The following is a 70,496-nucleotide window of genomic DNA, read 5'->3' as shown; positions in this document are numbered from 1 at the left end:
TTTCTATGCTCATAGTCATAGGACATTTTTTGAGATTCAAAATCCCTTTCTTTAGTTGCCCAAATGGCATCATTCTCGTTTGTCTCCCTCACCGGTGCCACATGATCAATGGAACACGGTGAGGTGACTACCCAGTCCACCTTAGACAAGATGACAATCAGGTCAAAACTTTTCTTAGCATAAAAATAACACCATTTGCATGCTTTGATTCCAACATTGGTTAAAATCAAAATATACAACTATTCTTACACACTAATTCTACATCACCGTTGGACAGAAATAGAATTAATGCATAAATCATTAAAATTTACATATGTTCTTACACACTAATTCTACATCACCATTGGGCTAAAGTAAAATTAATGCATAAATCATTAAAATTATGATATTGTTATTAACAACGTTGGTAAAAAAATAACAACATCATAATCTATGTCAAAACTCTTTTTCTCCAATTAAATACCATATTGGTTCAAAATAACTGGAGAATCAACTATTTCTTTAGCAGCGGAAAAACTCTCTTTTCTCCAATTAAATATCACATTGATTCAAAATAACTAGAGAATAAACAACTTCTTTAGCAGCGGAAAAACTTTTACTCAATTTCTTGAATTTTACCCATAGGGAAAAATTACTTTTTCTATTTTTCTTTTGAGTCATTTATTCATTTTTCAGGAAATAAAAACTTTACTGGAAAATGAAAAAACAAAAAAAAACAGATTCAAAAATTCATTGTTCTTTGATCTTGGGCTAGAATTGGTACAGTGGCCCGACCCATCTCTCCGTGCGCGCACAGGCCGCACCCAGGTCGCAACCTGGGCCTGGGCCGGCAAAGTTGCGCTGCCACGCGCGCCCGCCTGGGCCAACCGATGGTCCAGTCATGCTCCACCGTCGGATCGAATCGGACGGCCGAGCGTTCGTTTTGGCCGGTCAAAACCATCGCCGCGACCGGTGCCCCGGAACCCTAGCTCATTTGCCCCCTACCCTTTCTCTCTCTTCGCTCTCTCTTCTCAGCCGCAGCGATGACAGCAACCACCGAGCATCCGCGAGCGAGGACGGCAGAGCGGGCAGCCATGGCGCCATCGCTGGCCCCCTCGCCGGTGCGCGTGCTCCCCAATGGGTGAGCACGCCGCCGTCGAGCGGTACTGGCCGCGGCGCCCCCTTGGCCGAGCCCGGTGAGCAGCTGCCCCCGGCTCGGCCCTTCTTCTCCCGCGCCAGCGAAGGGCCATTCCGACGCACGGCGAGGTAGGTTTCTTCTCCCTTCCCTTTCTCCTTCCCCTAGTTCTTTTTGATTTGGATTGATCTTCTCTTTTTCGAACCGAAGGTGGGGATTAGGGTTAGGGTTAGGGTTTCTTTGATTCCTTTTCTTTCTTTTGATTCGACCGATTTGGTTTTTCTCTTCTTTGATTTCTTTTCTTTTTGGAGTTCATCTGAATCAACATCTAGGGTTAGGGTTCGGGTTTTGACCCCTGTTCTTCTTCTTTCTTTAGTTTTCCTTTCTTTCTTCTCGGATTCAACTGATTAGGGATGGAGATTCGTTCTAAGGTTAGGGTTTTGCTTTTCAATTGATTTCTTTTCTTTTTGGATTTAGGGTTCGGCTCTGTTCATCTTAAGGCCGAAACCTTTTCTTTTCCTCCTTTCTTCAACCCTTCCTATTCTTTTTCCCTAAGTTGTTTACGTGGGTTAGGTTCTTGAGATCCTTTCCCCTTTCTTTTCTCTGATCCGAACACGGATGTTCTTCTCTTATTTTCTTGCCGCACGTCGGTGAGGACGGCGGTGTGGCACATTTCCCCCGCGTGGTGGCGGTGGTTACTGGTAGACAGTGACGTCCGCCATCCCGGTCTCTCTTTCTCTTTGCTTTTACCCGGTTAGGGTTAGGGTTACACAGTGGCAACCTGGCTCTGGTACCAATGTTAGGATCGTTGTGTGAGTACCTCTGTGTGTAACCGTAGATCCAGGTAGACCTCTCCTTTAGGGTTTCTCTACTCGCCCTTGGATAGTAGCATCGCAGCAGCGTAGGACGCCGGTACCACGGCGTTGTAGGCGTCATGGTGGCGATGCCGCGAAGTCCAGTGGCGACCGTGGTGACCCTGCAGAGGCGACGACGGTGGTAGGGCATCCCATTGCTAGTAGCACGCTTTAGATCGGTTTAGGTTTACTGTGGGTGGGATGGCGGCTGCTCCATTGGACATCGTAGTGCGAGCCATGATCTCCACCTTTTTTTTATATGTGCTGTGCGATAGGGGCCCACCAACCATATTAGGGTTGGGCTCCCCGATCAGGGAGCAAAGATAAGGGCCTAATAGGCCATTGGGCCTATTGGTGGAGATCAACTAACACCTCTTTGTGTCCCCAACCTTCTCCTAGTTAGCGAGCGCCTTCACCATCGATATGAAAACTAGAGCTCGCATCTCGCTATCCTTCTCCACCTGCTTAGCGACATTCTTCAACACATTGACAGCCTCATCAAACTTGCCCAATGCGATCTTGATGTTTGCCGCGCCAATCTTAGCGTGCAGGAGGTCAGGACCAGCCGCGCCCCAGCTCTTCATCACCTTCTATGAAATCTCATTCTACTCCAGCACCTGCTCATGCTGCTCTAGCCTAGTGTATATCACCCCAAGCAGGCGCTTGTCATGCGCAACCTCCACAGAGTTCTTGTCGAGCATCGACTCATGCAGCTCCAGCGCCTTCTGGTAGAACGGCAGCGCCTCCTTGAAGTCAAGCAGGGTGGCGTACGCCTCCGCGAGGTCCTGGTACGCGACTCCCAGCTCCCGGCTTCCCAGCGGCAGAATGGACTCCTTGAGGTCGAGGCAGGCATGCATGTCAATGAGCGCCTCCTCCCGCCTCCCCAGCGTTGTCTTCATGTTGGCCAGCTACAGTCGCACCACGTGCGCCACGGGCCTAACATCGAACCCTCCCGGTTCCTCTCTAGCCCCAAATGCGACGCCTCCATTGGGAAGGAGAGGAGCGAGGAGGCATAGCGCGCGGGAGAGGAAGGAGAGCGCATCATGGAAGCAGGAGAGGTCGAAGGAGGCGGAACCCACGAGGTGTAGTGCCATGGCGAGTGAGACGACGTCTGAGTTAGAGGCAGAGGCGGGGGTGGCGGTGTTAGGGTTGGCCTCGAGGATGCCCAGGCATTAGAGCGCGAGCCCGAGGACGTGGGACGCGTCGGTGGAGCCGGATGCCTCAAGGTGCTGACCGAGCTTGAGGCAGGCGAGGGCGAGGCACCTGTCGTTGTCGGGCACGGCTGCCTCGAGGCGGGAGAAGGCCACGAGCATGTCGTTCGTTGACCTCACCGCCACGAACGCCTCCTCCGCGGCCTCCGCGAGAGCAGCGGCGGCGGCCCCGGCGGTGGTGGGGATGGGAGGCGGCGGCCGCGGCGAGAAGTGTCGGCGCGGCGGCGCGAGGAGAGGGTTTATTAGGGCGGCGGCCGCGGCGAGAAGGGTCTTGAGGAGAACGGCGGCGGCGCGGCATAGCACCATGGTGGGCGATGGAGCGATTGCTAGCTCGCGGCGACAGCGGCCGACGGTGAGGGCGAAGAGGGAGGAATTTGCGCGATGGGCTGGGCTTTCTCCCCTAGCAGTAAGTAGATACTGTCTGGGCCGTACACTGGGCTGGGCTGACTGAGAAACAAGTGCCACCTACCGAGGGCATATGGACCACCGAAAACTGAAGAATTAGGCCTGTTTTTGTTTCGCCATCTCTTTTCGCGACCCATCGCGCTCGGAGCTGAGCACGCAACCACGCAGCCCAAAGCCCATTACCGGCGGTGATGGACAATTCAATCATCGGCGTTAGGGTTTGGGGGTTGGGGATCTGCACACGGCGGCCTTGGAAGCAGGTTTTAGGGGGCGGTGCTCGTGACATGGCGGTGGAGTGGGCGAGACAGGGGCAGGGCAGGTCTCCTTCCAGTTGGGCGGGGTTGGCGATGAGGGCATCGCGATGGAGCTTGTCGGCGAGCTACCCTGTGTTTAGGGGAGGGTGATGGCGAGAGGTGGGTGGCGCGGCGAGGCGGGGGGAGCTGTCGGGCGTCGATGATGGAAGCCGGTGGCGGGGGCGGGGACGAGGACGACACCGACGGAGCTCGGTTAGGGGAGCGCGGGTTCAAGGGACAGGAGCGGGAGGTGGATGGCATGGTGAGGCAGCAAGAGGTTGCCTGCCATGTGTACCCATTGACTTGGTTTTGTCTCCGGCTATAAAAAAAATATAACGATAATGATCTCGTCCCAAATCAAACATGGACATAGGACCATCCTATCCCAGAGAATTGAAATAATTCTCAAAAAAGAAATAGACTTGTCTCGTCACTCTTTGTCCTCGAACCAAAGACGCAATCTAGTAGGGAGCCCAAGTTTCCATCTCAAATAAAAAAGAAAACCCTATACTAGTTTTGTTGACTATTCAGTCAAATCTAAGTTGTGTTGAAACGCCCTGCCACACTCGACATCTCCATTGTACATACAGCCTACAGGATCAAATTATTTTTTAAGAAAAAAATCGCAGAAACATAAATGAAAATGTTCCCGTTCCAAAAAAGGGCCTAATCGTCTGAGGAAGGTCCGCAGCAAAAAAAAAAAAGGAAAAGGAAAAAAAAGAAAAGAAAGTCAACTCCACCAACAGCCGTAGAGGTCTCAGCCTGTTCGCTTGTTGGTTTCAGCCAGTCCAAACCAGCCAACCAACAGTGTTTTTCTTTCATAATAAATCAGCACCAGCCAGCCCAAACCAGCCCAGAAACCAACCAGCGAACAGACAAGAAGGATCGGAACAGCCCCATGGTCTAATGGATGTACGGCTGTGGCCACACCAGCAAAAGGCAACTATGCAAAGCTAAAAAACAGGCTTTTTACATAGGCATTAAAAAATTAAAACACACTGTAATGCTATGACATTTTTTTTTACCTCCCAAATCATTATGTCTACGGTCTGTTTGATTTTTATCGTTTGTCAGCACTGATACCTGCCCAATAAAAACGTCTAAAATGTCCTTCTCCCATTACCTTATCATCTGCCTTTTTCTCTCTCCACGCGGGTGGGGCCAAGCTGTCAGCAACTACAACACCTTCTCCTCAGCAAGAGCAGCGCGAGCTGAGGCAGGGCGCGCAAACGCCGCAGGCCGCCACCACCGGCTGCGACGCCGGGGCTGAGATCATCACCAAAACCGTCGCCTCTGAAGGAACATGGGACAACGATGGGGACAGAGATGGCGTCAAGGGTGGCCGGGGCAGAGCTCGCGCACGCCGGTCGCGGTGGCCGCGGCGGAGCTCGCCCGCGCGTCGCCCGCGGTGGCCAGGGCGGAGCTCGCCCGCGCGCCGCCCGCCGAGCCCGCTACTTCCTGTGCGGCCGTCCAAGCCCACCCCTGCCCTGCGGTCCCCGCACGGCCAAGCACCGCCGGTCGCCGGAGCCTTCTGTGCGCCATCGGTCCAGCGAGCCTTGGAGGTGGGCGAGATCTGGGGGCCGGCCCTTCCGTTGGTGGAGTCGCGGGGCCCTGCCGTCGATGGAGGCGTGCGGGTACGTGCCTGCCAGGATCTCCACGAGAAAAGCTGCGAAGGTCGAGCACCCTTCTCCGCCCCTGCACAGAAGTGGACGCGCTCCGTCCATCTCCATCTCTGCCTGTGACTCTGCTCTCTCTCCTCTCCCTGTTGCGCGACAGGTGGCGCCGTGGTCGTGGCGGCCTCGCTCGCTCGCTCGTCCGGGCTGGCGGGAGAATGTGGCTTGGAGGACGAGAGGAAGACGACCGGCGGAGGAAACGAAGAACTGCACGGTGAAGAAGCGAGACGACGTGTTTGGGACTGCGTATCTTGCGGCGGCGGCGAAAAGAATCCAATAATCACGCAAAACAGCCTGCGGTCACGATAATCGCAAAAATGAACTGCACCGCGAGTTTCTTGTACTGCGGCTCAACCCTACCCTCACGGTTCCTATACCGCACCGCGCGGTCCACGACCGCTGTCCCAAACATGCCCGAGGGCATCTGGGAAAACGCAGTCGTTTAGCAGGATCTGAATTAATCAAAAGGTCCAATTCCCCAAGAACACACGGCCACTATTCATATTCAGAGCAAAGATACAGATATTTGCAGACTCACACAGTCGTTTAAAAATATACCCTACGGATCTTGTCGCAAAAAAGAAGAAGCACTTGCACATTGGCATAGCAAAGGGATTCAGCTATTTTACTCATAATCAATCCAACAAATTCGCTTTCTTTTTATCACACTCTTAATACTCTCGCATATGAAATTTACTCCACAAAAATATGAAATATATGTATCCATCTCTCCCTCAAATATACACTTCGGATCATCTCTCTTTCTATGTATTTCCTTACTTACTACTCCTTTAACCACCAATTCATGTAATGTAGTTTCGAGCTGATAACCAGCCGTCGTCGTCCATGCTGCTCAGTTCAGTTCAGTCACAGAGCTCCTCCAATGCGTCGGCGAAGCAGGAGCTGAAGCGCGCCATCTCGGCCTCCGGCAGCACGACGCCGATCTCCACCCCGGCGGCGTGCGCGTCGGCGTCGCGGCCCTCGGCCAGGGAGACCGTGCCGGGCGTCTTGTCGATGGACACCAACTCCACCTTGGCCGGCCGGCCCAGCCCGAAGTCGGTCTCGTACACGCCGTACCGCGGGGACCCGCCCAACGACATCGGCCGCTCCGGGACCAGAGACAGGATCTTGTGGAACCACCCGCCGGCGCCGTCCAGCACGCCGCCGTCGAGCCCCGCGACGGCCGCGCCGATCGCCGCGGCCGCTGCTGCCACGCCGTCGCCGCCAAGCAGCTCGGCCGCGCACACCTCTACGAAGCACGGCCGGAGGCAGTTGCCCAGGTACTCCTGCGGGATTGGCGGCGCCAGGCGGCGACGGCACTCCACCGAGAACAGCAGGTGCGCGCGGGGCCGCTCCTCCCCGCCGCCGCCGCCGCCCGCGCGCGCCAGGCAGGCCCACGCCAGCGCGCACGCCACCGTGAACGCCGAGCAGTGGACGCGCCCCGTGCCGCCGTCCGCGCCCGCCGCGACCATCGCGGCCACGCACCGCTTCAGTCCGTCGATGCGGTCGCGGGTGAGCGCGAACGACGCGATGACCAGCTTCGGCGGCGGGCCTGTCGGCGCCGGCGGAGGCGGAGGTGGGCCGTTGGCCGGGAGCTGGCGCATTTCGTCGAGCGTCCTGGCGGCGAGGCCCTCGGGGTCGGCGACCACACCACGGTCCAAGAAAGGCGGCGGCGGCGGGACCGGCACCGCGTCCGTGCCGCTGATGGCCTCCCGGCACCGGGCGGCCCAGGTCTTGACGAAGTGCATGTAGCTGGAGTCGTCGCAGGCCACGTGGTGGATGGAGACGCCGACGGCGACCCCGCGGGCGGGGAACACAGTGACCTGCGCCGCCGCGAGGGCGAAGGACCCGTCGGCCTCCGGCCGTGGGAGCTGCGGCACCAGCGCGTACAGCCGGGCGACGTCCCTCGGGCCGCCGCCGGAGAGCTCGTCGAAGTTGTCGGAGCTCTCGGCGACGGTGAGCTCGACGGCCTCGCCGCCGTCCGCGGAGCAGAAGAACTCGTACCCGCCGTCGCCGCCGTCCGGGCACGGCCGGACGCGGCCGAGCAGCGGGTAGAACGCGTGCAGCGTGGCGGAAAGGGAGGAGACGAGGGACGGCAGGAGGTGGGCGGCGAAGTGCTCCGCCGTGTGCGCGTAGGGGTAGAAGAAGACCCGCTCCACGGGGCCCGTGAAGAGCCAGGGCACGTCGAAGAAGGTGAGCGGGAGCGCGCCGCCGGGCGCCGGAGGTGAAGCCCCCACCTTGAGCCTGTCAAGAACCTTGGTGGCGGCGGCCATGGGGAACTGGAGATGCGGCCCCCTCTCCCGTGCTTGGAGCTGGAGCCGCACCGCGGCAGGGAGAGAGGAGAGGGAGGAGGTGGTGAGCAGATCAGAATGGTGTCCGATTCAGATCCACCAAACACAAGCAAGCACTAGAAAGAAGACGACCTGCGCCTTGTTTAAAGTTTTTTCACTCTCTTTCTATCACATTAATTTTTAGCCGTTTGCATAGAGTATTAAATGTAGGTAAAAAAAATAACTAATTACACAGTTTAGTTGGAAATCACGAGATAAATCTTTTGAGCCTAGTTGGTCCACGATTGGACAATATTTATCAAATAAGACGAAAGTGGTACTATTTATCGGGTTGAAAATTTTTCAGCATCTAAACGAGGCCCTGCTGCTGTTGGTGGGATGGAAATGTCACCAAACAAAACGTGTCCCTCTCGTCTCGTCTACCACTGCTGTCTGCTGCTTCGCTTCTCTTGAGGAAGAAGGAAGGAATGATACAGGCAGAAAGACACTGTCAGTGGCAGACTGACAATTTCTGCTGCAGTAAACAGTAGCCAATCTCCTGCACAAGCACAGAGAATAAAACTGACAGGCACAGGCAAAAAGGTTCGGTGTCTGCTGAATTACAGCAGTGAAAAGCAGAGAGCAAGCTGATGACAGCAGGGAAACCTGTGTTCAGACTTCAGAGAATTAACCTGGTGACAGCCCAGTGAGGCAGCGAATGGAAGTGAAAAAAGGCAGTAACTTTGAAAAATCATAGTGCAGTCACACTACAATCAGACCAGACCTAAAGAGCCGGCCCTGCTCATTTGCTGAAATTTAGCTTATGCTGATATTTACGATAATTCATTTTGAGAGAAAAACACTGTTCGTTCGCTGAAAACTACGGTGAAAGTAGTACTGAACTGAAAACTACTGCTCAGTGCGGTAGTAACAAATAAATCCAGTATTTTGAGCACTAGGTAACGAGGCAGCTGCAGTGTTGATCTGAACAGATGGGGTGGGTGTCGCCGGTCGCCCTTGTGTCTCTGTCAAACAGCCAAACAGTCAAAATTTCTGTTAAGCGTCTCTGTTCTCTGGCTTATGATTTTGAAGCTGCATGTCCTTTCAGCCACCCACTTGGTTAACATTATGCTGCAGGTACTGTGCGCATCCGTGCTCCAATAAGGCCCGGAATCTACAAAACAGAAGAGCAGGGAAATTTTGGGAAGAGTCAGCTCTCTGATTGAAAAAAGGCTTTGTCTTTGTCAATATGTGTCGGCGCCATGTGCTTACCATCACACAAGATGTCTTTGGCTCTGGAGGTCCTCACTTTGATTCTCTCAAGTCTCACCTGGACCCTGTACATGATCCCAAATTTTTATATAAAAGACAGGGATGCAGAGCTTTATCATCCTATAATCACATAATTAACTGAAGGTTAGACCTTGGAAATATATCCTGGACCTGAATGCACGCAGAAATCGTGTAAGTAAAGACCGCTCCAACCTTAATATATCCAATAAGGACCAGCGTTGTGGTTGGAGCAATCCGAAAGGGGAAAACTTTGCTCCAAATGTAGTAGTAGCAGTTGTTGCTATGGCCTTCAGAAACGATGGACGCTTGACTGTACCAGAATGTGTTGGTAGACAGCATGGAAGGAAAGTTGCTGTGATGAGAAGGCATGAACAACCATACAGACGCGCACCAACCCAACTGAATGGAGCCTCTCTGGTATCAACTGAAAGGTCACAAAAGTATCTAAAGTCTGTCAGGAAATTATGAGCTTTCAGGTTCATAGAGCGCCAAGGACTGATCTTAAGCAAAGGCGTGCCGAGGTGATTGGGAAGAAACACTTGGAAGTGCTACTGAAATCAAAGGGTGTACCTCAAAAGGAAAATATGCAGGCAGTGATTGATCATGACCACTTAATGGAAAATTATTGAGACGTTCATATCCTTATAAAAAAAGTTAGTAGCATCAGAATGGCAAAAACAAATGGCAGTAGTTGACACAATAAGCATATAACATAAAAAAACTACAGTATTTTTTCATGAGCAATTTGCTGGACATACAAAAGGCAGAGCACATAAGCCACATTTGAGGCATAGAATCCGAATTACCAGGATGCAAATCAGTCAATCACAGTGGAGTATGACTGGCAATGACATTATCTCTTACATTGCCCAGGGACTAAATCACAGAACCCATGTGATCCAAGCTCACCGAAAATAGCTATATGAGCAGCACAGAAGCAGTTCGTTAACACCACAAAGCAGATTCGAATTCTTTTGGCATATTATCTCATTCTACTAACCAGCTTTTTAACCAAAAAATAGCAATAACAACAATTACCTATTATATATTAAAATCTTGATCCATGAAAGAAATGGACACCTTTGGATTGAAAACGAAAAGGTTCTGTTTTTAGTGTTTTTCCTTATGATATGACTGGAAGTGGACCACAACTAGAAGCACAAGAAGAATTGACAAGGTTAGCTCCTAGACTGAAACTAAGCTGGCACATGTCCAAATTTCTCCAATCACTATTAGATAAAAAGCAGTGGAGCCAAACAGCAAGCACAAAAATTATGAAAGGTTCGCTCCTAGAAAGACTGAAACTGACCTGACACAAGTTCATATCCCTCCCAGCACTACAAAATAAGAAACATTTATGCAGTGGCATCTAACTGAGATTCAAAACCTCGGGTACGTATATTTGCTCTTGTGACACTTAGTTTCCTGCACTGCAGTGACTAACTACTTTTCTTGGCAAATCGTTGGGCCTCAAACTGATCGAGAATTCCTTTTCCTGTGTCTACTACAGTAGTAATTTAGGCCCAGGCCCATGCTTTTCGGCCTACATATACAAACTACACAAGCCTTCGTCATCATCAATCAAGTACTAATAAGGAGCATCTCTTCCTCAAAGGAAACTACAATTCCACTAAAAAATAAATAAAGATACCATCAATAGAATTGCAAACAGTATAAAGTTATCAGCAGCTCTGACTTCCCTTTTTATTTTTTATTGAAAAAACACTAGAGAGGAACATTTGTGAACGCACATCCAACAAGAACTTCATTTCGAGAAAGAGACACAAATCAAAATTAAAAAGTTCTTCAACTGAAATGATGGGAGAGGCACCACAAGCACAATTCCCGAGGCACCTGCTCATCACCTGATAATACTACTGCTGTACCATAGTGCACTGCCACTGCATCCCCCCGGCCTATAAGCTTCTGCTCTCTTTGCTTTGTTCCAAGCTTTTCAAGCTTTATCCTGTTCGGAACAAGCGTTATTATGGTGATCGATCGCACTTGGTTTTGGTCTTTTTGGAGGGCCAAAGTTCGTGCATATTTTGACTCCTCCATTACGAGCTTTAGCTAATGCGCGCTAATGCATGCTGCAAAGAGCCAAAGACCTCGATCACCTTCAATTCTTCTCTTGCTCCTCCTCCACAAAGCAGCTGCATGCACAAAACAAAGACACAGCACCAGTCTTGCTTTCCATTACGTGCTTTTACGCCTTGGGATCGGTGCTAAATTAAGTCGGTTGATTAGTGGGGTCTAATCACTATCAAGTGCCATAATAAGTCCTTGCCTTTAATTTTTCCGTGCTTAGCTTTATTTGTTTGTTTGACTGATGACCAGCCAGCAGCCCTTTGACCAGGCCAGCTGATGAACGCCTGCCTGAAGAATCCAAATAAATACTCCTCTGCTACCCCATGCTAATACTAAAACTTGGTACAAGACACAAAGTGCCAAGGCAAACAAAACTAAATGAGCCTGCATCCGACTTTATGAGACAGCCATCTAAACTTCAGGGGCTGTTTCTCATGACATGCATTTTTTTAGCAGCAATAAACTGTAATCTTTCGAGGACATCAACAAATACAGTACGTGGAACACACAAATTTGATGGCTTGTCATCTTCCCTGTGGTCTGCATAATTGACCAAGCTTGTGATCTTGAGACAGTGATAAGAACAAGCTAAGCTTGACATGCTGTTACGGCCGGCCACCTAATGACGGGCTATTAGCATCCTAGCTAGGCTACCTAACCATGTGTGTAGATCTAGTTATTCTAAGCCACATTAATCACGCGTTAAATCTACGGCTTTGCATGGATCGATAAAGCAAGAGGGTACGGTGGATTGATCGCAAAAGTCACTGACCTATCCTTGTTGTTAAATCAGCTATAACATTCGTCGTCGTCTTCAAGCAGATTATTAGTACAGTACTCCATATTGATCAAGATTTGTTTGTTCAGGTTGATTCGTCTTGTTGTGTAGTATGTAGCTTGGTTGCTTCTCCTTGTACTCTTTGCCCTTGTTTAGTTGAGGGGAAAGTTGGAATTTGGCTACCGTAGCATTTTCGTTTTTATTTGACAATTAGTGTTCAATCATGGACTAATTAGGCTCAAAACGCTCGTCTCGCAATTTCCCACCAAACTGTGTAATTAGTTTTTTTCGTCAACATTTAATGCTCCATGCATGCATCGTAAGATTCGATGTGATGGGTACTGTAGCACTTTTTAGAACTTCTTTTGGAACTAAACACGGGCTTTGCCCTGCTTTGTATTTGTACTGTTCTTGTTCTTTATCAATAAATGCTGTAGGGGTGCAAACCCCTCCAGTTTCTTTCAAAAAAAAAAAAAAACTGGAGGCAGCAGCTAGCTTTACAACATCTGAACAGTTAGCTGTTCTTCGGCGTCGGTCATCAAGAGCCTTAGCTGCTAGTAGCTGTGTAGATATCAGTAGCACATTAGCCTTCCCTTTTGTAATGGATTCAGTAAGAACACGCATGTCTGAATGAAAATTTTAGAGTTCTAAGATACTAACCCTACAAATAAACCTACTGATTGTTGTCCTTATCTGATGTCTGAAATAAAGAAACACTGCATTATTTTGCATGTCTATCTCAATTACCACAATGTGGTTAACGTTGGATAGTCAAGCCCTCCCATCCCATGGCTACCATACCATGCTCATCAAGTTTTTGGAGTATGCCAGCAGAGTCATTTTCTTTCTCTGCTGCAATAATACAACGAGCTTGTACAACTAGTGGTAGGAATAATTTACTGCTGAACACACTACTACCACAGTAGGAGTAAGTTGGTCAATCCTCCAATCACAGTCAATTCTACCAAGAAATCAGTCATTGGGATCAGTAGCCTAGCTATATAGCCTCACCGTGTTTCTGTTTCTGTGCAATGTGCGTACGTGCTTAGGGCCTCGTTTAGATCGTGAAAAAAAGTGAACCCGATGAACAGTACCACTTTCGTCTTATTTGGTAAATATTGTCCAATCGTGGACCAACTAGGCTCAAAAGATTCATCTCGTGATTTCCAACTAAACTGTGTAATTAGTTATTTTTTTTACCTACATTTAATACTCCATGCAAGCGGCTAAAAATTGATGTGATGGAGAGAGAGTGAAAAAATTTGGAATTTGGAATGCATCTAAACGAGGCCTAGGTTTAAAAGGTCAACAACTATATATGTAGGAGTACTGTAAAACACACTCCTCTCTCCTGTTGTGGTTGCAGTTGTAGGACGCAAAAGTAAACGTTGCTGCGGCAGAGGAGTTCATACCCTGTTCTTTGTCAAGGGGACAGTCACTCTGCATGGCACGGAAAACTAGGATTAGCAGCAACAGCAGCCTACGAATGCATACAGGTCGTTTTAGGGTCTCTAGAGAGCAAGCGAATTTCAGAAAGTTAGAATTTAGGGCTACTGTATCACTTTCGTTTTTATTTATCAATTAATGTTAATCATGAACTAATTAGGCTCAAAACGTTCGTCTCGTAATTTTCCACCAAACTGCATAATTAGTTTTTTTTCGTCTACATTTAATGCTCTATGCACAGACCATAAATATTCGATGTGATAAATACTGTAGCACTTTTTAGGAATTTGAAGTGAAACTAAACAAGGCGCAAGATATTGGTGCCAAGTCAAAATCTTGCTTCAGCTTTTGGTACTGCTACTGAAGCTTCTAGTACTCTTCACTCTAAGCCCCAAAAAGTGTTACAGTACCTATCATATCGAATGTTTACGGTTCGTGCATGAAGCATTAAATGTAGACGAAAAAAACTAATTACACAGTTTGGTGGAAAATTGCGAGACGAACGTTTTGAGTCTAATTAGTCCATGTTTGAACACTAATTGCCAAATAAAAACGAAAGTGCTACAGTAGCCTCGAATTCCAACTTCCTGAAACTAAACGCGCGCTAAACCTGTGAGCTGTGAGCCTGTGACAGTGTTTGCTAGTATCTTAGCGCGTGTTCAGTTTCACCCCAAAATTCTAAAAAGTGCTACAGTACCTATCACATCGAATGTTTGTGGTCCGTGCATAGAGCATTAAATGTAGACGAAAAAAACTAATTGCATAGTTTGGTGGGAAATTGCGATACGAACGTTTTAAGCTTAATTAGTTCATGCTTGAACACTAATTACCAAATAAAAACGAAAGTGCTACAGTAGCCTAAAATTCTAACTTCCTGGAACTAAACACGCTCTTATTGTTGTCATCACATTTGTACATCAATCAGCTAGGGGGATTCTAGGGGTGGAAAATAGAATCCCATAGACTCTTGGTGACATGAATGAATGTTTTGCACAAAACTTGGAGCACAACACTACACCAGATGCAGTTTTTCAGGGCCAGACAAACATACGGGGGCACAGAAGTTCATAGTGCAGTTTGACTGCATCATCTGCTGACCAGTGTGATGGCATACTGTATATATTGAATGAACTTTCTTTCAAACAAGGCCTTGTTTAGATTGGGGTTAGAAATCAGTATGTGGCACTGTAGCATTTTCGTTTGTATTTGATAATTATTGTTTAATTATGGCCTAACTAGACATAAAAGATACGTCTCGTAATTTACAATCAAACTATATAATTAATTATTTTTTTATCTATATTTAATACTCCATACATGTGTCCAAAGATTTAATATGATGAAGAGAGAGTGAAAAAACTTACATTCTAAACAAGGCCCAAGTCTTGAGCCTGTTCGCTTGCTCATAAACGATCGTAAATTTCTAGTTGGGAACAGTGTTTTTCTCTCATACTAAACCAGCCAGCAGTAAATAATCCACGATACGATACGGCCTCAGCCTTGTACTGTATCAATCAATCATGTCCAGATAGCAAGACTAGACTTCCACATTGCCAGTCACAGTCAGTGCCAACTGCCAATGAGGCCCGGTTTAGACCACCCAAAAATCCAAAAATTTTTAAGATTTTCCATCACATCAAATCTTGCGGCATATACATGGAGCATTAAATATAGGTAAAAAGAATAACTAATTGCACAGTTTGCCCGTAATTGACGAGACGAATCTTTTAAGCCTAAATAGTCCATAATTAAACATTTTTTGCCAAATACAAACAAAAGTGCTATAGTAGCCAAAAGCCAAAATTTTTTGCATCTAAACGGGGCCTGAGATGTCATGCATGAGAAGATGAATTTATCTACTCATATCAAATAACAGTAAGTTCTTATTTAACCAGACATTTGCTAGAAGCAATTAACAAAAAAAAAAGAAAAAGGAAAAAAGATGCATGCTTGCCAACCACTATATATGATTTATACTAGTACTACTCATCACCATTATATAAGATCAGAACACTGATGATATATAGTAGTAACAAAAGAAAGGAAAAAGAGAGTACTTCATCACTAGTACAAGTTGTTAATTTCCTTTTGCAGGAATTTCTAGCTCATCTCGCACTTGCATTAGCGGAGTGGAGAGATGAGATGGCATGGCATGGCTCCAAAACGCATGGTGGTGTCTCATCATCCTAGGCAGCTACAGCTACAGGGAGTAGCTGGGGCTCCTCATCATGGCCTGGGCCAGGTACTGGAGCTCGCCGGCATCCACCTTGCCGGCGCAATGCTGCGCGGCCGCGGCGACGTCGTCCCTGAACCCGGCCATGAGCTCCGGCATGAAGCAGTCGTCGAGGGACCCGGGTCTCCTGGCGCTGCACGCCGTGTCCTGGCGGAGCAGGGCGCTGATGCTGGCGCTGTCCGGCCACTGGTGGTGGTGGCTTGCCGGCGAGTGTGCGGCTCCCTGGACGCCGCACGCGAGCTGCGCCTTGGCCTGCATCAGCTGCGCTTGCAGGATGGCGACCTGCAGCCATGAGCCATGGCGCATTATATTTTCGATCAGATTAATAATTAGTTAAAGACAAGGAAACCAGTTGATGATGATCTGATCTGGGTGCCTATAAAGAACGACGTCGATAGATGATCAATCGGTCACCTGCTGCTGGAGGGCGAAGATCTGGGCGACGCAGCCGTAGACGGGGTCGCGGAGCCTGGCCTGCGCCTCGTAGGTGATGGTGACGACGGCCTCGCAGCGGTCGGCGACGGGGAGGTGGGACAGCAGCTTGGAGGCATTGCTGGCGCCGAACACCTTGTGGATGGCGGCGAAGCGCGCGGCGCCCTGGTCGCTGCTGAAGTAGGGCGCGAACACGCACTCCGGCACGCACCGCCGGCGCAGGAACTTGCACGCGCCGCACGGAGACCCCGCGCCCGTCGCGGCAGCAGCAGCCGCGGCCCCTCCGTTGGCAGTAGCAGCAGCAGCTCCGGCCATGTCGATCGTCGTCGTCACTGGCGCAAATTAACAGCTAGCAAAAGAAGTGTTAACTAGCTAGCTAGTAGATCGCCGTCTCCGATTCGGCCGATCCTACTGGTTCTAGCTATGGTAGGACGCGCAAGCTGCACCCTGCTTGTGGACTACCGGTGCAACTCGAGGAGAGATGGATTTATAGGAGGAGAGGGAGGGAGGCAAGGCGAGGAGGGGGAGCGCCGGAGCCCGGAGGAGGGGTAGACAGGTAGGGCAGGGTGTCTGGTTTGAAGGGAGCAAACGTGTTAATGCTGTGTTGAAGAAAAGGAGCCCCGTTGCTTGGCTTAAGCTGCCACCACAGCCTACAGCTATATAGCTTAGCTTAAAATATCCTAGCTATAACACTCCCCACTCTGATGCGGCTACCGCTGTGGAATTGAAGTTTTAATGGTTAGAATCGTTCTGTAGCTCTGTGTAACCGTAGAAACCGGGTAGGTATTTCTTCACCATTCGGTCCACGGACGCCAATGTCACGGCGGTTTTGGCGTAGTGGTGGAGATGATGTCCAGTGGTTCGGTGGTGACCCTATAGAGGTGGCGGCGGTGTGGTGGAGTTTTTTTTGTCGCTGGCAGCACTGCTTTAGATCGGTTTAGGTTTACTCTCTCGGTGGGTACGGCGGCTCCGTTGAACCTCGTAGCGCGAGCCATGATCCCCACCTCTCTTTTATATGTGATGTGCGACATGGGCCCACCAACCATATTAGGGTTGGGCTCCCTCGATCAGGGAGCAGAGACAAGGGTCCAATAGACCGTTGGACCTATTGGTGGAGATCAACTAACATTCTCTCCCTTGATCTCACTACTATCTTTCAATTTCATTTACTTTTGTTCATTCTATTACATATTAGCACATAGAGCATGTCTCATCATCACGGTCCATTGCCGATAGACTTAACAGCTACGACACACTACTCTGTTTTGAAATAGATATTTATCTTTGGGCCTTCTTTTGTCCAGAAATTTTAGGCTTTCCCTTAAACCCATGCTAGCTACATGTTCTCTGAACACCATGTTCTCTGAACACGTTGGGTGGTAAGCCTTTTGTAAGCGGATCCACGAGCATCTTTTCTGTACTTATATGCTCAAGACTTATGACTTGATCCCGGACTTTATCTATCATAACATAATACTCTATGTCAATGTGTTTGGCAGCACCACCTGACTTATGTTGTGAGCATACTGTACTGCCAGATTATAATCGTAGTATAACTTAAGTGGTCTATAGATGTCGTCAACCACCTTCAAACCGGATATGAACTTCTTTAGTCAGTTCACCTGTCCCGTTGCCTCATATCATGCTACAATCTGTCATACATTATGGACGATGTAGTGACGGTTTGCATTTGAGCTTTTCCATAAAATAGCTCCCCTTTTTGAGAGTGAATACTATCCCGTCGTGGATTTTCTATCATCTCTCGCATAATTAGAATCTGAATTTTCCACTATGTAGAGTGAATCAGATCTTCTATACGTCATCATGAGGCCTTTCGTTCCTTGCAAATAATGCAAGACTTTCTTTACCAATTTCCAATGTTCTGTTCTAGGATTGCTCTAGAATCTACCAAGTAACCTGGTAACAAAGGCCAAGTCAGGGCGCGCACATACTTGAGCATATTGTAAGCTTCCGACAGCTAAAGCATATGGAACCACTTTCATTTGATTGAGCTCATATTGGTTCCTGAGGCATTAAAAATCTCCATATCTGTCGCCCTTAACTATAGGAGCAGGTGAGGGACTACATTTGTGTATATTAAATTTCTTTAAGATTCTTTCTATGTATGCCTTTTGTGACAGTCCTAATACCCCTTTTCTTATATCTCGGTGAATCTCGATCCCTAGAACGAACGAGACTTCACCAAGATCTTTTATATCAAGTTTTGAGGACAAAAACTTCTTTGTCTCCTGTAGTAGACTGACATCACTACTAGCAAGTAAGATATCATCCACATACAGGACAAGAAAGATAAACTTCCCATTCTTAAACTTTGCATAGACACAATTGTCCTATACATTCTCTTTAAAACCTAAAATTCTTTATTGTCTGATCAAACTTTAAGTACCACTGTCTTGAAGCTTGTTTTAATCCACAAATGGATTTCTTTAGGTGGCATCCCATTCGTTCTTTTCCTTTCATGACAAAACCTTTCGGTTGTGCCACATAAATATTTTCCTCTAAGTTTTCATTGAGAAATGACGTCTTTACATCCATCTGATGTAATTCTAAATCGTAACGTGCCATTAATGCCATTATGATTCTGAAGGAAATTTTACATGAGACTGGAGAAAAGGTCTCATTATAATCAATCCTTTCTCTTTGCATAAAGCCTTTTGTCACAAGTCGCACTTTATATCTCTCTATATTTCCTTAAGAGACAAGTTTTGTTTTGTAGACCCATTTATAGTCTACTATTTTGGCTCCTTTAGAAATTATATCCAAATCCCAAACTTTATTGATATTCATTGATTTCATTTCATCTTCCATGGCCTCAAGCCACTTTGATGAATGATCACTACTCATGGCTTCTTCAAACGAGGTGGGATCATCCTCCATTTAAAATTTCTTAGTGTTGTACACTTCATAATCAGCAGGAATAGCTGATTTTCTAACTCTTTGAGACCTTCTAGGGGCCTTCACATTTAGCACATCTTCTGTTTGAGGCTGTTGTTGCTCCCCCTCATGTGTGGCAATAGGTTCTATATAATCCTGTAGAACATGTTCCTCATCGTCATTCATTGTTGCCATAGGTGGGATAACAATAGGTGCTGGCACCACAGTATCTAGCACTATCGGTGCAGCGACAGCAGGTAGTGAGAAAAATGGCTCATGAATCATTGGAGTGGGCGCAACTACACCCGCTTCACTTCAAGGTCAATTTCTCAAGCTACCATGCTCCCCCTCATCAATTCATCCTCTAAGAAGACAGCGTGTCTCATTTTCACAAACTTTGTATGTCTCTCTAGACAGTAGAAAACAAAAAACTTTTGACTTTTTTGGGTAGCCAAACAAATGGCAACTTACTGTTTGGGATCTAACTTCCCAATGTTTGGGTTAAATACTTTAGCCTCAGCAGGACTCCCCCACACACTTAAGTGTTTAGTGAAGGTACTCTTCTTGTCCACAACTCATACGGTGTTTTGGGTACCGACTTACTTTGTACTCTATTAAGAATATGAATGTCGGTTTTTAACGCGTCCATTCACATGCTCAACTGTAAGGTGGAGTAACTTATCATACTGCCCACCATATCCATCAGGGTACGATTGATTCTTTTAGCTACTCTATTCTGCTGAGGTTCGCCCGATGTAGAATACTAGGCTACTATGCCATTCTTTTAGGGTATGCCGACCGTAGTACTCCCCCACGGTCAGACCTGACTATCTTAATCTTTAATATCTTAATTTATCCAATGCTTCTGTTCTTTCTTTGATTGGATAAATGTACCATAATGGGAGTAATCATTTGTGAATGTTATGAATGAATCATAACCATCCACACTCTTTACAGGAAAATAACCACAAATGTCTGTGTGAATAATCTATAAAATTCCTGCACTTCGTTTGTTATCTTTCTTTACATACTTTTCTTTTATGCATTCTGAGAGCTCTAATGGAGGAAGAATATTATTCTTAACTAGTCTTTCTTTTCTTCCCCTCGAAATATAGCCTAAACAACAGTGCTATAATTTCGACGACGCATCGTGAGCTCTCTTATGCCATCATTATCAGAGTAACACTTTATCACCAGCTGCTTTATCAGCTGGGTAGCATATGTCTTTGAAAAGTCAGTGAACTGACTCTTTATTCTATCGAGTACTCGATGACCATGTCACACTCTAGGATTGAGCCCACAATTGCAGGCTTAATCGTGTTCTTTATCACAACCAAATATTTTTATTGGCAGTGATGCACTTTCTGTGCTCAAGGGCATATAACATCTTTTGGGATTCAATATCTCTCTCTTTAGTTTCCCAAACGGCATCAGCCTCGTTTATCTCCCTCACCGGTGCCACAGACTCAGTAGAACACGGTGAGATGACTACCCAGTTCACCTTAGACAAGATGAAAACCAGGACAAACATTTTCTTAACATAAAAATAACACCATTTGCATGCCTTGATTCCAACGTTGGTCAAAATCAAAACATACAACTGTTCGTATACACTAATTCTACATCACCGCTGGGCAGAAATAGAATTAATGCATAAATCATTAACTTTTACAACTGTTCTCATACACTAATTCTACATCACCGTTGGGTAAAAATAGAATTAATGCATAAATCATTAAAATTCACAACTGTTCTTATACACTAATTCTATATCACCGTTGGGCAGAAATAGAATTAATGCATAAAATCTTTAAAATTATGATATTATTATTAACAACGTTGGTCAGAAAATAACAACATCATAATTAAGTCAAAATCTCTTTTTCTTCAATTAAATATCACATTGGTTCAAAATAATTGGAGAATAAACAATTTCTTTAGCAGCGGAAAAACTCTCTTTTTCTCCAATTAAATATCACATTGGTATAAATTAACTAGAGAATAAACTATTTCTTTAGCAGTGGAAAACGTATACTCAATTTCTTCAATTTTATCCATAGGGAAAAATTACTTTTTCTTTTTTTCTTTAAGCCATTAATCAATTTCTAGGAAATAAACATTTACTAGAAAAAGGAAAACAAAAAACTGAAACATTTCTTACTGTGCATTCAGCCCAGCCGGGAAAATGGCCCGGCCCATCTCCCTTGACGCGTGCGCTGGGGCTCCCAGGCCGCAACCTGGGCCTAGGCCGCCAAAGCTGTGCGGCCGCGCGTGCCCGCCTGGGCCGATCGCTGGCCCGCTTGATCTGAGCCGTCTGATGGAGATCGACGGCTACACGTCGATTTTGCGCGAACAAAAACGTGGTCGCGGCCTCTGACCCGAAAACCCTAGGTCATTTGCTCCTTTGCTCTCTCTCTCTTCACTCTCTCTGTTGCCGCTCTCCTCTTTCTTTCTCTCTCAGCCGCAGCGAGGTATCGAGCGACACAACGAGTGAGAGTGAGCAAAGGCGGTGGAGCAAGGCAGCCATGGCGCCGTCGCCGGCCCCCTCGCCAGCGCGCGTGCTCCCCAATGGGTGAGCACGCCGCCGTCGAGCGGCCTGGCTGCGGCGCCCCCTTGGCCGAGCCCAGCGAGCAACTGCCCCCTGGCTCGGCCCTTCTTCTCCCACGCTGGCGAAGGGTTTTCCCGATGCACGGCGAGGTTGGTTCGTTCCCCCTTCCCTTTCTCCTTTCCCATCCCCTTCTTCTTTTCGATTTGGATTGATCTTCTCTTTTCCGAACCGAAGGTGGGGATTAGGGTTAGGGTTAGGGTTTCTTTTCTAATTCGATTCGACCGATTCGGTTTTTTCTCTTCTTTTGATTTCTTTTCTTTTTGGAGTTCATCCGAATCAGGATCTAGGGTTAGGGTTCGAGTTCTGACCCCTGTTCTTCTTCTTTCTTTGGATTTCCTTTCTTTTCTTTGAATCTGCTTCTTTTGAATCAAAATCGAGATGGGGATTTGTTCTAGGGTTCTTGAGATCCTTTCCCCTTTCTCTTCTTTAGTTTAGGGTTCGGCTTTGATTCCTTCTTCCTTTGTTCTTTTCACGTTTTTTCCTTTGTTCTTTCTTTCACCTAGTTAGGGTTAGCGGTTCGGTTGAACCTTTTCTTTTACTCCTTTCCTCAGATCCGAACTGGATCTGTTCTGTTCTTGTCGTGCGCCGGTAAGAACAGCGGTGCGACATCTTTTCCCCGCACGGTGGCGGTGGTGACCGGGGTTCTAGTGACGTCCGCCACCCTCGGTCCCTTTTCTCTTTGCTTTTACCCGGTTAGGGTTAGGGTTATACACTGGCAACCTGGCTCTGGTACCATTGTTAGAATCGTTGTGTACCTCTGTGTAACCGTAGATCCAGGGTAGGTGTTTCTCCACCATTCGGTCCATGGACGCCGATGTCATGGCGGTTCCGGCGTAGTGGTGGAGACGATGTCTAGTGGCCCGGTGGTGACCCTACAGAGGCGGCGGCGGTGTGGTGGAGCTTTCCGTCACTGGCAGCACTGCTTTAGATCAGTTTAGGTTTACTCTCTTGGTGGGTACGGCGGCTCCATTGAACCTTGTAGCGCGAGCCATGATCCCCACCTCTCTTTTATATGTGCTGTGCGATAGGGGTCCACCAACCAATTAGGGTTGGGCGCCCCCGATCAGGGAGCAGAGACAAGGGCCCAATAGGCCGTTGGGCCTATTGGTGGAGATCAACTAACATTAATCACTGAGTAGTAAAAAAAAAGTAAGAGCATCTCCAAGAGTGCCCCCATATCCTTTCCTATCCATGTTTTTTGAGGAAAAAAAGAGAAAAACTCATCTCCAAGAGTTCCTCATATCCCTTCGTCCCTATCTTTCCGCACTCGGCAAACTGGTCTCCTCCGTGCATAAAAATACGCGGAGAGGAATAGCGCACATTGGCCCTTCCCCATCTTTCCTGGTCGCTGGGGTTTGTTGCTGTTTTGTTGCCGCGCGCCTGTAGGCCATGGCCATCTCTAGCCAACGGCAGCGGCAGCCATAGCCGGCTGCAGCCGCGTCCTGCACAGGAAGGCCCGGCCGCTGGCGCGTGTGGCCTAGAAGAGGGTGCCCCTACAGCCTGCCTCCGCGTGGAAAGCTATGGGCATAGGAGTGTAGATCTTAATTTTATTTTCGTTCCTTCGTCGCTTGCTAGATTGTATTGTATATGTTGCTTGCCTGTTGCCTGAATGTATATGTTGCTTACCGGCTGCTGCTGAACGCTACTTGGCCGACGTGCATGCTACTGTACCTGCTGATGGGAAAGAGAAGATTGCTGCTCTGGTGCTGGCCAGAAATTTGCTCTGCTGCTTATCTGCTAGCTGATGGTGGACGGCTGGGAGGTCCGGCGGCAAGGCTGGGAGGAACATCGGCCGGCGACCAGCAGGGTGCGGGCTTGGCCTGGCTGCCACCGGCTGCTGCTCGGAGAAGAGCGAAGGCGTGCGGCGACGATGTAGATGGGACGAGGGTCGGGACCTCGCACTATGGGAAACAGATCATTTGCCGAGTGCAACTCTCTTTGCCGAGGGCTAAACGTCGGGCACTCGGCAAAAAGCTATTTTGCCGAGCGCCGCGTGGAAAAAGGACCTATGCCGAGTGTCCTGACACTCGGCAAACCACTTCTTTCTCGAGTGCCAGACCCTGACACTCGGCAAAGAATAACGATAAACTATTTTTCCCACTTGAACTCTAAAATTTTTCTCGAGTCCTCCTACAGTACATGAGACTCCATGTTTAAATTTGATACATTTTTATGACTTTTTGCTATATTTAGTTAATTTATTTTATTTAATTGATTTTTTTTCAGAAAATGCAAATTTGAACTGCACGTGTATCGAATAATGGAATTTAATGATTCAAAAAATGATATCCATGGTATTGAGTGTAGTGTGAGGCCGTATTCAGGAACGGACCCAAAATTTCGAACATCTTGTTCACGAAACATGACCACGAACTTGCGGACAAATTGTTTTTAAATTCTATAAAATGCAAACGAAGTTCGAAAATCATGAAACTTGTCGAGATGTCATGATATCGTATGTGGAGGATATGAAAAAATTTGAGAAGGTTTGGTGCACGTTATCACGTACGATGCTTACAAACCAGGACATCTCCATGGGACACCCGACAACGAGCGTGCCAATTTTTTTTAAATGTTTGCCAAGTGCCTCTCCGCTCGACACTCGGCAAAGTGATATTTTTTTAAAAAAAATGATGCAGTGCGGTTTAGGGTTTAGATTTCAAAAAAAAGGAAAACAAGTTTGCCGAGTGCCCCGATCTGGCACTCGGCAAACCAGCCTCCTTTGCCGAGTGCCAGATCAGGGCACTCGGCAAACGGCCCATCCACTTAGACAAACCCGCCTCCCTCCCTCCCACACACGCACACACGCGCGCCGCCGTCCCACCCCGCGCCGCGCCGCGCTGCCCCACCCCGCTTGCGAACGGCGGCGCGCCCCCACCGGTGTGCCCCCACCGCCTTTGCCCGTCCTGCCCGCCGACGCGCCCCCGCCTGCCCCACCCCATCAACGCGCCCCCACCACTCCATCTCCCGTGCATGGCGGCGTGTCCCTACCGGCGTGCCCCCACCGCCTTCGCCCACCGGCCCGCCCATACCGGCGCGCCTCTACCGGCTGCCCCGGACACTGCGGCCCACCGACGCCCGCCGCTCCAACCCCGCGGCCCACGCCCCGGTGCACGGCAGCGCCGCCCCAGCCCTCTTGACGTGACCCTAGCCATCCTCGGCGCGCCCCCAACCGTCGCGGCCATCCTCTCCCCATCCCCGGTGCGCCTCAGCCGACCCCGACGCCCCGACACCCTCCCAGCCTCCGACGCCATAGGTGAGTAGTAGAGTAGCAGTGGTAGTATGTTTTAGTAGAAGTAGAGTTCGGTAGAGTAGTAGTAGTAGGTGGTTGTGGTGGTGATAGTAGTAGTACAGTAGGTGGTTGTGGTGGTAGTAGTAGTAATAGGTGGTGGTGGTGGTGGTTGTAGTAGTAGAAGAGTAGAGTGGCGGTGGTGGTGGTGGTTGTAGTAGTAGAAGAGTAGAGTGGTGGTGGCGACGGTGGTGGTGGTGGATGAATGTGACTTGACAATGATATGTTGAATTGAATGCATATGTATATGTGGTTGTCGGCCATCGTGCCATATGTTTTTTTGCAGGTTTTGGATACCTCACTGTGCAAGGTAGGTTCTACCAAAATTTTGAACTGAGATAGTATTTTGTTTTTGTTTTTTGCAGAGAAGAGCCGTCGTAAACGAGCCGGAGTATCTCGGCGACCCTGATCATCTTCCTCGCCACTGCGGGTCTGCCTGCACCGTGTCGCCTCGCCACTACACCGACCCACCATGGCCCCGCTAGCCTGACTCTACCGCCACCCTAGGTATGACCCCTCTTTCCGTATCATGGTCGTAGATCACGTAACCTAGTTAGGCGTCTCTCGTTTGAAAGAGATACGGTTGGAGGTATGCAGATCTTTGCATATCTACGACCGTATCTATTTTGGATTGTCCATGTTTTTTGGACAGCCCGCGGATGCGTAGATGGGTTAGTTTTCATGGTCTGTTCTGATCTGAGATAGAGTTTCGACATCACCTCCCTGTTGTTCTCCGGATACACACTCTTCTTTGGCAAGACGTGTATCTAGAGAATAGTGGGGAGGTGCTACCGAAATTCTATCTTGGGTAGGAGTAGAGCATGGAGACTAACCTCATCTACGCATCCGCGGGTGGGATTAGGACATATCCTCACCTATTAGACAGTAGGAACACCATGTAGATGCAATTGATGATTACTTTGCTTGGTGATACATATGTTAGAGGATGGATGATCGTTAGTGGATATACAAGGGTCGGAGAAGTGAGAGTGATTACACCAATGAATGGATGAACAAGACCAATGCTTTCTTGAACAATGCATTTGGCAAGGCTGCTAAAGGACATTGCCTAGTTTTGTGTCCCTGCAGCAAATGTGGAAACAGGAGAAGGGTAAACAAGGTGGAAATAGATAAACATCTTGTGAAGAATGGATTTATGTCGGACTACACCTGGTGGGTCCACCATGGTGAAGCCCATCGTATGAGAGAGGAGGTGGTGAGACCACGGGTGGAGGCTTTTGATGCTGATGTCGGGGTAGCAGACATGTTAGATGACTTTCACTAAGGACAGTTCGATGAGGGACGTGAGAAGGAGGAGATGAAGGCAGCCGCATAGGCATTCTACGACATGATGGACTCGGCACAAAAACCCCTTCACGATCGGTCAATGGTGTCTCAACTGGATGCCATTAGACACTTAATGGGGTTAAAGTCCGAGTTAAACTTGAGTTGAGAAGGCTTCGATAAGATGTTGACCGTGATTAGCACCCTGCTTCCGGAGGGCCACATTCTGCCAAAGGGCATGTACGAGTCACAGAAACTCCTTTGTGCACTTAAGATGCTGTATGAGCAGATACATGCTTGTCTGAAGGGGTGCGTCCTATTTAGGAAAGAACACGAGCATACAAAGTTCTATCCAAAGTGTAAATCCTCTAGGTACCTGGAGGTAGACTCTAATGATGGCCAGAAGAGGCAACTTACGATTCCCATGAAAATCCTATGGTACCTTTCGTTCCTACCGAGGATCCAACGGCTATACATGACCGAGGAATCCACAAAACAGATGACATGGCACAAAAATGGCAAACGGTACAATCCTGACAAGATGGAACATCCATTCAATGGTGAAGCTTGGATCCACTTTAATGACAAACATCATGACAAAGCAGATGAGGCTCATAATGTATGTGTTGCACTGGCAATAGATGGGTTTAATCCTTATGGAATGATGGCTGCCCCATACACATGTTGGCCCATCTTTGTTATCCCCCTTAATCTCCCCCCATGTCTCATTTTAATGACATAACGTATTCTTGTCGTTGATAATTCCTAGACACCCAGGGAGTAATATAGGTGTGTTCATGGAGCCCATGTTTGATGAATTGGTCCGTGTTTGGGACGAAGGGGTATGGACATACAATCGAGCTACAAAGACAACCTTCAAAATGCACGTTTGGTATCACTACTCCCTACACGACTTCCTAGCATATGGGATATTCTGCGCCTGATGTGTTCACGGGAAATTCCCATGCCCAATATGCAAGGAAGGTGTGAGGTTTATCTGGTTGCAGAAGGGTGGCAAGTATTCGTTGTTTGACAGACATCGTCAATTCCTACCTCTTGACCATCTATTCAGACAAGACATCAAGAACTTTATGAAAGGTGTTAAAATGACAAACCCTGCACCATGGATGATGACTGGTGTCGAGGTTCATGCTTAGATAGATGTTCTCGTGCCTAATGAAGAAGGTGGGTTTGTGGGATATGGTGAGCAACATATGTGGACTCATATCTCGGGCATGCGAGGCTCCTCTATTTTGATGACCTTCTTCTGCCACATAACATTGATGTAATGCACATTGAAAAGAATGTCATCGAGACACTTTGGGCAACACTCATGGACACAAAAAAGTCTAAGGACAACCCTAAGGCTAGAGTGGACCTGGCAACGTTATGCGATAGACCAAATCAAGAGATGCAGCCTCCTAATTGTGGCAAGACCTGGAGAAGGCCTAAGGTCGATTTCGTCTTGAAAAAAGACCAAAGGAGGGAAGTACTTGAATGGATCCAGATGCTAATGTTCCCTAATGGGTATGCAGCGAATCTAAAGAGGGGAGTGAACTTAGGCACTCTGCGAGTCAACGGGATGAAGAGTCATGACTACCATATATAGATTGAGCGGCTTCTTCCAGCGATGGTTTGAGGCTATGTCCCGGAGCATGTCTAGCAAGTGATGGCAGAGTTGAGCTACTTATTCCGCTAGCTTTGTGCCAAGGAGCTCTCTCGGACCGTCATTAATGACTTAGAAAAAGCGACACCCATGTTGCTCTGTAAGTTGGAGAAGATCTTTCCATCCGGCTTTTTTTTGCCGATGCAGCATTTGATTGTGCACCTCCCATATTAGGCACGGATGGGGGGGCCCGTGCAGGACCATTGGTGCTATCCAATCGAGAGATGTCTGAAGACTCTTCATAAAAAAATATAGAAATAAAGCCAAAATTGAGGCTTCCATTGCAGAGGCATACATTCTAGAGTAGGTGTTGAACTTCACAGAGAAATACTACACTGAGAACCTTCCTAGCGTTTATAATCCACCCCCTCGTTATAATGCTGGCGAAAATGAATCGAACCTCAGCCTTTTCCAAGGGCAACTCGGAAGCGCAAGTGCATCGACCACTAAGCAATTGAAAAATGAAGAGTGGCGCAGTATTATGCTATATGTGTTGACTAACCTTGTTGAGGTGCAGCCGTTCATTGGGTAAGTTCTGAACAAATTTGTTTTATTTCACCGTATGTCCTTGTTTCTTCGTCCAACCCCCTTATTTCTCGTTGGTACAGGGAATTTCTTCATCAATCCTAGCATAGATCAAGGCAATCTACCCTGCAAGAAAATGATACCCTTCTTTCACAGGGTGCGGGACCAGAGAGCCCTGATTTTATTTGTTGGTTCAAACAGAAAGCCCAAACTGATGCGCCTATAAGTGACGAGCTAAGATAGGTTGCAAACAGCTATGCCGTTAGGGTCAAGTCATTTACCGGTTATGATGTGAATGGATATCGTTTTCACATAGCAAGCTATGAGCAGAGTCAGCCCAATCAAAAAACCACAAACAGCGGAGTTGTTACGCCCGACACTGATGGACTCGACTATTATGGAAGAATTGAAGAAATCTATGAACTATCATTCTATGGTTCCAAACCTCGTACTCCTATCATATTCAAATGCCACTGGTTTCATCTTGGAGTACTGAGACAGACCCCTAAGCTTGGGCTAATCGAGATTCGATAGGATTCCGTCTATCCAGAAAAAGATGTCTACATTATGGCTCAACAGGCCGTCTAGGTTTATTATACGTCATACGCATGCAAAGACGCCGAGCATCTTAAGGGTTGGTCTATTGTGCACAAGGTATCACCACACGGTAAACTACATGTCCCAAATGATGAAGATTACAACTTCAACCCAAACACATATGATGGAGAGTTCTATCAAGAAGAGGGGCTACAAGGGAGGTTTGACATAGACTTAATCGAAGAGATAGGAATGGAAGTAGACAATGAAAGGGATGATGACGAGGACACTGGAGACGAGGTGTGAAATCTAAAGGACATACAAATGCTTGAGCGATTACATTTAGGCAATGACAATGAAGACAACATTCCTCCTTCAGATAGTGTTGATGAGTTGGACAATGTTGATAGTGATGATGAGACCTATGATCCAGCTAATCTCAATCATGAAGATTATTTCTAATACATGTAACACTATGTTTTTTGTAATTATGTTTTGTTCATTTTTGCATATATTTTTAATACATGTATTACTATGTTTTTGTAATTATGTTTTGTTCATTTTTGCACCTATTTCTAATTACGTCTTATTTTTCTTTTTTATTGTAGGTGATTGAACAAAGATGGCGGGCGACCATCATAGGTCTGTAAACTCGATTTACTAAAGACCACGCCGACTGCAGGAGGAGCCGAAGAGGGCGGTGGAGGGATCGAATAGGAGGAGGAGGAGGACTGCCAGTCGTGGGAAGGGGCCCCCTCCCACGCCGCGTGAGGAGGAGCTGGAGGAGGAGGTGGCGCCCATGGATGAGTCGGACGAGGAGCTGGTTCGATAGACGGACGAGGAGGAGGGGCCACACGAGGATGATTCTCCTCCCACGCCATGGGAGGTGGCAGGCACAGGTTCCGCTTCCTCTGACTCCTCTTCAAGTGTCTACTTGCGAGGTCCCGCGAGCCTCCCACAGGTTCTGTTTCCTCACCAACACCCAGTGATTCTCCCCAAAGGGCAAAAGTTAGTAACTTTATATGTTATCACCACTACTTCATATGATATGATGAAAAAAACTAATAATTTTTCTTAATCGCTTGTGCAGGAACTGGGTGGTTGTGTCGGGTGGTAGCGCACGACTAGTCAATGGCATCCTGGGTCTTCTGTGCAGGCAACACTTCCCCGGCATTGTCATGTACACATCGAAGACAGAGCTGGCCTACTCGTTTGACCACTACGCCATCGCCCCCGATGTGGAGTACCCCAACAAGGCGGCGCGGGTGAAGGTAGAGTTTTGGGTAAGTCTTCCTCACACAACATTGCTCAATACATTGCATTCATTAGACTTTTCTTGAAATAATGAATGGATACATCGCTTTTGTATGTAGACTTATTACAGATGTGAGGAGGGATTTTAGGCCAGGGCGGAGCAGGTGACTACCAAAGCCTATAAAAAAACTCATCACCGACATGCATCATGAGGTGCGCATCCAGACCATCGTAACCTACTATGGGTCGAAGCTTAGAGAGAGGAATACCAAGAAAGACGCAAGAGAGATGCAGCTGACCCGGGAGCAGTACTGATGTAGACTAGGCCCGATCTCGATTGGTGGAGACTCGATGTTCATGATCTAGGCTTTGAACCAAGGCTGATTTGGACCCCCGCAACTGTTACACCACTGCTCCGTTGGTTATCAACCACACGAACGCGATTGACCTCACCGAGAAGGCTTTCTTGCAAGCGAATCGAGAACACAAGCAAGAACGGGATGAACGTAATATAAAATTGCAAATAAATATGAGGCTTAAGATAATGAGAAGGAGTTCAAGTCTTTATTCAAAAGGACTATTCACCATAGGCGAACAAGATCAAGAACTAGGACCCTGGTTCACAGCAAGTGGCCTTGGCAGCGACAGTTGCAGCAAAACAACGTCTATTTCATGTGAAAATCAAGAACTAAACAAAACCTAAACCCTAAGGAGAGCGATGGCTGTAACACCCTCGATGTTACGCCTTAATCAAAATATTAAACCATGTCATGAGCATCATGTTTATGTATTATTGCATGTGGTAAATGAGAAATTAAATTTTATTGCACTAATTCTCAAATTGAGCTCTAATTTATTCCTTGTCCAAGTTGTCCTTCTAGCACGTCATCTCTCTCCACGTGAGAGCTCCTTAGCCACAAAGTCAAATGATAAATTATTGTCATTCACTAATTATTAGCATACCACTTGGCAAGATTTATATCTCCATCAATCTCGCGACGCGCTACTGTTATCTCTCGCTGTTCTAATTATCCCACCTTTACTTCGCTTGCTAATCACCTTGAAAAATTATCAGTGCACGACGCGCTGCCACTGCCATAGTGTGTCGCACACGCTACGCATTTATATCACTCACAAGCTCAGCCCTCTAAGCACTCCGCTCGCTCACTGCTCAGCCGTTTTGCAAATGAAGGACAGGCACTTTTTCCACACGTCAACACTGTAGCAGCAGGGGAGTTTCAATCAGAATGGTACCAGCGCAGATTTTCAACACGACAGAATGCAGTGTAGATTTTCCCAACTGCGGCACTGTAGCAGCGCAGAAATCAATGTTCACGCGTGGAAAACACTGTTCACGCGTGGAAAACACTGTAGCTCCGGAGAAGGCACTGTCCATCCGCAGCAACCTGTCGTTCTCATGCCGTTTTATTACTTTTAAGCAAGCTAGTTTAGCCACTAACCTTATAACGTGTCGCTATCGCGTCTTTGCTTCTCCATTCCTGCGTCTCCTGTCTTTAAAAGGATACGCCGAGCTATTTCGCTCCGCTGCTCACTTGTTTCTTCCTCTCAAATCAAGTTCTTCTGTTCTTGCCCAAGAGAGCTGCGTCTATCGATTTCTCCCCGAGCTATAATCAGCTGAGGTAGCTAGTTTACAATTGATCTTCTTATTCTCTAATGTGTCCTTGACCTGTGATCTCCTCCTCAGTTAATTCCTTGACCTACATAAATGAACCAGCACCCCACCGCCAAGTACGTTCAGCCCCAAAGCCCACTCCAGTCCTGACATGCTCGTAAGTCCAAGACCACTCAAAGTTCAATCCTTGAATTAATTCTCTCGTGATCAAGACCTCACCACCGCACACGGCACGGAGCCAGAGGACAACCCTGCCAACTCGTTTCATGCTTCCTTCCTGACTACTCATGACCACCCACGATCAGTGCTATATATGGCTCTGCTCCACTCCACGCAGGGCAGGCATTTGCTAAGCTCCCTGGTGTCTCTCCTCTTGCATTGCCTCCGCACATCGATCACCGTAGGTGGCACTTCATTCAATTCTGAGGTAGCTAGCCTATAAGAATTCCTTCATTCTTCTTCTTATTTTCTTGACTCGCGGTCTCATCTAGTAATTCTAGACCCACAGTCATGTGCAAGTCAACAAGTTCAATTGCGTGATTAGCCTCCTCCAATAATATCATTTTCTTCATCTCTAGAGCTCATTTGAATTTATTTATTGATTGTGAAATAAATTTTGTTAGATTCCTAAATTCATGATCTATCTGTTAGTGTAATTAGTTCGTATAGTTTAGTGATACCTTTAGTATTACTTTATTATTTTGAAATGCTCATTATGGTTATTTAGAGAATGAATTTTTGTGATGCATGGTAGCTAGTGCACCTTGTTTATTATATATATAGTAAATTGATATTAACAATAAAGATGCCTTTAGTGCTAAGATAATACATGAAATGTTTCATACTTGTTTAGTGGGAATAATAGGTAACTTTGCGTATTAGTCATTAGAGTTAGCTTAGTAGCTTGGTAGATGTATTCTTATTTTAAGAGTTGCGGTTGCCTATATATTAATTATTGCATCATCATCACTGCATGCATATAGAGGATGAGCCACTGGAGATCGTGACATTCGGCGAGTAGGAGTACGACGAAGTCATCGAAGAGTACGAGGAGATCTTCGTGTAGGAGGACATTCCGGAGCCACCCGTCACTGACTTTGCTGACACCGCGCCTGCCCAAGGCAAGCCCCGGTGCATAACCCCTATTTTTAAATGATCACTGAATATATTTATATGATATGCATTTACGTTATAGGCATTTTATGGAAGCTACATGCATAAATATATCCACCATGAGTCCTACTAGCACAGGTCGAGTAGCTGCTATGCTTAGGATGTCGGTAGCGTGAGTAACCTGTCGTTACTCGCAAATAGGTGTTTAAACTGTGATATCATGATGAAATAATGGAAAGGAAAATGGTGACCGGATAGGGATGTGGATTTGGTACTGGTGGGTGTAAGAGGTTGTGTCCTGCGGCCAACAGGGCATAGCCCGGTTACACTTTTTCCCTGTCTATGTCGATTAAGGACCGGTCGTTGCATATGACTCTAGGCAAGTCACAGATTATTGTCCCGAGCATACTTGGGTATGGGCGCAGGGAAGGCTTGCTGCTCTCTTGTCGCGGATCCGGCTCTTTCCGGACCGACTGATGGGAAGAGGAGGTGGTGGAGGTCCTTGCACCGCACTAAGTCCGGGACTCAGGATGTGGGGGCTTGGAGTCCAAGTTTGGACGGGGACCTGGACACCCGGGACAGGAGAGTGGTGGGTTAGTCCTGCTTGTGCCTAGGGTACAAGTGGGACGTGTGTCTTCGGGGCACCTAGCTGGGCACATTGATTCGCGAATCACCGAGTTATCCGGTACGGCTTGTCTGCGGTTTAGCACCGTAATAAGAACTGAAAGTTGAAAGGAGAAGAAATGGAACTGATTGCTCAACTCTTGCTTGAAAGTAGAACAGGCTTATATAGATTGACTAGATGAAAACTTAATACGGCTGATGATAATAATGTATCAATAAGGACTCACTATTAGTATTGCTTTTTGCTAAAAGAGAAGCAGCAAACCATAAAGCCTAGCATATTCCTTGGAGTCGGGAAAGTATTCCCACTATCGGATAAGTCTTGCGAGTACATTGTGTACTCAGGGTTTATTTACCCCTGTTGCAGGTGACGCTTGAGGAGTTCCTTGTGTGGAGGATCCATCTGGTGGGCTCAGACGGAATCCTCGTTATCTTATTGCTAGATGTTATCTTTTAATATTCCGCTGTTTATTATTTCGCACTCTGTATTTGGTATTGTAATAATGTACTTTTCAAGAAACTCTAATGTATGAGATAGACTTGTGTTGTAACTCATTTTCATTATTGGATCCTTGGGAAAAATGTGGATCTTTCGAGTTCTCCCTTAGGGTGTGCCCGACGGACACCGCTCGCTGTAGTTACTTTCGGGGTGCTTAGTGTCTGATGGAAGACAAGCGCCTTCGTAAGTACGCTATTTCGGGTGGTTCTACCACAATGGCTACTATTTATAGAGTCTTGGGCATCACCCCCTGGACGCGCCCCCTAATGGGCCCAAACACAATACACGGTCCAACAGACCAAAAGACGGTATCGCAGCACCCTGGTAGATTCTGGATGCTGACTTGTTTCAATGATTCTTGTTGATTCCAAAAGTCTTTTGATGTGAAACCACTTGAATTGGCTTCCTTATCAAATTAGCTTTCCAACCATATATGGATCATCGAAAACAAAGTCCAGATGCGTCCTGGGTGACCAGTTTAAGGCAGACTGGTCCTAGAGGCCAAGGCAGACTCAAACTTGAGTTGCTTTGGGCCTCCACCTTGGGGACTCGAACCGAATTAGCCTTGGACCTCCTTCTTGACTTAGACACCCTTGCTGGCCTCCTACCCCTCCATACCATGTGCCAAACATGGTCATATGCATGGGTGTCATGTCCTCATCATCCTCCCCTTCTTGACGAAAAGCCATCCTCGGCATCGATTGTGCTTGAAACTGATCCTGCACAATATAAAGGAGAATGGGGTTGCGAAAACAAAGGGAACTGAAATAATTGTGAGAAGGAACATGACCATGTTTCCAAGTTTGTAGCATGTCATCTCGCATAAAAATTTCAGCAAGCATGTAGACTCCATGATCCGAACGCATACGATGTATGTCAACACTATCCTGCAAAAGATTAGAACTAACCAAAGACAATGCAGGAATATATGATCTAGCAGACATAGGTAGCAATCAACAATGCTCCCCTTCTTGGAAATGAACTTATTTCTTTGAGGAACATGATAAAATGTTTATATTATTATGGCTGACCTCTAAACGATCATAATCTTGTACAACAAAAGAAGAATTCATATTACTGCGAATGTATACGCGATGTATCATATATTGTCCCTTGTTGTTATATTTGCCAATAACATGATATGTATGTTTAGAAAACCAAGGCAAATCAACATATTTAATTAGGCTCTCCTCCAAACAATCTAGGTTACACAAAATATCAAATTCAATATAACCCAAAGTATGTAAAGAAGATAACAGTTTGAACTCATCAGTTTTAGTAGCAATATAAATAACATGTTTATTTTCAGCGCAAGTGGTTGGTTCCAAAACATGTAAAACTAAAACATCTTCAACCAATTCATCTTTATCACAAGGAATATCAAGCAAAATTTCATGGGACAAAGATAAATCAAGAGAGGGTTCTATTTTTGCCCCTCTCTTTTTCTCTATTTTTGGGCTATCGTTGTTTTTTTGGGATTCTTTGACTTTTTATTTTTTGATATTTTTTCTTCACTTAGGAGCACAAAAGAAGTAACCACAGAAAATATGAGCTTAAACAAGTGAAAGACGTGGCCTGTGGAATTTCCAGATGACGTGCTCGAAATCGACAAAGACCTTGTGACCATGAAAAGAGAATCTCGTGACCACTTTTTGACCAAAATAAAAATCTCCGACCCTAAGAAAATGGAGGATGGATGGATCCGAATTTTTTTTCTCATCGATTTTGATATATGAAACGTCGAAATCTAAGTTCGTATGTGAAAACTACACCAGTTTTAAGAACGGACTCCGAATTAGAGGACAAAACGGGAATAATGTGCGTAAAATTAGTCATGACAGCAAGGATTTGATAAAAACAGTGAAGACAAGTGTAACAAATAACATGGCGTGGACTAGGGTTTGAAGAATACAAAGGAATCACAGCAAGACTTGAAAGTGTTCACGGATTATGATGAAAAACAAAGGGAAAACACAAACTGGACTAAAAAACAATATAAAACCAGCAACAAAAACTCGACCTAAGGCACAAACTCAACAACGCAAATCAGAGACAAACTTACACGGCACAATGAGGCTATAGAACATGGAATATGTGATGATGTATATTTTTTTGGCTTTTTGTGGACTGTAGGTAATGCAAAAATAGTAACAATCTAAAGGGAGAAACAGAGTTATACCTAACGGGCAACAAGGTCTCTGATACCACTTGATGTAGACTAGGCCTGATCTTCCGAAAGGTATGAAAGCGTCGATTGGTGGAGACTCAATGTTCATGATCCAGGCTTCAAACCAAGACTAATTCGGACCCCCGCAACCGTTACACCACTGCTCCATTGGTTATCAACCACGCGAACGTGATTGACCTCGCCGAGAAGGCTTTCCTGCAAGCGAATCGAGAACACAAGCAAGAATGGGATGAACGCAATATGAAATTGCAAATAAATATGAGGCTTAAGATAATGAGAAGGAGTTCAAGTCTTTATTCGAAAGGACTAATCGCCATAGGCGAACAAGATCAAGAACTAGGGCCCTGGTTCACAGCAAGCGGCCTTGGCGGTGACAGTTACAGCAAAACGACGTCTGTTTCATGAGGCAATCAAGAACTAAATAAAACCCAAACTCTAAGGAGAGTGATGGCTGCTATTTATAGAGTCTTGAACATCACCCCCCTAGACACGCACCCTAATGGGCCCAAACACGATACACGGTCCAACGGACCAAAAGACGGTGTCGCAGCACCCTGGTAGATTATGGATGCTGATTTGTTTTGACGATTTCCGTTGATTCCGAAGGTCTTTTGACGTGAAACCACTTGGATTGGATTCCTTATCAAATTATCTTTCCAACCATATATGGATCGTCGAAAACGGAGTCCGGATGTGTCCTGAGTGACCAGTTTAAGACAGGCTGATCCTAGAGGCCGAGGCAGACTCGAACTTGAGTTGCTTTGGGCCTCCACCTCGAGGACTCGAACCGAATTAGCCTCGGACCTCCTTCTTGACTTAGACACCCTTGCTGGCCTTCTATCCCTCCATATCATGTGCCAAACATGGTCATATGCATGGGTGTCATGTCCTCATCATCAAACTGGTCCTAGAGGCCGAGGCAGACTCGAACTTGAGTTGCTTTGGGCCTCCACCTCGGGGACTCGAACCGAATTAGCCTCGGACCTCCTTCTTGACTTGGATACCCTTGCTGGCTTCCTACCCCTCCATACCATGTGCCAAACATGGTCATATGCATGGGTGTCATGTCCCCATCAAGTACCTTGAGGTAAATAAAGAACATCAATATTGATTCGTTTTGAGATTAAGTTGGTTTAATTTGATCTTCTTATATGTCCAATACTTGATGACGTGTAGATGATTCCCTGGTGGTGCCAAGCGTATCCCGAGTGCTGGGCGATGATGGTGGGGAGATGGTTCACGGAGGAGTACCTCAAGATGCACAGGGATGCTCGAGACCGTCGTTTGCAGATGTAAGGTCCAGCACACCATCAAGGCAGCCACATCATTGCCAGATACAAACAAGCATGGGTACGTGAATTCATTTATCTATTGTGACGCTCAGTTCTGCCTGATTTCTAATTATCGTGCTGTCTTTCTCGCAGTCGGCGTCACATAGTGGCCAGGCTTGCTCGAACTTCCAGGCATGGTGTATGGCCCACAAGGGCAAGGTGACATCCGACATCTCCTTCAACCTAGAGGACCCACTCGAGGCATACACGAACCCGAGCATCCACTCCCGCATCAATGAGTACACTGAGGTGGCGAGGTCGCTCCATGGGCTAGACCATGATCCGAGCACCCAGGACTTCGATGGAGAGGCCGTCATGAGGGCGGGGCAAGGCAAGAAGCATGGGCGGTTCTGGCTTGGCGACGGCGTCATCAACACAGCCTCTACTCCCTCTCCTAGATCAGAGCATGGAGCATGAGCGAGAGCCCGACCATTCGCACACGGCCGACCGCTGCACTTCACCAGGTCGACACACTCGAGGTTATTCCTATTTTACTCGTCATACATTGATCTTTATACACCTTAATTAGCTTTGCATTACTGAAATATTAGAGTAAAATATTGTAGGCTCGGCTGGAACAAGAAATGAGGCAATGTCAGGAGCTGGAGGCCGGGCAACAGAGGATGGCGGCCCAGCTGGAGGCCGAGCGGGCCGAGCGGCAGGCTCAGGCGCAGAGGCTGACGGACATTACGAAGTTCCTACAAGGGCTTAGGCAACATGTGGGCTTCTCTCTGGCTGTTGGTTCCACCTCCGCCTCCACGTCCTGCAGCTGTAGCTACTCCTGTGAGTACAAAAGTTTTTTACTTTCGCTTGTGTTTTGCTTATATGGCCTCTACCTTCCTAGATTAGTTGTCCAAATAATATTGTCTCATATGCAATCTTTTCTTCTTTGTGCAGTCTTCTATGACACTCGGCAAAGAGGGCTTTGTCGATCAATTTTTTTTTTCTGTGTGTTCTTTGTCGAGTGCCGCACTCGGCAAAGACTTTGCCGAGTGCAATTTGGCCTTTACCGAGTGCCTCAGCCACGCGGCAAAGAACCTGAATCCAGTAGTGTCGCGACGCGGGAAAGAAAAACCACGAATGATTAGTGCGTGGGTCCACAAATCTGATATTTTAGATGTCAATTATGGGGTGCTATTGGAGATGGTCTTTTTTTCTCTCCCCATAATTATTTGGGAGTTGACAAACACCATGTTTTGGGAAATAAAATATGCCAAACTCTTGGAGGTGCTCTTAGTTTCTATCTTCTAACTAAACAAAATAATAATATGGCCTTGGAATAAAAAAATAGAGGAAGATGAAATAATTTTTTAATAAAAAACTATGTCTACGTAGGAACCAAGATATGGATAGATGCAGTAGGTAGATGACGAAGAGAGAAAATGTGTGATCTGACCGAATTTATTTTGATCCATTGCAAATGTGGTTTGTATGTGTTGTGTCTAATGATTTGGCAAATATAGAGTGCCGCATATGAAGGCACACTCAGAGCACGAGTCCTTAGCTCGTGTGCTGGTGGCACGGTGCGCGATATGTGCACATAGCAAACCTAAACTTTGTTCAAGATTTGGCAAGCATAGAATCTATCTCATAGTTTTTGAGTTGAAACTGTCGTAATATCTGTTGTTTCAGCTCTCTGGCCATAGTGATAAAGAGAAGTGAAAAAGATGTTGTGCACATGTAAAGAAAAGGAAAAAGACATAGACATGTATCGATAAAAGAGAAATGTGTATTTAGATGGGCTAGAAATAAACCTGAGTCCTACTTAGCTGCTAGTATCAGAAGAGACCCTTGTTGGAGCATATCGTTGCAGAGGCAAGAAAGGAGGCTAGCTAGTAGCACGGCAGGCTTGCAGGAGATGGGCGATGAGAAGTGTACTGGTGTCAAATAATCGAAGCAAGTCAAATCAATGGATCGACGGGTTGAATCGAAGGATTAGAGCTGATATACTGCTAGTACAGTAGCACCAGTATATATATAAAATAAAGGGGCGTATCGTCCGATGGAGAGAGCTGCTGCTCCGGATAAAAAAAAAAAGTGTCAGTGACGAGTCTTATCTTCGGTGTAATACAAGCCGTTTGCACCGGACCCGTCTTCTAACACCAGTGTTTATATATATATATATATATATATATATATATATATATATATATATATATATAGGGAGAGGCTATTCAATAGCCGGCTATAAAATAAGTTATTCTGTAGCCACCTCCATTTACTATAATTTTATATACTAATTTACCATAATGTCAATACATATTTACGATAGTTGGGTTACTATAACACATGGAGATATTTACCATAACATTATATTAAACAACTTAGTAAGGAGTTACTATAATCTCATAAATTAACATAGTAATTATCATAACTCAAAGTGGCTACAGAATAAGTTATTCTGTAGCCAGCTACAGGATAGTAGTTCTATATAACTGCTATTCTATAGCTGGCTGCAGAATAATTTATTCTGTAGCCACTTTGAGTTACAATAATTACTATGTTAATTTACGAAATTATAGTAACTTCTTACTAAGTGGTTTAATATAACATTATGGTAAATATCCATATGTGTTATAGTAACCTAACTATCGTAAATATGTATTGACATTATCGTAAATTAGTATATAAAATTATAGTAAATAAAGATGGCTACAAAATAACTTATTTTGTAGCCGGCTGCTGAATAGCCTCTCCCTATATAGCTGGAGGTGATTGTGCACGTAGGAGTAGTACGTGCTGCCGGCATAAACAAAGCATTTCGCGCCGAACGGCCGTGCACGCAGCACGCTCCACTCCACTCGCCAGTTCACTCGTCGTCGTCGTCCTCTCTCCCAACCTGCCCGCCGTTGCCGCTGGATCTATCTGCTCCTCTCCTGTCCTCTCCTGCTCACATTAATTAATTAATCTATCCAAACGTATGACGACGCCCATGACTGCTCTTGCATCCTTTTCACAAAAACATTTGGCCTCTAGCTTCCTCCTCGGCTCCTCCTCATCAAAAGAGAAGAAGAAAATACAAAACAAAAACATTTGGCCTCTTTCTCTACTACTACCACACTTTCATCAGTTACTACCAGGAGTACCTGTGTTCCAGTTCAGTCTGCTTGCAATGCAAAACAAAAACATTTGGCCTCGTCTCGTTGTCTGGACGCTTGCTTGGCATTGCTTTCTCTGGTTTTCTGCCAAGGCAGGCGCAGTTTCCGGGGCTTAGTGCTGACCAAGACAGACACTGAGGCTGGAAAGCTGCAGGTGGCCATGGCAAACAAACGAGGGCTTTGTGTTCGGCTGATCTGGTCAGCCAGCTTATTCGCAAGTATAATATTTTTCTCTCTTAAAAAATTAGCAAACAAATCAGCATCTGCGGCTACAGCCATCCGAACACTCCCGCTAGTCGCTGCTGCTCACCAAGGGAACCACACAGGGGAAGTAGCCTACCATGACCTTCAGAAAAACAACCACAAGCAGCAGCCGGGCAGGCAGGCAGTCAGTTAGTCAGTCAGAAGCCGCCATTGCCATAGGGTCCTCCTGGGGAACAAGCACACGCTATGCTACCAAACTCAAACCATACCCATACCTATGCTACCAAACTCAAACCATACCCATACCGTGCTTAGGGCGTGATTGGTTTACACCTTTTAAAATTTAGTCACCTAAATCAGCTCCTAAAGTTTAGTCACTCCCTGTCACTGTTCGCCTAAACGGCTGTTTAGCCCGTTTAAACACCGTGTAAACGCTACACGGTGGTGCGCCGTTTCCGTTTAATCACCCGTTTATCCCGTTTAATTGGCCGTTTAGCCCGTTTAATGGGACGTTTTGCCCGAATAATAGCTAAACGGTAGGTGACCGACTGTTTACCGTTTAGCGTTTAGAAAAACACTGCTCCCTGTTCGGTTTGGTGGACTAAAAAAGGCATTTTAGTTTCTTTTAGTTAGGGTGTTTGATCCAAAGTGACTAAAAGGTGAGACGACCTAGCTAAAAGATAGGCTTTAGTCCTATTTAACAACACTTGGGTGACTAGTTGACTAATACATTTTTTAGTTCCATTTAATCATAGTGTTTGAGTAAAAGTGACTAAATGAGACTAGATTTAGGAGGGAAGTGAACCAGCCCCTTATTCTAACACCTCGCTAACATGAGATCACACGTTTATAATACAGGTGAGGTGAACACATGCTGCCTGTCAACAACAATCAAACCTGCGCACGCTGTCAACAATCAAACTTGCAGTTACAAGGAGACGACGCGGCGAACCAAACTCAATATAATCCTGCACGCACGAGGCAGATGCCCACACGTGCACACGGTTGTTGGCCCGACTCCTGGGTGTGCAGTGCAGCTACGCACCAAGAGCCTTCACATTCAGTCAGTCGGTCAGTCACAAGGTTACATTACACCATGCTACGGAGCTGATGGATGAGATCATGGGGATGGACATGTCAACTCTCCTCTACGAAAAACCAAGCACAAACAACTCCCACGCCGTGTCGCTGAAGCAAAGGAGAAACCCTTGCATCATCCGCATTGATCACACACTCTGCAGTCTGCACCGAAATCCAAGGGGGGCATAGGCAATGGATCACGCGAACGCCGTCCTTGTTGAACTGAACCAGAGATCATCATGTTACGCCAGGGAGCTGCGGGATCAGACAGCAACAGCGGCTCTGCCGACCAGCCTAGCCGAGCCACGCAGTGGAGCGGCGTTCGCCGCCGACGCTGTGCCGGATGCTGATCTTCGCGTGGGAGTACTTCTCCTGGAGGTACTCGAAGGCGTTCACGTCCAGCTTCCCGCTCACCGACTTGCCCTGCTTCCGCCGGATCTGCTGCTCCTTGATCGAGTTCCACAGCTTCACGATCGCGTCCCGCTGCCGCCGTGTGAACCAGGTCACGTTGTCGTACGCGTGCTTCGCAAAGATGTAAATGGCGGTTTGCGTCCTGACAAGCAAGATATCATTTAATACAAAATACAAAATAGAATACTGAGCATATGGATGGATGATGCTCTATCAGACAAGAGAACTCACCATGGAATTCTGTAGCGCCGAGCAGCTATTTCCAGGCATTTCAGAAGGGCCTCCCGCTGCGACTTCAGGAATCTCTTTGCTTCCTCCTCGTCTGCTTTTCTGTTCAGAGCCGCGACTGCCTTTTCTCGAGCTCTCTCAGACTTCTTCGGCTTGTGCTCAAGAAGACCATCTAAACCAAAAGGATCAGAGGATTCTTCTCCTGGCTCCGAGGCTGCGGCACGTGTGCTATCATCTGCCATGGAGTTAGAAGCTGCAGCTGGAATGCCATGATCTGTTTTGTTGTCCGTCACTGTGTCAGTTTTGCTCGCAGCAGCAAGAGCTGCAGCTTCATCGTTGTCATCATCCACTGTTGCCACTGGCAGGGCTGAGATGGCATCTTTGATCTTTCCTACAGCCTTTGAGAACTACAAAAATGAAAGGCAAGAACATGGTTCAAGCATCAGTATTCCCAGGGTGATATGTATTGGGTTATGGCAGCTTGTCTGATGATTGCATACCTATGGCAGCTGCGAAATACATCTAGTCTAGTAAACTATTTCATACTTAGGTTATGAAGGTAAGCAACATGTCGCGTTCAGAGAAATACACTCACCACAAAACTGTCATCAGTGAAAAGATCATTAGCCACCACAGCATGCAGCACCCATATGTCGAATTGATTTTTCTGCTGTTGGTTGAATAACTGCACATTAATGGCAATTTGTTAGTGAAAGTAGTGAAAAGCATAGTGACCTGACACAACTGAGCAACTATTTGTTTCAGGTGCATCAGAAACTTCACCTCTGTTACACCCTGAGCAGCATCAAACAATTTGTGGTACTCTGCTCGTACAGAAGGCTCATTGCATGCTCCAGGTGAAGACATCGCAGCCTCTAGTATAGCAAAGAAATGACCGATTGTTCCAGGCTTGACGCTTCCAGCCTCAATAAGTTGCAAAGCTAGTTTTGATGCCTTGCTGAATTTAGAAGTATTCCCTATGTGTGAAGCTATCTTCTGCATAGCCTCAATCACTTGTGTTTCTGACGCATCAACGGTTGTTCTGAACCGAAGACGTTTCTCGGGAACTGCAAAGAGAATATGAAATTTGGGGCATAATAACTATCTGCCAAGTAAAGGAGTTTGCTTGTTTGTTCTTATGACAAAAGGCCACTGCATATACCAAAGATGGAAAATAAGTAAATAACAAGTAATAATTTGAGCAGGCCAGATTGTCACTATGTTTTTTTTTTCCTTAAACATAATGCTGCCACAGTGCAATGCACTAGGTGCTAGCCCAGTTAATGTAACAGTAATGAAAACAGAATGCAGAGACACTTACAGTTACCCATGAGAGAGTTAAAGGAAACCAATGGCAAACATCACCTAATGGTGTAATCAGGCAAATATGTCCAGCATCACTCATAGGTGTGCCTTCTTGCAAGTAACACTACAAAAACTCAGTGAGCAGAGGTTGGTATTGGTAGCGACAAAATCCACACAGAGACCTCTTCATAACTTAAAAACCAGGTGCGAATTCCTACCATTGCCCTGAACATTGTGGACAGGTTGAGTGCATCGGTAACTCTAGCATACACCTACGCTGTTTTTATTCTAAAGAATGAGAGGAAGATATTATCGTCCTGGTGCAAAAGCAAAACTAATAGGAGGTTATCACTACTCGGGTCTTACATAGGCCCTAGGGTAGTAGCAGTACGACTAAGAGAATCGCATCGATCTTACTAGTGTGCCACATAATCCAGGTAATTTGCTCAGCAAAACCATTCTGGTTGCTGGTTGCTTCATCAGTAACAAATCTCAAGCCACCCATCCAATCCAAATCTCCATTCTCCTGAACTGAAACAACCTCTGTTTCCCCCCTTTGCCCTCGTTGAGCATGTCCTGCGATATGACCATACGGGAATGGGGTAGTCAAATCCCGACCTGAAATCCCCTCCCCTGTCAGCCTCGACCTGGGAAATCGTAACTCGTCCTCACTTCAGGCCCCTCACCACCCGGTTGCCGCTCAGTCTCCACTTGAAGTCAAGGGGGGCCAATTAAACGATTACGGGTTCCAATTCAAAGCTACGGGAGCAGGAGGAGGAGGAGCAGCAGCAGAAGCCACGTATCGTTCGGTTTGGAAAGTAAGGAGGATATGGAGCAGAGATCTCACCATGGGATTCGGGCGCGGCAGACAGATGGGGAAGAGGTAGTAGCGTCGGCGGAGGGGGAGGGCTTGCTCCGCTTGAGGGAGCTCTTAAGCGCGGGCTTCGGTGCAGGCGCTGGCGCCGTAGGAGGAGGAGGAGGAGGAGGAGGCGGAGAGAGGGAGGCCGCGCCAGCTCCGCTGCCGGCCGGGGCGGCGGCGGGCGGAGACAGGCCGTCGAAGAGGTCGTCGGAGGCCATGTACGTGTGGGTTTGTTTGGTTTGGCAAGGGGCAGAGAGACTAGAGAGAAGAGGAGAGCAAACTACGGGCCTTGGATTTGGATAGCAGCAGCAGGAATTGAACACGGCCCGGCCCGGTCCCGGCAGTGTATGGGCCTTCTACGGTCAAGAATTCCTCCATATGGTTGCTTAAAAAAGATTTTTTTTATGCCTCGCTACGGGCAGATTAAAAAAAAAGGCCAACCCTGCTCCTCCACCGTTGCTTCCCTACGCCCAACTTGAGCACATGGAAGGGGAAGGACCCAGACGGTCGTGCCAGACCTTGCTGGCGGCGCTGGAGGCAGAGGAGATACCAAAGCAGGGCAACGGAAGACGAGGAGAAAGATGCAACACTGAATCTACTTTTGAAACATCTAGATGCAACACTTGAAATATACGTTTGAAGGCAGATGAAACACTTAAAACATACATCTAAAACACTTGCAGAAACACCTGAAAACACTTGAAAACCGTGTTAAACATATACAATCCAGATAAAACATTTGCAACATATGTGTGAAACGTATGCAACATCCAAATAACACACACTTACAATATACATATGAAACAACAGTTGAAACATTGGGAACAAAAAGCTTGCAATATACGTGTACAACCATTGCAACATCCCGATCTACTTTTGTAACATCCATATGAAACAACTGAAACACTTGAAATATACTCTTGCAACATGCGTTTTCAGCGCGCAATGTCACCTTGCTGTTTGGATAAATCATGGAGCTCGACGCTGGTGTGGAGGTTGGCAATGGCACATGGAGCTTGCCGGTGCGCCCCTGGGCGAGGACCTGCTCGACGGCCTGAGTGAGCACCCGCGTGAGGCACGCGAGCACCCTAGGTGAGCATCTGTGTGAGCACCCCTGGACGAGCACTTGCTCAGCGCCTTGGGCTAGCGCACCCTTGGCATCTGCGAGAGCACCCCTGGACGAGCACTTGCTCGACGCCCTGGGCCATCGCACCCTTGGCGAGCACCTTTCAGCAGCCGAGCGGGCAGCGAGGCGACCGCAGCGAGCGAATGTCGTGGTGCAAGTGAGCGACGCGGTAGAGCATGGAGTGGGGAAGGCGAGCGGCGTGGTGGAGTCAGACACGCAGGTATGATGGAGCGATGGATAAGGCCGCGATGGTGGAGGCCAAGCGCACTAGAGAATTTTTTAAAGGGGTGCAGACAGGAACGAGTGGATAGATAAGATAGCGAGTGGAGAAGTCGCGTCCGTCCATTCCCAGATGCCATCACGGGCGAATTTCCAAAAAAAAAAAAAATCATGAGATCATACACGTTTTGAGGGGTCATGAGATCAACTTCACTTGGGAACTGGTGCTTCGAAGATGCTAAATGCAATGTGTTGCGATGTACTCTCTCCATTCTAAATTATAAATTGTTTTGGTCTTTATAATTACAATAGCTTTTACTATGCATCTAGATACTCGGCCTGTTCGTTTGGCTGGGCTTGTTCGTTGCTGGATCGTGAAGAAGTACTGCTGGCTGGTTTGGTGTAAGAGAAAAATACTGTTCCGGCTGAAAATTTACGATCGTTTACGAGGAAATAATCCAAGCAGAACAGGCTGACTATATCTAGATGTAGAGTAAAAGTTATGTATCTATGAAAGCTAAAACAACTTATAATTTGGATTACCATGGAGAGAGTATCCGACTTCCAATAATTCCAAGCTCAGATTGTACCGGGCAGAAGAGCTTCTGCTTCTCAAAGGACAATGCACTGCGGCTTGACTTCACTTTTGCCGGCCTGCCGCTTGGATCCAACATCACTGCTACACTCCTGTAATAGTGTACTCCTGTAATAGTGTTAACCCTGCTATCTTGTTAGTTGTTACCTTGCTATATTCTGAGAGCCACACCATCCGGCAAATATGCTTTTGCCGATCAATAAATCGGTGGTTCCCTTGATGCATAGATCTGGATTGGCGTTGGTTATAACCCTGATTTCGTTGTTGCGAATGTATAATTGGGAAACAATCCATTAACAGAAAATGCAAACTGCCGAACTTTATAAGTTTTCATTGTTTCTTTCCTTCTCTCTTCACGCTGCTACGTGTTTCAACCTCCATATCACGATTAGCAAAAAAAATAAGAACCTATCAGGATGAGAGTATCATCAAAGCCAGTGGATATGGCTGGTGCAGTCACATTAACCAAGAAGCTTTCAGTCATTTCACATTGAGAGATCATCGATGAAGTGGAACCTAGGACTGCACATGAGGAGTCTGAAGGAAGAGAAACTGCATGGAAAACAAACCCTGGTATAAATAAATTCACACGAAACAAGTTCTTCGTGGTGATATAGGCATGTACCTCAAAGGACTTCCCCGATCTCTCATACTCGAGCATACTGAGAGCTACTTCGCAACTCTGCGAGACTATGGGCTCAGGATCCTTTGCAAACTCCTCCAAAAGCGCAATGCTTTCTTGGTCTACAACACAGAACGACCACAATCTCAGGTAACTACAGAATGTCTATGCATGGACTGGAGTTGGTAAATGACATTCTGCCAAAGTTTGCAGTATTAGTTACCAGCGATTGAGCCAAGTGCTTCAGCAGCTTCATGCCTGACCATTGGATGCTCACAGACATCCTTCAGGACAGTAGAAAGCGCATCTGAAGCGGCTTTATTTTGCAGCTGACCTAACACATAAGCAACCTGCAGAATAATACCAAGAAAATGGTAATATAACCAAAGACATTGGAATGCAAAGATAAAAAAAGTACTTAATTTCTTGAGAGGAATATGATGTTATGACCTTAGGTGAATAAGGCAATGTGCACACTAGGTCTGAAGCAGTTTCACACCACCAATCCTATTATCCTACCCTGATTTGTTATTATGTTTCTTCTTTTCAAAAAGGGAAACACCAAACTTCCACTCCATCACTAAATAAATATAACAGACAAATTTCTTGAGGATCCTACTGACCATAAACTAAGAGGTTGTGACTGGATGTTGTCCAATCTAACATAACAAGGCTGACATGTGACATCACATATATTAAAAAAAAAACTGCAAGGCTGCTCAGGTATTCAGGTTTGTGCTCAACTGTCAACTCTATTTCAATTTATTATGCCAGTTCAAAAATTTCAAGTGTAAATGTTAAACAAAAATCTAGACTGTCAGAATCTAAAGAAATAAGTTATGAGGCAACCGAAAAAATCCAATAGAATTCAGAATAATTTTTGCCAAAAAAAAGAAAAATTCAAAGGATACATTGCTGGTTGCTTGATTTATGATTGTATACAAAAATATGACAACATGGATTAGCCAAATTTTGAGGAAACCTCGTGACGTAGAAGAGCACTTTTGACGCTCAGAGCTGCAACAATAGCAGAAACAGCAGCATCTCCACCATCATTCCTAAGTGCAAAAAGAGCTGCATACCGTTCGTACATGCTCTCTTGCTCATTGAGAAGAAGATCCCTGAAAAACATCCACCATGTTGACAACGGAAAGGCTGTAGGCATAGGATACAATCAACACATGTAAGAATCCTTTGAAAGTTGTAAATAATACCTTAATTGATCTACTGAAAGTCCATGCTTTGCAGGCAGCGCTGGATCAACTGAGAGGAAGGGTGAAGTGGTTGTACTCTCAGCCCCATTAACTTTCTTCTGCTCTTCTATTCGTCTTAGTGCCAGCTCACAAGTTTCTTGTACCTCCACAGCAGGATCAGTTGTTAAACTTTCCTCCAACAGGGGGATGCTCTTTTCCAGGCCAATGGCTCCAAGAGCTTCAGCTGCCTAACCAATACACATAAACAATTATTTAACATGGATATTCAAGTACTAGAAGCAGCATATAACATCGAATTCACTGAGTACCTCATGGCGGACAATTGGATGTAGATAAAGATCTTTGAGAACTGCCACCAGCGCAGGAATAGCCTCAGCATCCTGCATTTGTCCAAGTGCAAATGCAGCCTCATGGGCAAGCAAGTTAGAAGGATCCCTTGCAGCTGAACAATTTACAAACTATGTCAGGTTTTCTTAAGCACAATCCTTTGATCTCTCAAACACTAAGTTGCAGAAATCTGAAGATGCACAGCTAGCAGTGCAAAAGTGGGTGGTTGCAAATCAGGCCCTTGATGTGCTTTCCACTTCTTGCATAACTAGTCTAGTACAGTTTTGTTTTTCAGTGGGCGTACCCAGTGCAGAGAGCTCCCGCTCTGTGCGGAGTCTGGGGAAGGGTGTCAGTGGCGAGCCTTACCCTCGCCTATGCAATGCGAGGAGACCGCGACTCGAACCCGGGACCTTCCGGTCATAGGCGGTAAGACTCTACTGCTTGCACCAGGCCTGCCCTTCACAGTTTTGTTTTTCAGTAATGGACTAAAAAGACATTGATAGACATTCAGAGCTAGCAGCTTTGTCTGTAACGGCCACTGTTGACAGCAGAGTACAAACCAAAGTTAACATCATAATCTCACAATTATACATATCAGCAAAGGAACCAAAAAAGTGGCAGGCATCAGAAATTTCAGGAAATTAACATGTACTACATAGCAACAAATATTAAATAACCTAAACCAATGAAACAATACCAAAATTTAAGATAAACACTTAAGATAACAAATATATTGGCCATATGTTCAGCAAGTCCTACAGAGGGTTAGGTGGTCAGTGACTCGCTGCTAATTTCTTTCTTTGGTGCTGGCCAAAATGTAACTCACAGAAACTCTGAAAAGTCTATACGTAAAACTAGCGTTATGAAATATTTGCATTAGATAACTACTGCTAGCACTAACGCACAATCAGCTAGTGCAGCCTGTTGAGATCAATTTGATGAATAATGCAAAGAAGCTATCAAAGTTAAATCTTCTAGTATCATCAGTCCATCACCTCAGCACAAGTATGGACTGTAAGGCCACTAGAATTTGGAACAAAACACCGCGCGGCAAGCGTGGTTAGCCATCTACCTATACGGAATGTATTCAATTTGGAACAAAACCGACGAAGTGCTGCAATCAAGGCACCAAATTAGTGAACCACAGAACGGTATCCACTGCAACTACTCGATTAGTTCGGGAAAGCAACATGACCAGAAATCTGTTGCGTCGGTTGCTAAAACCAACCACAAGCTGCTAAAGCCTTCAACCAAGCTTGGAAGAGTAGCAAAGCCGAGACAGTGAAGCCAGGTGAGAGTGAGACCTTGGAGGAGGGCGCGGCGCGGCGCATCCCCGCGGAGGTTGCGGAGGGAGAAGAGCGCCCGGAAGCGCTCCGCGATGGGCTGCTCCGTGTCCAGCAGCCGCTCGCAGAGGAACCGCTCCATCTCCGGGGACGACTCGAACGCGGAGGTTGCCGCCATCTCACTCCGGCGATTCCGTACGGTTCACACGCTCCGGTCGGCAAGGTGGTCACTGGCGGTGGCGGCGGCGGTGAAGGAAATCCAGGCGTCGGAAAGAAAAGGAGAAGAAGAGGACGAGCTCGCGTCGAGTCGACGCCGACCGTCCGATCGGAACGCGCCACGTCACCTCTCCGAACGGACGGCCGACAGCGACCTGCCCTTACAGGCTCCTCTCGCTGCCGGTGGGTCCCAACGCCTTTGACCCAGAACCTGGCCCACGTGGCAGTTACACGCTCCTTGTAATCTCACATTCGGCGAAGCGCGTAGCATTCCTTGATTTCCTTCTCCCCTTTGCGGCTTCTCGCAGCGCTGCGAATCCCAAATCCGAGCCGATCCGACGCGAATCGATCGAGAGGTGAGCTCGCTGGATTCCCCCGCAGATCCCCGCACTCGCCCATCCGTCTCCGGAATTTTCCCTCTGCGTTTTCGTGCTCTTGGCGCCCTCTTCGGCGATTTGTTTGTCTCTGATAGGTTTGGGGTTTGGTTCCTGCAGGCAGGAGGCAGCACGATTCGGATTGAGACGAGCGCCATGAACCCGAGAGGGTAAGATTCTGCGCTTTTTGTTGCTTTCAGCTTCGAATTTCGTGACATGGTGTTCGGATTTATAGGGTTGATGAGCGCGTGCAATTTGTTAGTAGGGCCCAATGTGGCTGCCTCACTGGATGGATTACACTCGATTAGTGCGATCGGTACGCAGCGTCTGTTAGTTAGGGATAAAGATGAGTGATTAGTGCTGCTGTCTACTTACCTTGTATATAATTCAGCAGCAGCAGTTGTTGTTGTTGTCGTCCTGTAGTATGCCTAGGAATTCCCTCCAAAAGACAAATCGATTGGTGTATAGGACAGTTTCATTCCCCAGCTCTAAATTGGTTGAGTATCATGAATAGAGGTTTCTCAGACATGGAAGTTGGTTTCAAATGATTGTTGACTGGGCTTGTTTTGCTTATCTGTCCCAACAGACCAATGAATTCGTAACTTGGGACTCTAAGAGCTACCATTCTAAAGCTACTGATATCTTTGTTTATGTGTGCTGATATTTCTCTGCTTTAACAGATTCATACTTTGCTCACTATCACCGCCTCATGATCAAAATTCTTTGTGATAGGTCTTCTCTCTGTCCCTCTCTATCTCTGTCCCAAGCTCTGTAGCCTGTAGTTGTGCATAACACTGCATCTTTATAAATAATGGAAGGGGATGAAAAGGATCTGCTGGAGCAATATAGCTAAAATTAGAAAACTATAAGACACGGTGGTCCTTGTCTGGCATAATAGCAGTACATGAATTTCACCACTCTCTATGGCAACTATGGATCTTAATTATATTGCTAATTGGCACTAATGTGTACTACCTATGTCATTGCCTAGTTATTATCGCACTTCCTTTTTTTGTCACCTAGTTTTCTGTTGTACCAAAGCATTTGAGCAGACAATGTTTTGACTTATTTCGTGATATGGGTCCAGAGGACAATGTTTGTCAGTCCATCACAGAGTATGCAGGTTCCCCGTTTCCGATTCGTGGGCAATATATGTTTAATAACTATATTGTTATAACGAATATTGATTATTGTTGAGCTGAGTCAACCTTTGTTAACGTTACTGATAGAAAACAGAATTCAGAAGTATTCACACTTTATGGAAATAATATATGTTTTTCTCAGTTTAAATGCAATTTATAGTTTGGATTGTTTCAACATATTTGTTCAGCTACTTTATCAAATGAATAAGGCTGTTTGTTCTTATTCATCACTGTGATACACGTGCCTAGGTCACCATGTACTTATAATCTTTGAATTTGTGAACTTGGACACATAGAAATGTTAGTCCCTGGTTATATATTTGTGAATCCCTTCGTACTTATAATAATGTGGAATCCCATTTTTATCTGAACATCCTATGTTAACTGTTCCTTTGTGAAAATTTTATTTGAGTACTTAAGTTTAATTTGCATGTTCTGATGTGGATATTCTGAACCCCTTTCACTTTGCAATTATTTTGTATGCTCCCTTCGTCTATTGATTATATGCCCAACTCTTATATTGGCTATTTTATGCACTTTGTGCAGCTACCGTAGCAACAGAACTTCTCTCTTCGATGGCATTGAGGAGGGTGGAATCAGAGCAACATCCTATTCTTCCCATGAGATAGATGAACAAGAAAATGATCGAGCTATTGATGGACTGCAGGATCGTGTCAGCATTCTCAAGCGGGTATTGTGCCACTTAAACTTCTTAATGTTCTAATTCCATTGATTCTATTATGCAAATAATTGTAGATATTATTATTATTATCGTTAGTAGTATATTTACTAGCTCAAGCTGTGTTACATAGATAAGATAATAAAATAGTTTTATTAAAACAATAGTGTGTTCCTTTAAAAACAGTCCCTCTCTGCTGCATCTTTAGCGCATAGTAGTAGTAGTAGTGTAGATAGGGGATTCTTGTCAACCGTGTGCTTTCCTGGACCAGTTTGGTTTTAAATATTTGAAAGTAGCTCAGCACAGGTTAAAATTTTTACCAAAAAGGAATCTGATTATCTTATGGGCTTGCAATTACGAATTGGTGGCTGTATTAATGCTATCTGAATATTTCATTGGCCTAACTTTTTTTTTGAGTGTGGTATGCATTTGGTAGCTAACAACTAGAATGTCTACATTAATAAGGTATGGTTTTCTTTAAAAGCTAACAACTAGATGAGATATAGGAGGATTCTTATGTAATTTGGTACGCTTGAAAAACACTGGGAGTAACCAGCAAATGGGAAGTTCTGGAGAATATCTGGACATGGGTCTTGTCATGATTCTGGTGTAACTATGTCTCTTTGTCAATCTGATTCTTTCTGTCTGACGTCAGTGTAGACATTCTCCAAAGTCCAAAGTAATAAATATGACAAGCAGCAATCTCTATTATGGTTTAGGGTGCTTTGCTCATTTTATTAATGGTATGATAGAAAATAAACGAACATTCCAATAGCCCTTCCATGGCTAGTTTAAGTTTGTTGGAATTGTTCTAACTTTGATTCTTTCCCCATTTATCAATCTGGATAAGCTTCTTGGCAACTATATATTTGTTATTAGGTACTGAAAGCTCTTTTACTTTCCTATAGTTGTCAGGAGATATCCATGAAGAGGTGGAGACTCATAACAGAATGCTAGACCGAATGGTATTCGCAAATTATCCTGTTTTGGCCCCCCCTTTTTTTTTGATGTAATAAGATAGGATCTGAATCTACTATCCTACTCCCTTACCATCATGCCTGATTCAGGGGAATGATATGGATGCATCAAGGGGTTTTCTCTCTGGAACCGTGGACAAATTCAAGATGGTAAGCGACAAGAAACAATTACTAGCACGTAGTTCATCTGCCCCTTTTGCCCTTCCGAGATGATTCATGTGTGAATGAACATGATACAGGTGTTTGAGACCAAATCGAGTCGGAGGATGGGAACCCTCGTCGCATCATTCGTCGCCCTTTTTCTGCTGGTTTACTACTTGACCAGGTAGAAGCATCCGTTGTGAAAGCTCTGTGGGCTGGCGTGCTCAAGAACATGCTGGATATGGATGTGCTGATCTGCATACTGTGTCGTATATACCTTGTAAACTCACTCTTCTGAGTGCAAAGTATGTTGATGTGGGTTTCGTGAACTCTGCACTGTATAACACGACTACAGCGTGTTGGGTCGATCCTCTGTTCTGTTGCTGGAGCTACAGAAAATGGATTCAAGTTTGTTGTCCGTTCCTTTGGCATGTTATGTGTATGGACATATGGTATTAGTAATAGTAGTAGCATGTGGAATCTCTACCGTGATGTATCTATAGTTGGTTGCCTTGTGGCTGGACTTGTTTAATTGTAGAAGCTTTGTTTGAGCACTATGTGAGGTCGACACGTGTCGCGCGGCGTCAGGGCAAACAAATCCAGATGGAAGGAATGATAATGTGGTTGCACCAGAAACTTGTATAATAGCACTTGGTTACAAAACTTAAGGTCAGCGTGTGATTAACCGCAGGAATCACAACCAACGCAATGATCAAGGATGCAATTATTGAGGCAGCAAGATGCCTTCTATTCGTGCGGTCAAGGGAACAAGCACCAAACACCTGTAACTACCTTAGATAATTGCACTAGCCGGTGCTAATCACATGCATGTATGCCTATACGTACCTATGCCTCGTATTTCTGTACTAATCTCGTCAAATGCACTAGCTCTGACAGGTCAATTTTGGTTTCTAAACATTTGTCATTCTTGTCCTGACGGCCACCGTTATGTTTCCCTTGTTTTTCGCCAAACTCTCCTATGTATGTTTGATTATGGTTACTATATATAGAACAAATAAGGACCAAACATGTCGAAGATACTTTAGGTTATACATCTAGTTATGTCACTTAGAGCCTGATTGGTTGTTTGTCTTATTAGCAAGAGATGCTATTTGGTTGTGTAACACCTCTGGTGTTACAAGCTCGCTTAGCACCAATGTTAAAGCCTAAGAGAAATCAGTCAACTAAATTTTTGGGTTTTGAAAACCTAATATGCACATGAAGTAATAAGTGAATCCTACGTGACTCACTTTTGTGGACTCAAATAAACATCCAAGGTAACTCACTCAGTGCGTGAAGTATTTAAAAACGTCCTACAACGATTCTAGCAAATAAATAACGAATTACTTGTTCTATTAGATTAAGCATGAAAAACAATTTTTATAAAAAGTTTTAAAGTATAACTCGTATTTATTACTTGAATAAAAATTGGAGTGCAAGTTTAGTAGAGGAAAATGCAAATTTTGTTTTGGTGAGTAGAAATTGTTCAATAGTATATTTGATAGCTCAGAAATTGAATCCGAAATTAAACTAGAACTTTTCATGAATCGGCATGAAGTTGAAATTATTGTTAGAATACTATTTTGACGAATTCTACCGAGCAAAATAGTTAAAGTGTGCTTAAGTATTTCACTCCTATGGGTTAATATGCAGTATGGGCTATGTCATGATATGCTTGTTAGTTGAAATTGACAGGGTTTAGAACTTTTAAAAATTAAGGCAAATGCTAGTGGATGTTAGTTCAAAACTAAAATATATGATTTTCTAAGTATGGAAAGGTGGTAGACAATGCAATCTTGACATTTGATTTCTAACAGAAACATTTAGACACTAGCCACATGTTTTGGTATTGTTGACCGCATCTAAGTGAGCATTTGAGAATGTTATAGGTCGTAGTGGTGTTGGGTGTTATGTTGCTCTCTTTAAAATTGCTTGAACTTCGTAAGAACGCGCTGTGAACTATGTGGTTGGTGCTCTGTTCGCGAATCGACGTTTCCGCGACGAACTGATCTGGGCACTCGTTGACCTTCCTCCTCAGTGGCTCGTTGACCATAACCATGATTTCGCTAGGAACTGGGTAGCGTGAACTATGGATGGGGTGAGCGGTTGAGCCTTAGGTGGGGTAATTAGTTGTTTTTGTTGAGCTTTAAAATTCGTGCGTGTTGCCGTTTCGGCCGTTGGGCTTCCGTGGTCGCGGTAACCACGCGAGCATGGTGTCGCGGCTGCCCGGCCGCTCCTGGCTATGGCCGCTACTCCGTTGGCCAACTTCACTGGCAGCTGGCCGCACATCGGGCCGAGGTAGGCCGCGCTCGTCTCCACAGGACTGGGCTGGGGTCGCCGCCGGTGAGGCCGTGAGCGGGCCGAGCCGATGCCATGGCAGCCACCGTCTAGTCGACGTGGCACTCATTCCACCGCTCGAACCACCTACGCACCGAGATGTTGCCTGCTTTCGTAGTCATGTCGCACTTACGACCTGGTCGCGATGTCACTGCCCTCTCTCGCGTCACGTTGTGCCTTGGCTCCGTGCGGCAGCTTAGCATGTGGCCTCTTTTTCGCTGTCGCCGACCGAGTTCGCCTGGATGAGCCATCCCATCTTGGTATCTCACGACTGCTCCCTCCGAGTCACACCGCGCGCATGTCCTCACGTATTTATTGTGGCCTTGGCTAGGGCTGGCCGAGCCACGTATAGCCACCGTCGCCTGCCTTGTCACCATTGGAGCCACGCCGTTTTCGTGATTTCACGCCATCCGTAGCCCGCCCTCCGTTTCAGCACTCCAGCGGATAGATATAGCAACTAGCTAGCTATCCGACCCCCTCCCTGACGCTGGCAAGCCCTACCGGCTCGCAATTTGGTGCTTCACTCACCGCGGGGCCATGAGCGCCGCCATAGCCGGTAAGAGGTAGGTAAGGACAAGGGTTCAATTGCTTGCGATCCTGAACTTGGTTTGACTTCCACTATTCGGTGCTCATGTTATTATGGCCAGAGCGTTCATCGATGGTGTGGTGACGCGCTGGTGTCTGTGATAGAGCACCGTCGTCCCGCTTGGTCGCACGTGGCTAGACCGCCACCGCGTTTCCCTGCTTCAATCTCCAGAGCAGCGGACACCATGGTGAGCTACTGATACTCATCCACCTTTTGTACTCCGCTGAACATGCATAGTTTCGCTGAAACAGGCTCACCGCCAACGCGGATCGCCGCCCACCGCGGCAGACCACGACAGGGCATCGTCGAGTGCCCAACCGCCGCCCATCGCTGCGGGTTTAGTCGTAGATGGTGGTCGATCCATTAGTGTCATCGTAGTAGGTCTAGCGCGTCCGACTTAACCGCTATCGCCACCGGTGTGCCGCGCCACCGCTCGCGGGCGCGCCGAGGACCGCCCCGTTGCGAAGGCAACACATTCGAGGGACTTTAATACAAAACGTGAGTCTGTAGTAATAGTGCTTTGTTACCCTGCCTGATTATCGTAAAAACTGAGTCCTCTTTTGCAAAGTGCCGCGTGTGCGGGCTTTCCCCGCCTTGAGCCGTATTGGGCCGCCGCGGCACGCACGCGCCCATGCCCCGTGCTGGGCCGACAGGCCAGATGGGTTAAGGTCGGCCCTTTTCCTTTTTCCAAGTATTTGCTAATTTAGTTTCTAAGCCAAACTTGTAAATTTAATACCAATTTGTGTAGCTAACCAAAAATTGTGAAACTTGTTTTGTTAGGTTCTTAAAATCATGATCTATCTTCTAGTGTAGTTTATTCACATAGTTTCATAGAATTTTCAAGAGTAGACTAATTATTTTGAAGTACTTAAAATGGGTAAAATATGAACTTGTAGGAATTATTGTGAAGAATTGGTAGTAGTGCTGGCCCTGAAATTTTTACAGTAGATTCCTAACAATATTAGACGCTCACGGTAATTTTTGTAGCTCCATGGGAACTAGTTTGTTAAGGTAACTAAATGACCCCTAGTACAAAAATATATATTTAATCAGTCAAATGTCAAAAATAATTGAGGGTTTGTAGAATAAAAACATTTTTTGGAACAAACCTTACTTGGCGACGTGGATACGTAGACTAGTACGTTAGTTATTAAGCTAGTTCGTTACCTCGCGGAGTGTAATCATATTATAGAGTTGTAGTTACCATTGATTAATTGCGCCTCTACGTTGCATCCACGAATATCATAATAGGAACAATGATGGATCGTGAAGATGACCGAAGTAGTGGAAAAGATGGTGCCTGATGATCGTGTCACCACGATAGAATGCTAACTTTTGGTTATATCTTACCCAGGCAAGCCCCGGTGCATAACCCTATTATTCTGCACTTTATTTTATGCTTGTGCATTAAGTTTAAAGAGTTGAATGAAACCCACTTGCATATATATATCCTTATCCTATGAGTCTTACTAGTATAATAGGATCGTGTAGATTGCTATGCTACAGGACTCCGGTAAAAGTCGAGTGATTGCCTGTCACTTGCAAGAGATAGGAAATATATTATTGTTGTTATTATATTACTATCACATAGAATATATATAAATGGTAATTGGAGACCGGACGGAATGGTATTTTAGATCTAGACTTGGTTAGGCATTCGAGCAAGGCTCGGATTGTACTTGTTCTGCCTATGTCGGTTAAGGACCATCCATTGCATTAGATTCTAGTCAGGTCACATACTTATTATCCTGAGCACATACTTGTTTATGAGAGTAGGGAAGGCTTGTTCCTCTCTTGTCGTGGGTTCCGGTTTTTTCGGACCGACTGATTGAAGGCGGGGATCGTGGAGGTCTAAGCACCACACTGAGTCCGAGACTCAGGTGTGGGGGCTTGAAGTCCAAGTTTGGACGGGACCTAGACCCCTTGATAGGAGAGTGGTGGGTTGGTCCTATTTGTGCCTAGGATACATGCAGGGCATGTGTTTCAGGGTACCTAGTTGGGCACATTGATTCATGAATCACTGGGTAATTCGGTACGACTTATCTACGATCTAGCACCGTAGTAAGAACTAGAAGACGAAAGATGATAAAATGGTCCTAATTGCTTACCACCTACTTGAAAGTAGCACATGTGTTTACATAGAATGGTTAGTTAATGAACTAATGATGATTGCTAATAAAATTAAATATAAGGACGCACGTTTAGTAATGCTCCTGCAGATGCAATAAACCCACAAGTCAGATAGCCTTGCATTGCGGAGTACAATTGAGTACTCAGGGTTTGTTCTACCCTGTTACAGGTGACAGGAACATGTGGAGCTGACACTTGTGTGTGGAAACCTACTGGTGGGCTCAGCGAGGATTTCCTTAACGTTGCGGACATAGAGTTTATTTGAAACTTCTACCCAAAATATTTTACAATAGAAAAACTTATAACCTTGTCGATGTTTTACCACCGATAGCCTGCCACGGGGGTACCCGGGATAGTTGTTCGGGCTTCGGCGAATAGCGGAATTCGGCGGTTATGCAAAGAGACTCATGATTTATACTGGTTCAGGCCCTCGACTTGGTCGAGTAATAACCTTACGTCCAGTTTTGACGTTAGCCTATTTGCGTTGTATTGCTTTGAGTATTGGGTATGCGTTCTTCTTGGTGATTGGGTTGTAGGCCTTGTTACCAAGGCCTACCTCCCTGTAGTATGGTCTATGGGGGGTCCGTAGGGTTCCCCATCGACAAGCCCCCAAGCATTTTATGATTGAGCTTCAAGGGCCGAGTTGTTGTAGTCTTGATCCAGGTCCTTCTTGAAGTAAAATCTTGAGATGGTCTTCTTTGATTCTTCTTTTGGCTGATGTGCACTATTGCTTGATGTCCTCCGGGTTCTTTTTCCTTTGAGTGCAGTGACTTGCACTCATTGAGTGTAGCCCCCGAGCCTCTTGTTTGTTTGGTACAAAAAAGCTAGAGGGTCAAAAAATTTGAAAATATATTTTTCTGTGGTAGGTACTTGCAGCCCCCGAGCCTTCTCCGGGTTCTTTTCTGTTGAAAAGAAGCCGGAAGAAGGGTCTTGATTTGTACTCCTTTGGTCTTTGTCTTTTGCTGGTCACGGATGAGTTTTGTATAGCCATGAGTGAGCGTCTTCTTTTACTTTTTGTCAGGAATCTTGCTTTTGGGCACTATTCACCTTTGTTGCTTTGCTCTTTTGTTCTTTTCCTCTCTCTTTCTTGTGATCTTTAGCCTTGTTTACCTCTGGTTTGCTATAAATACCTTCTTTGTTAGTTGTGGTTCTACCTTGAGTAGGAAAATTCTTCTTCAATTCTTTCTTCATTCGTAGATATGCTGGTGTGTGAGGTTGAGCAGCCCCCGGGCTTATGCTTGGTTGGTAATGATCATACTGCTCTATCTGTTCTTCTGCGTCTGAGCTGCCGCTGCCGCCGCCACTAGGTTCCTTGTTGCAATATTTAAGAATCTTGTCTCTATCTTATGTCTGAGTTTATCCGGTCCTGTTTGGTCGTCTGTAGCCTTTGTATTTGTCTTCAATCAATGAGATTTATAATTTTTCTTCGTCCGAGTTCTTTTTCAACTGTAATCCTTTGACACTGTAATTTTGTATGTGATCCTTCACACGTCTCTGAGTTGTTTGTTCGGCTGCTTATTGCTACTGTCATTCTGGTTGTTGGAGAATTCAATGTGTCTTCACGGGTTATATTGCTGCTGTGGAATATTCTCTTGGATATGCTTTATCTTGTACTGTGGTTGCTCTGGGTATGTACTGTTCCTTTGTGATGGTCTAGTCACATCTGATTTTTTACTTAAGTCTTGGCTCTGTAGTGGTTCACATGGTTGTCCTTTTGGAGTTCTTTTTTCTTCCATGAGTCTGGCATATGTGCATCTGAGTTGTGCTATAAATATGGCCTATTGCTGATACCCTGCTGTGCAGTTTCTTCTTCTTCTTCTTTTTGTAGTCATGGATATTATAGTTTGGGAGCTTGACGAGCCCCCGGGCCTATTCTCTTTCTTCTGTTTTCTTCTACTAGTAAATGGTGTAGGTCTTGTGATAGAGACTAGTAGCAGGCTAGTCTCGAGGTGGTATTTAGCTGTAAGGGATATTGAGGCAAATGGTGTAGGACTTGTGATGTGAGTGATGCATGTTGTGTTGCCTCATCTTCCAGTGCCTGCCCTTTCTTTTTTGTTCTTCTTACAGTGATGATTGGCACGTGTTTCGGCTTGTTCTTCGACAGTCTGTTGTAGATCAGCCATTATTCAGTCTTCTGCTGTGCCATTTAGGTTCAGTCTAATACAGATCAGCACGTGTTGAGAGATGGTGCTGGGTTCTTCCATATTGACGTGGTTGTTGTTGTCAATCTTGGATGACTTGTGGGTGCCTTCTCTGTCACCTATAGCAATCTTGGATGTGCGCCTTTCCTTTGGAGAAAAGTACGTTCGAGTTGTTTTATCCTACCTGGTAATATCGAATCTTGGTTCGAGGGTTGCAACCTCGTGCTGAATGATTTCCTTTGCTTTCTTCGTCGAATTCATCAGATCTTGTATTCTGTTGTAATCTCAATGTACCTTTGATGAAATGAAAAAATATTCCTTTCTGCTCTATGACCGAGTTGTTTATTGATGTGGCCGAGCTCTTTTGTATGTTTGTACTGTGGTGTTTTGTCATGACTGACTTGTTGCATCCTTCTTTCCTGGTTGCCTCCTTGTGAATGTGTTAATTCATCATGTATCCGTTATAGTCTGAACAGACCGTTGCCTTTTCATTTTGTGTGCATGATAATTGTGGAATGGTAACTTTAAAGGGCCTCTTTAGGCAATCCGCATGATTTTGGGCCTCGTGGGCCGCATATTTTTCTTGTATAAAGATAACTGCTCTGTTACTGTTGGCTTAACTTGCCTTTGCAGTAAAAAATTCCCCAATCTCAGCCAAAACCCTAGCTCCGTTGTGCCTTTGATCTCCTGCTATTTCCGTCCAAATCTTGTCTTTGTTTTTCTGAGATGGTGGCGAAGAACAAGAGCAAGAATAAGGGCAAATCTGTCGACGAGGAGGCGTCGCTCAAGGTGATCGAGAACACCGAATTTGTTGCGATGCGGAAAATGTAGAGGCAACTCCCCAAGCCGTCGACTTCAGAGGTGGAGTTGGATCTACTTGTTGCTCATGGCCTTCTTCAGGAGAAATGTCTCTCCAATTTCTCTAGTCCTGGTGAGCACGATGTCCCTTCTCCCACTCCAAATCGATCTGTTCTTTTTATTCCTTTTGTGCAGGCGGGGCTCTGTTATCCCCCGTCTGATTTCTTGCTTGAGTTTCTTGGATCCTATGGGATTCAAATCCATCATCTTACCCCTAATGGGGTTCTTTTTCTTTCTACCTTTGTGCATTTTTGCAAAGTTTTCGTTGGAATTCCTCCAAATCTTCTTCTTTTTTGTCATTTTTTCCGTGTGCGTTTGTCAGACGGAAATAATACTCCTTTTCTCGGCTACTATCTTATCCAATCCCGTTAAGGAGTTTCTTTCCCTTCTCTTACCCTTTCTGATTCTGTCAAGAATTGGGCGGAGAAGTGGTTTTATATTTCAAAACCTGCTCTTTCCTTTTCTCATGATCTTTCTGTTCTTCCTGTTCCCCTCTCTATTTGGAAAGATAAAATCTCTTCTGCTGAGCATGCTGCTCTGAAGCCTGTACTCGCTCGAGTTACAGTGCTTAAATAGGCAAGCTTAAGTGGCAATTGTATAGTTGTCAGTTTCTTGCATCGCCGGGTGCAACCTCTTATGCAGAGGGTGCATTACGGCTTTAAATATACTAGGCCCTCAGATCCTTCCTAACTTGTTCCTGATGTCGAGTTGCCTGAGGAGGTCATTCTTGAACTCCTGGGGCGTATTCTGGGTGGGGTCTCTATGATGCCTGCTCGTGTTGAAGAGTATGATGCTGCTCATCCTCCTCCTGAGGTAAGTGGTAATCTCCTCCGAGTTCTTTTGGGTTTTTGTAATTCGTATTCTATTTTTGACTTCTTTCTTCTTCTCTTGCAGGGTTTTGGTTGGGCTTTTAAGCTTGAGATAACTGTTGCTGGTGGTGGCGGGGCTGTTGTTGAAGAGCCTGCCGAAGAAGGAGATGAAGATGATGATGCTGTTGCCGGTCCTGTGGTAGTTGCTGCTACCGGGCCGGGTTCTTCTTCTGCCAGGTTGATTACTGGCTTGTTTGAAGGTCACCACTCCTACGTTGAGTATGTTCCTGATCCTTGAATTGCTCAATATATCTTGTCATCCAGCAAGCGGAAGTCAAAGGTTGCTGCTAAGCATATTTTACCCAAGAGGCAACGTTCAATTCGTCAGATTGCCTCAACAGGTAATGTTCTCGTAGGTGAGCTTGTGCTTTTCTCCTGTGTTGTTTTTGCCTCTGTCTTTTGGTTTGCTTTGTTTTACTGATCCTAGCTTTTGTTGTCTTGATAGAAGGCCGGTCTGTTGTCTTGAGCGAGGTGGAGACTGAGGTCCCCTTGATCACTCGACTGTAAGTCTTCCGCTGTAAATTTTCTTATGCTTGTCTTTTTGCTCTTTTCCTAAATAACTGAATTGCTTTTTTCATTATAGTTGGAAACTGGCACCTTGTGCCCTTTCTGTGACAGTTGTATCTGCTTCTATCTTGGAGGCCCTCCCAATCCCCTCCTTTGAGGTGGTTGAGGATGATTTGTTCGATGTGCCTCTCCCGAATCTTGGCTTCTCAGGGGTGGCTGGAAACTTTAAGAAGGTTATCAAGTAAGTATATTTATCTTGTCTTCTGATTCGCCATTTTTGCTTTTGTCTCTGACTGGCCCGAGCTCTTTTTTTTCGAATGTAGGCCTTCGGAGGATACTTCTCCTTCCCTGGCTCTTGATGCTGGTGGACCTCTACAAGATTTTACTGCTGGTAAGTTATTTTCCCGTTTATGCTTGCTTTCTTGGTTTTTTCTTTTCTGTCTGACGGGTTGTTTTCTTTGTAGCTTCTCTTCCACGTATTGCCTCTCCTGCTCCGCATGTTGAGGAAGAGGCTATTGGAACTCCGGTGTCTCCTCCAATGGAGCACCGAGTTGAAGTGAACTTAGGCAGCCCTTTTGCTGCTCCTATTCTGCCGACCAGGTTGTCCCTGTTGGACAACCTCGAAGCAGCTGCTCGGGAGGATGCAGTGAATGGGGAGCCGGCTGATAATAATCCTTCGTCTGTTGCTGCTGTGGATGCTGCTGGTACTTCTAGTGTCGGCCAGCCTTTGACTTCTACTCCAAGTACTCTCCTATTAACTCAGGGTAGGGAGGAGTTGGTCCAACTCGGTCGTGTTGAGCGGCTGTCTGAGTTGGTTTCTTTGTGGGAGAATTTCTTGGGCGTGTATGGTGCCAAACTCAAGGTATTCGAGTTCTTTTAAACTTTTGATATTGGTTTTTTCTGCTGCTGTCTCACATATTTTTTGCTTTGTAGTCTTTATTTCAAGATCAAGATGTCTTGTTCGGTCCTCATGAGGCGCAATTTACTGCCATTGCTGAAGCCAATTTGAAAAGAAAGGAAGATGAGCTGGCTTGGACTGAAGTTGTCCTAACTTATGAGAAGGCACAGCGTGCTCTGATGGAGTCTGCCCTCAATGCTAAGGTGCTTGAGGCTGAGAAGGTGCGCGACTCATCTTTGTAGGCTGTTACTGCTGCTTAGAATGAGGTCTCCGCGTTGAAGAAAGAAAAAACTGGTGGGTTCTCCTTTCTTTGCATACTTGCTTTTTCTGCCTTGTTTTTTCTTTCTTTCTTTGAGTTCTTTGTCTGCTTTCTTTTTAGCTCTTGTTAAGGATAAGGAGAGTTGGTAGAAAGAACAAGAGGAGATGGTCAATACCCTCTGTACTTCTCAAAATCAAGCCGAGTCGGTAAGTTCTTCTTCTAATATCAAATTGAAAGAGGCCCAAGATTTATTTGCTCAGGCCAAGCTTATTAGATTTGGAGCTGATCGTGACCTTGTTCAGGCTTTGAAGTCAGTGCAAGATTTGCAGGAGAAGTTAGCAGCTGCCCATGATCAATTCTGGGCTCTCCAAACTAAGCTGATAGGTGCCCAAGATCAATTTCGGGCTCTTTATGAAGCTGTGAAGCCTATTATTGCTGCTGTTTGTCGCCAGGAGGACTTTGCTCAAGGGTTGAGAGGCATTATCCTAGTGTTGTCAACTCGATTTTTTGAGTTTGTCAAGGGTGGTTTTTACCATTGTGTAAACAATGTTATATCCTTCATCCGGGTTGCCACTCCTGATGCTCCGCTTCAGCAGATTATAGATCCTTCCGTGATTGCAGAGTTTGCGTAGTGATGGGATGAGGCAAAGGTGGAGCTTGGTGGTCTTATAGACCAAATCTTAGAACAGATGGATGTGCTTCCTGCTGTGCCACCAGCTCCTTAGATGTTTTGTGTAATGAACTTGTGGTTTCTTATAATATATACTTGTCTCTGAAAATATGATCAGGCTTTGCCCTGCTTTTGAATTTGTCTTTGACTGAAATGAGCAGGCTTCGACCTGTCTTTCTTTTTCTTCTGAGATGTCTTTGAATAATATGGAAAAGTTTTGCCCTGTCTTTCCTTGTGGCTTTTTTCTGCTTTGCCATAGCTTGTTTCTTCTTGTGATGTAGTAGAGTTGATGGAGTTGATTATACTTTTCTTGGGGTAATCAACCGATTTGTACTGTAGATCGCTCCTTGGGTGAAGTAGTCGATCGCACCGCTCTTTGGGTCGGCAACCGAGTTGTTTGGAGTGTTTGCGCCGCTCTTTGGGTGAAGTAGTCGATTGTACCACTCTTGGGGTAGACGATCGAGTTGTTGGAGTGTTTGTGCCCCTCCTTGGGCAACGTAGTCGATCGTGCCACTCTTGGAGTAGGCGACCGAGTTGTTGGAGTGCTTGTGTCCCTCTCTGGGTGAAGTAGTTGATCGTACCACTCTTGGGGTAGGCGATCGGATTGTTGGAGTGCTTGTGTCCCTCTCTGGGCGAAGTAGTTGATCGTACCACTCTTGGGGTAGGCGACCGAGTTGCTGGAGTGCTTGTGCCACTTCTTGGGTGAAGTATTCGATCGTACCACTCTTGGGGTAGGTGACTAGATTGTTGGAGTGCTTGTGTCCCTCTCTAGGCGAAGTAGTTGATCGTACAACTCTTGGGGTAGGCGACCGAGTTGTTGGAGTGCTTGTGCCGCTTCTTGGGCGAAGTAGTCGATCGTACCACTCTTGGGGTAGGCGACCGAGCTGTTGGAGTGCTTGTGCTGCTTCTTGGGCGAAGTAGTCGATCATACCACTCTTGGGGTAGGCGACCGAGTTGTTGGAGTGTTTGTGCTGCTTCTTGGGCAAAGTAGTCGATCGTACCACTCTTGGCGTAGGCAACCGAGTTGTTGGAGTGCTTGTGCCGCTTCTTGGGCGAAGTATTCGATCGTACCACTCTTGGGGTAGGCGAGTGGACCCGTATAGCACAACCGTTTCCAGGTTGGCTGTTTGCAGGGTAAGTAAGCAATCGTACCAACTCTTGGGGTAAGCGATTGCACCCATATAGCAACAACCGTTTCTAGGTTGAGCTATCTGCAGGGCTGCCCTTTTTTCCCCAACCTGATTACGGGTTAGTTCTGTCCATTGGACAGGGCTATCAGTCATACCATCTCTTTATGGTAGAGTAAAAAATGCTAGCTTGGGTCTCCTTACCCAAGAAGCTATTTGGCCATTGGCCGTCAGTCAGACCATCTCCATATGGTTGAGTGACAAGATTGCCCATGTAGCGCAACCATTTCTAGGTTGGCTGTTAATAGGGAAGCCCCTTTTTCCCCAACCTGATTACGGGTTGGTTCTGTCCGTTGGACAGGGCTCATATTTGAAGCCATTCTTCTTGAATAATCTCTATTTTATTTCTCTTGAAACTTGAGTACAATCTGTTGTACTTAATTGTAGAATCTTTTGAGCTGGCTGATATGCCAAGTGTTCTTTATAGGTATTTCATCTAGAGTCATCAACTCATATGTGCTGGGTCCTGTTGCTGTCTTCACGATGAAGGGTCCTTCCCATGGACTGAGTAGTTTGTGTCGTCCATCTTTCTTCTGGATTAGTCATAGTACAGAGTCCCCTGGCTTTAGTGATTGGGGTTGAGTACTTTTGTCATAATGTCTTCATAACCCTTGCTGATATCTTGCATTTTGTATGATTGCACTGTCTCTTATTTCTTCTATTGAATCAATTTCTAACCGCCTTGTTTCTTCTGCTTCGCCTTCTTCATATTGTTCTATTCTTGGAGATAGTTATATTAAGTCGGCTGGTAGTACTGCCTCTGATCCATAGACCAGAAAGAACGGTGAGTATCCAGTTGCTTTGCTGATCTGGGTTCTTAGACCCCATACTGCTTTGGTAATTCATCGATCTATTTTCTACCATAATCTTTCAAATCTTCATATAATCTTGGTTTTAAACCTTGTAATATGAGTCCATTTGCTCTTTCGACTTGTCCATTGGCCTACGGGTGTGCTACTGATGCAAAGTCGATTTCTATCCCATAATCTCTTGCCCAGTATTGGAATTCTCTTGCTGTAAATGGTGAACCAAGATCTGTGATTATTCTATTGGGCATGCCGAACCTATGCATGATGTCTTGTATGAATTCCACTGCCTTTTCTGCACTGTATTTGACCAAATGTTTATATTCAATCCACTTTGTAAATTTGTCGATTGCCACAAATATGTATTCGAAGCCTCCTTTTGCTTTTTTGAGTGGTCCGACTTGATCCATCCCCTGGCATGAGAACGGCCAAGCCGGCGGTATGCATATTAAGTTGTGAGCTGGCACATGTGATTACCTAGCAAACATTTGGCAATTCTTGCATGTTCTGACGAGCTCTTCTACATCTTTGAGTGCTGTTGGCCAATAGAAACCGGTTCTGAATGCTTTGCCGACTAGTGTCCTAGAGGCTGCATGATTTCCACAGCATCCTGAGTGGATTTCGTCCAAGATTTCTTTTCCTTTATCTGTCGGAACACATTTAAGCAGTACTCCTAATGATGCTGCTCTTTTGTATAGTTTATCCCCCACCAGAACGTAGTTTTTGCTTCTTCGTATAACCCGAGTTGCTTCTGCTTTGTCTTCGGGTAGTTTCTTCTCTTTGATAAAATCAATGTATGTTTGTCTCCAATCACTTTGTATGACCATGATTTGTCTTGACTGGTCTGGTTCTTCTGCTTGATCTATTTCCATTGGATCTATTGTCTCCTTCTCTTTTCTGTGTTTCCGAGTTGTTTGATGGATGGGGCTGTGAGTTCTTCCACAAATATACCGGGTGGTACTTTTGCTCTATCTAATCCTAATTTGGCTAGCACATCTGCTGCAACGTTGGAATCTCTTAGTACATGATGGATTTCGAGCCCTTGGAAAATTTTCTCCAATTTTCTGACTTCTGCACAGTACGCATCCATATTATCTTTTGTACAATCCCAATCCTTATTGACTTGATTGATTACTATAGCTGAATCACCATAGACAAGTAGTCTTTTGATCCCAAGCGAGCTTGCAACTCTTAGACCGTGTATTAATGCTTCGTATTCTGCCTCATTGTTAGTTGCCTGCCAAAGTATTTGTAGCACATATTTTAACTGTCTCCCTTCTGGTGATATGAATAGTACTCCTACCCCAGCTCCTCCTAACTTTAGGGAACCATCAAAATACATTTTCCAATGATCAAGTATTGGTTTGGGTTCTTTTTTGACTGATTTCTGTCCATTCAGCAATGAAGTCGGATAATGCTTGAGATTTGATTGTTGCTCTTGGTTTGAAGTCTAGGTTGAGAGCACTGAGTTCTACTGCCCATTTTGATATCCGACCTGTTGCATCTTTGTCGCATAGAATGTCTTGAAGTGGAAAATTGGTTACCACTGTAATCTTGTGTTCATGGAAATAATGTCTCAGCTTTCTTGATGATATCAACACTGCATAAAGTAGTTTTTGCACGTGTGGGTATCTCACTTTTGATTCTGTTAGTACTTCGCTTATGTAATAGACTGGTCTTTGTATTTTGTATGCGTGTCCGGGTTCTTCTCTCTCAACCACAATTGCTGTGCTAACAATGTTCTTGGTTGCTGTAATGTATAGCATCATGTCCTCTTTGTCTTTTGGTGGTGTCATTACTAGTGATGATGCCAAGTATTCTTTTAACTTTTGGAATGCTTCTTCTGCCTCTTCTGTCCATTCAAAATTTCCTGCCTTTTTCAATAATTTGAAGAAAGGTAGCCCTTTTTCTCCTAGTCGGGAGATGAATCTGTTGAGTGCTGCCATGCATCCTGTAAGCTTCTGTATGTCTTTAACTTTCTTTGGAGGTTTCATATCCATGATGGCTTTAACCTGCTTTGTACTTGCTTCAATTCCTCGGTTATTGACTAGAAACCCAAGTAGTTGTCCTGATGGTACCCCAAAAACACACTTTGTGGGGTTTAGCTTCTACTGCCATGCTTTTAGATTCTTGAAAGTCTCCTCGAGGTCTTCTATCAATGATCCGGGTTCTTTTATCTTGATTACTACATCATCAATGTATGCTTCTGCATTTCTTCTGACTTAACTCCCCAAGCAAGTTTGAATTGCTCTTTGATATGTTGCCCCTGTATTTTTTAGCCCAAAAGGCATTGATTTATAGCAATATGCCCCAAAGGGTGTAATGAACGAAGTCTTGCTTTGGTCTTCTTCTCTTAAGGATATTTGATGATAGCCTAAATAGCAATCTAGAAAGGATAACAGAGCTGATCCTACTATCGAGTCGATGATTTGATCAATCTTTGGTGGGACATATGGATCTTTTGAGCAATGTTTGTTGAGGTCTATGTAGTCGATGCACATGCGCTATTCTTTTGAATTCTTCTCTACTAGGACCGGGTTGGCAAGCCAATCCGGGTTGATTATTTCTCTGATGAATCCTACTGCATGAGCTTGGTGATCTCTTTTTTTATTGCTGCTTTTTTTGTCTAGAGCGAATCTTCATAACTTCTGCTTAATGGGTTTGGACCCTTTGTTCACATCAATTATGTGCTCAGCCAATTCCCTTAGGACCCCTGGCATGTCTGCTGGCTTCCAAGCGAAAATATCTTTGTTGTCCCGAAGAAAGTTGGTGAGCGCGAGTTCCTATTTGGGGTCGAGATTTGCACTGATGATTGCCGTCTTCTCCAGATCACCAGTCAGTAGGTCAATAGTCTTGGTAGCGGCTTCTTTTGGTGGTGCGAAGTTGCTTGGCTTCTTAGTCGGTATCTTAATCTCATCTAGGTTCATTTCGTTGGCCAACATTGCAATCGTCTTTCCTTCCTTTATATCTTGTAATCTTTAGGATATTTGTACTGCTTGTACGTCGCAATCATGTGCTTTCTTTAGATCTCCTTTCAATGATAATACGCCCTTTGTTGTTGGCATCTTGAGCAGTAGGTATGGATAATGTGGTACTACCATGTATTTTGTTAAAGCTGGTCTCCCAAGTATTGCGTGGTAGCATGATTCAAAGTCTGCAACTTTGAATTTGATGAATTCCATCCGGTATTTGTCTGGTGTGCCAAAGGTGATGGGTAGGGTTATCTGTCCGAGGGGCATAGCTGGTCTGTCGGGTACTATTATGTAGAATGGTGTGCTTGTGGGTGTCATTAGATCTTCACAATCTAGATTCATCCTTTTGAGAGTATCAGCGGGTAGCATCCTACGTTTGCTGCACTGGTCCATTGGTCTTCTCTTGTGAAGTGGATGGGGTACTCTGACCAATCTAGATATCTTGGGATGGCTAGTTCAGCTGCCATGATGGCTCGGTGAGCTAGTTTCTCTTGTCTTTTGCTTCGTGTGTTAGGAACACCTAAAAATATTACTGCTAATTGGCGTTGGGGTTCTTGATAATCTCCTTCAGCTCTCTTTTCCTCCTTCTTGGATTCTTCTTGCTTTGGCTCCGAGTTGTTTTGATTCCTGTTTTCTCTCT

At 45.6% G+C, this 70,496-nt stretch overlaps 4 protein-coding genes and 2 pseudogenes across 6 annotated transcripts; 1 reads left to right on the top strand and 5 right to left on the bottom strand.

Annotated features, from left to right (window-relative positions):
• Positions 1-2,333: 2,333 nt before the first annotated feature.
• On the bottom strand, positions 2,334-3,485 carry LOC136464763 (protein KINESIN LIGHT CHAIN-RELATED 1-like; annotated as a pseudogene).
• Positions 3,486-6,173: 2,688 nt separating this feature from the next.
• On the bottom strand, positions 6,174-7,972 carry LOC136464762 (malonyl-coenzyme A:anthocyanin 3-O-glucoside-6''-O-malonyltransferase-like). The gene has a single exon (XM_066463711.1). The coding sequence runs from the start codon at positions 7,821-7,823 to the stop codon at positions 6,414-6,416; it is 1,410 nt and encodes a 469-aa protein (XP_066319808.1). The 5' UTR covers positions 7,824-7,972; the 3' UTR covers positions 6,174-6,413.
• A 7,653-nt stretch (positions 7,973-15,625) lies between these two features.
• LOC136464761 (LOB domain-containing protein 16-like) lies at positions 15,626-16,410 on the bottom strand. Its single transcript, XM_066463710.1, has 2 exons — positions 16,073-16,410; positions 15,626-15,940 (listed from the first exon to the last, which is right to left on the bottom strand). The coding sequence occupies exons 1-2, from the start codon at positions 16,403-16,405 to the stop codon at positions 15,626-15,628; spliced, it is 648 nt and encodes a 215-aa protein (XP_066319807.1). The 5' UTR covers positions 16,406-16,410.
• A 25,372-nt stretch (positions 16,411-41,782) lies between these two features.
• LOC136464760 (uncharacterized) lies at positions 41,783-44,977 on the bottom strand (annotated as a pseudogene).
• A 1,363-nt stretch (positions 44,978-46,340) lies between these two features.
• Positions 46,341-50,461, bottom strand: LOC136467939 (deoxyhypusine hydroxylase-B-like). Of its 2 annotated transcripts, none has more exons than XM_066466758.1 (7): positions 50,129-50,301; positions 48,806-48,877; positions 48,498-48,724; positions 48,266-48,404; positions 47,507-47,633; positions 47,287-47,405; positions 46,341-47,213 (listed from the first exon to the last, which is right to left on the bottom strand). In XM_066466758.1, exons 1-7 carry the CDS (start codon positions 50,153-50,155, stop codon positions 47,178-47,180), a joined length of 747 nt encoding a protein of 248 aa, XP_066322855.1. In that variant the 5' UTR covers positions 50,156-50,301; the 3' UTR covers positions 46,341-47,177. The 2 variants fall into 2 exon arrangements, with proteins under 2 accessions (XP_066322855.1, XP_066322854.1); XM_066466757.1 differs by having other exon boundaries at positions 46,347-47,213; positions 48,806-48,939; positions 50,129-50,461.
• A 108-nt stretch (positions 50,462-50,569) lies between these two features.
• LOC136467940 (bet1-like SNARE 1-1) lies at positions 50,570-54,149 on the top strand. Of its 2 annotated transcripts, XM_066466760.1 has the most exons (6): positions 50,570-50,679; positions 50,818-50,867; positions 52,386-52,530; positions 53,427-53,483; positions 53,586-53,645; positions 53,735-54,149. In XM_066466760.1, exons 2-6 carry the CDS (start codon positions 50,854-50,856, stop codon positions 53,822-53,824), a joined length of 366 nt encoding a protein of 121 aa, XP_066322857.1. In that variant the 5' UTR covers positions 50,570-50,679; positions 50,818-50,853; the 3' UTR covers positions 53,825-54,149. The 2 variants fall into 2 exon arrangements, with proteins under 2 accessions (XP_066322857.1, XP_066322856.1); XM_066466759.1 differs by lacking the exons at positions 50,570-50,679; positions 50,818-50,867 and adding an exon at positions 51,384-51,429.
• Positions 54,150-70,496: the final 16,347 nt, after the last annotated feature.

This window comes from Miscanthus floridulus, chromosome 7 (genome assembly GCF_019320115.1).
Source record: "Miscanthus floridulus cultivar M001 chromosome 7, ASM1932011v1, whole genome shotgun sequence".
NCBI classification, from domain to species: Eukaryota; Viridiplantae; Streptophyta; class Magnoliopsida; order Poales; family Poaceae; genus Miscanthus; species Miscanthus floridulus.
This window is presented reverse-complemented; position numbering and strand designations above follow the sequence as displayed.

Excerpts from the sequence above, each read along its gene's own strand:
- LOC136464762 (XM_066463711.1), bottom strand. The coding sequence starts at position 7,823 with ATGGCCGCCGCCACCAAGGTTCTTGACAGGCTCAAGGTGGGGGCTTCA.
- LOC136464761 (XM_066463710.1), bottom strand. The coding sequence starts at position 16,405 with ATGGCCGGAGCTGCTGCTGCTACTGCCAACGGAGGGGCCGCGGCTGCT. Across the intron at positions 15,941-16,072 it reads TCTTCGCCCTCCAGCAGCAG|GTCGCCATCCTGCAAGCGCA; the intron begins GTGACCGATTGA and ends TCATGGCTGCAG.
- LOC136467939 (XM_066466757.1), bottom strand. The coding sequence starts at position 50,285 with ATGGCGGCAACCTCCGCGTTCGAGTCGTCCCCGGAGATGGAGCGGTTC. Across the intron at positions 48,940-50,128 it reads GCGCCGCGCCCTCCTCCAAG|CTGCAAGGGATCCTTCTAAC; the intron begins GTCTCACTCTCA and ends TAAATTGTTCAG. Across the intron at positions 47,214-47,286 it reads GATCGGGGAAGTCCTTTGAG|TTTCTCTTCCTTCAGACTCC; the intron begins GTACATGCCTAT and ends TTTTCCATGCAG.
- LOC136467940 (XM_066466759.1), top strand. The coding sequence starts at position 51,407 with ATGATCAAAATTCTTTGTGATAG. Across the intron at positions 53,484-53,585 it reads ACAGAATGCTAGACCGAATG|GGGAATGATATGGATGCATC; the intron begins GTATTCGCAAAT and ends TGCCTGATTCAG. Across the intron at positions 53,646-53,734 it reads CCGTGGACAAATTCAAGATG|GTGTTTGAGACCAAATCGAG; the intron begins GTAAGCGACAAG and ends AACATGATACAG.